The sequence below is a fragment of the Heterodontus francisci genome, chromosome 28 (genome assembly GCF_036365525.1).
Source record: "Heterodontus francisci isolate sHetFra1 chromosome 28, sHetFra1.hap1, whole genome shotgun sequence".
NCBI classification, from domain to species: domain Eukaryota; kingdom Metazoa; phylum Chordata; class Chondrichthyes; order Heterodontiformes; family Heterodontidae; genus Heterodontus; species Heterodontus francisci.
The window spans coordinates 17,751,396-17,823,484 of record NC_090398.1 but is presented as its reverse complement, the minus strand read 5'-3'; the positions used below and the strand labels follow the sequence as shown (position 1 = coordinate 17,823,484).

At 42.1% G+C, this 72,089-nt stretch overlaps 2 protein-coding genes across 2 annotated transcripts; both read left to right on the top strand.

Annotated features, from left to right (window-relative positions):
* The first annotated feature begins 24,299 nt into the window (after positions 1 to 24,299).
* On the top strand, positions 24,300 to 30,295 carry LOC137345295 (probable G-protein coupled receptor 139). The gene is made up of 2 exons (XM_068008779.1): positions 24,300 to 24,369; positions 29,391 to 30,295. Exons 1-2 carry the CDS (start codon positions 24,300 to 24,302, stop codon positions 30,293 to 30,295), a joined length of 975 nt encoding a protein of 324 aa, XP_067864880.1.
* A 17,929-nt stretch (positions 30,296 to 48,224) lies between these two features.
* Positions 48,225 to 50,809, top strand: LOC137345294 (probable G-protein coupled receptor 139). Its single transcript, XM_068008778.1, has 2 exons — positions 48,225 to 48,294; positions 49,905 to 50,809. The coding sequence occupies exons 1-2, from the start codon at positions 48,225 to 48,227 to the stop codon at positions 50,807 to 50,809; spliced, it is 975 nt and encodes a 324-aa protein (XP_067864879.1).
* The last annotated feature ends 21,280 nt before the right edge of the window (positions 50,810 to 72,089 follow it).

Sequence of the window (72,089 nt, the reverse complement as noted above, 5' to 3'; positions counted from 1 at the left end):
CTGTCTCTGTTGTCTCTTCTTTTCATCTTCATCCTGATGTTCTCCTGCTCCTTCTCCTCCTCCTGCTCCTGCTTCTGCGCCTGAACTGCTGTTCATATAGTACATGGTAAGGGCTGAGCCTCAGAATAGCGGACGTGTGTTGCGCACAAAAAGCCGTGCTGAACCCTTAAAATGGTCCTGCCGTGTAATGCAGGGCGCCTCCCGAGCACTCCAGACAACAAACGCGATGTTTCTGCACAGCAATGTTCTGCTGTACCACATTTGTTATGGCAATATGGCTTTCATGTATGCATGGTGCACACGTTTGCATAGGTTGTGCAGAAGATCCATGAGCCATGTTGTCAGCGGATAACCGTTGGCTTGCCGTGGAGGGACAAATGCAGCTAGCATGGCAAACTGCCATGGGGTGGAAGCAATATCACTGCTCCCAGAAAACCTGAATTGACATGCATGATTCTCTACCTATCTTCACATATCAGCTAGATGTTGTGGTAATGAAATCTATTTCAGCTGCAGCATATGGAAGAGTCGGCACGCAGAACCCTCAATGCAATTTTCACGCAGTCAATGGCACATTGGGGAGCCTGCAATCACAGGGAGGCCGCGTGCTCGAACTTCCTACTTCCCTCGGGCAATACATACTGAAATATTATTAGGTCTCTGTGAATAGAGTGGGCAATCAACTTCCTCGCGCTACAGAAGATGTGAAACTGTGAGATCTTGCAAATATCTCCAGTTGCAGATTGGAAGGAGCCATGTACATAAATGGTCATTCCCACTGTCACTTTCACATCCACTGTCAATACGCTGAATTTGCAGCTCTGGATGCAGCAGGTGGCAGCCTTCATTGAGGGTGGCCTTACCAAAACACAGACGTCACACACATTGTTCCTCAGAGAACTTAGGGTCGGAGAATTGCTCTCTGAACACCATGGTTATATGTGAATTCCTGCTGATATCCATCCTCTCCTTCCTCCTCCTCCCTATGCTTTCAATTTTCCCTGCTCTGAGTGGGCTCTGCATTTTCCAACGCATGCTTATTTTAAGCAGAATGGCTGAAAGTGCATCCATGTCTGGGATCAACTCTGTACAGAAGCATTGAAGTCATCAAAAGCTCTTTACCCACCTGTTGCACCTCTGCATTTCAGCTTTTGCAACTTGAGACAACTAGAGAAGACACCAAAAGCTTGGAGTCACAGAGCTTTACAGCACAAAAACAGGCTCTACGGCCCATCGTGTCTGTGCTGGCCATCAAGCACCTAACAATTCTCATCCCATTTTCCAGCACTTGGTGCGTAGACTTGCATGCTATGATTTTCAAGTGCTCCTCTAAATACTTCTTAAATGTTGTGAGGGTTCCTGCCTCTACCAGCTCTTCAGGCAGTGCATTCCAGATACCAACCACCCTCTGGGTGAAAATTTGTTCTTCAAATCCCCTCTAAACCTCCTGTACCTTACCTTGGTTATTGACCCCTCCTCTAAGGGAAAAAGATTTCTTCCTATCTAACCTATCAATGCCCGTTATAATTTTGTATACCTCACTCATATTTCCCCTCAGCCTTCTCTGCTCTAAGGAAAACAACCCTAGCCTATCCAGTCTCTCTTCATAGCTGAAATGCTCCAGCCCAGGTAACATCCTGGTGAATCTCCTCTGTACCCTCTCCAGTGCAATCACATCCTTCCTATAGTGTGGTGACCAGAACTGTACACAGTACTCCAGCTGTGGCCTTACTAATGTTTTATACAGCTCCATCATAACCTCCCTGCTCTTATATTCTATGCTTTGGCTAATAAAGGCAAATATCCCATATGCCTTCCCAACCACCTTATCTACCTGTGCTGCTGCCTTCAATGATCTATGGACAAGTACACCAAGGTCCCTCTGACCATCTGTACTTCCGAGGGTCCAACCATCCATTGTATATTCCCTTGTCTTGTTAGTCCTCCCAAAATCATCACCTTACACTTCTCAGGCTTAAATTCCATTTGCCACAGCTCCGCCCATCTTACCAGCCGATCTATATCGCCCTGTAATCTAAGGTTTTTCTCCTCACTATTTATGACACCACAAATTTTCGTGTCATCTGTGAACTTACTGATCATACCTCCTGTATTCAATTCTAAGTCATTGATACACCTACATTTTCCTTCGCCATAGTGAACACCAATGAAAAGTAATCATTTAAAACCTCACCTATGTCCTCTGGCTGCACACACAGATTGCCACTTTGGTCCCAAATGGGCCCGACTCTTTCCATGGTTATCCTCTTGTCCTGAATATACTTATAAAACGCGTTTGGATTTTTCTTTATCTTGCCCACCAGTGTTTTTTCATGTCCTCTATTCGCTCTCCTAATTAATTTTTCATGTACCCCCTACACTTTCTATACTCCTCTAGTGCCTCCACTGTATTCAGCACTCTGAATCTGCCACAAGCCTCCTTTTTTTACTGATCCAATCCACTATATCCCTTGACTTCTTGGTCCTACCCTTCACCTTAATGGGTACACGTTGGCTCTGAACTCACACTATTTCATCTTTGAATGACTCCCACTGATCTGATGTCGACTTTCCAACAAGCAGCTGCTCCCAGTCCACTTGTTCAGGTCCTGTTTTATCAAATTAAAATCGGCGTTCCCCCAATTCTGTACCTTTATTTCAGCCCATTTTTGTCCTTTTCCATAACTACCTTAAATCCTACAGCGTTACGGTCGCTATCGCCGAAATGTTCCCCCACGGACACTTCTACCACTTGTCCGGCTTCATTCCCTAGGATTAGGTTCAGTACCACCCCTTCTCTTGTCGGACTATCTACGTACTGGCTCAAAAAGCTCTCCTGTATACATTTTGAGAATTACGCCCCCTTTAAGCCTTTTACACTAAGACTTTTCCAGTTGATATTGGGGCAGTTGAAATCCACTAATATTATTGCCCTATTACTTTTACACGTCTCCGAGATTTGCCTAGATATCTGGTCCTCTATGTCTCCCTGACTCTTTGGATGCCTGTAGTACACTCCCAGCCAAGTGATTGCCCCCTTGTTGCTTTTAGGTTCTACCCATAAGGCTTCATTTGAGGACACTTCTAAGATATCATCCCTTCTTCCTGCAGTAATTGACTCCTTGATCAACAATGCAATGCCACCTTCTCTTTTACCCGCTCCCCTGTCATGCCTGAAGATTCTATACCCTGGAATATTGAACTGCCAGTCTTGGCCCTCCCTCAACCATGGCTCTGTGAGAGCAATATTATCAAAATACCATGTGCTAATAATGCCCCCAATTCATCTTTCTTACTCGTAAGACTCCTTGTATTAAAATAGATGCAATTCAGAATTGCATTTTTCACTTGTGCCTTAGCAGGTCTATATTTGCTCTGCCTTCCATATTGACTCAGTTTCTCTTCTATATTTGACTGTGCCTCACCCCCTACTGTAACTCCACTCTGTGTCCTATCCTACTATCAAATTAGTTTGACTCCCACCCCCCAACAGCATTAGCAAACCTCCCAGCAAGGATGTTGGTCCCATTCTAGTTCAGGTACAACCCGTCCACCTTGTACAGGTCCCATCTTTGCCAGAAACAGGCCCCGTGATCCAGGAAACTAAAGCCTTCCCTTCCTCACGAATTCCTCAGCCACGCATTCATCTGCTCTATCCTCCTATTCCTATACTCACTAGCACGTGGCACTGGGAGTAATCCAGAGATTAGAACCTTTGAGGTCCTGCTTTTTAATCTGCTACCTAGCTCCCTAAGTTCTTGTTGCACGACCTCATCCCACTTTCTATCTATGTCGTTGACACCAATGTGTACCATGACCTCTGACTGTTTACCCTCTACCTTCAGTATGTCCTGCAGCCGCTCCGAGACATCCTTGACCCAAGCACCAGGGAGGCAATCTACCATCCTGGAGTCTCGTTCACGGGCACAGAAACGCCTATCTGTTCCCCTTACAAGTAAATCCCCTATCAGTATGTATTTCCCACTCTTTTTCACCCCCTCGTGTGCTGGAGAGCCATCCAAGGTGCTACAAATCTTTTTTATTTTTTTTATTCATTCACGGGATGTGGGCGTCGCTGGCCAGGCCAGCATTTATTGCCCATCCCTAATTGCCCTTGAGAAGGTGGTGGTGAGCTGCCTTCTTGAACCGCTGCAGTCCATGTGGGGTAGGTACACCCACAGTGCTGTTAGGAAGGGAGTTCCAGGATTTTGACCCAGTGACAGTGAAGGAATGACGATATAGTTCCAAGTCAGGATGGTGTGTGACTTGGAGGGTGGTGTTCCCATGTATTTGCTACCCTTGTCCTTCTAGTTGGTAGAGGTCGCGGGTTTGGAAGGTGCTGTCTAAGGAGCCTTGGTGCATTGCTGCAGTGCATCTTGTAGATGGTACACACTGCTGCCACTGTGCGTCGGTGGTGGAGGGAGTGAATGTTTATAGATGGGGTGCCAATCAAGCGGGCTGCTTTGTCCTGGATGGTGTCGAGATTCTTGAGTGTTGTTGGAGCTGCACCCATCCAGGCAATTGGAGAGAATTCCATCACACTCCTGACTTATGCCTTGTAGATTGTGGACAGGCTTTGGGAGTCAGGAGGTGAGTTACTCACCTCAAAATTCCTAGCCTCTGACTGCTACTGCTTTCCCCTGGGAGACCATCCCCCAACAGTATCCAAAGCGGTATATCTGTTTGAGAGAGGGATGGCCACAGGGGACCCCTGCACTACCTGCTTGTGCGTACTACTCCCCTGGTGGTCAGCCATCCCTTTTCTGCCTCTGCAGCCATTACCTGCAGTGTGACCACCTCGCTCAACGTGCTATCCACGATGTCCTCAGCATCGCAGATGCTCCACAGTGACTCCATCCGCAGCTCCAGCCACGCAATGCGGTCAGCTAGTAGCTGCAGCTGGACACACTTCCTGTATGCATGGTCGCCTGGAAGTGTCCCTGATTTATTTCCCACATAGCGCAGGAGGAGCATGCCATGGGGATGAACTCTCCTGCCATGACATAGCCTTAGATTAAGCTCTTTCATTACTCCCTTTAATTCTGAGTGCTAATTACGATAAGGACCTTATTCTACTCCAAACACTACCTACTACAATCTAAATTCCCTACCTTTACCCTCCTTCGGCTATTGAAAGGAGTAAAAAAGGGTAGAAATACTCACCTGTTCCTACTTACCAATCAGCTGCCTCCCCTTGCACTGCGTCACCTTCTGAACTGCTACGTCAGTCCTGAAACTCTCTCGCTGTCCCTGTGAGAGTGTGAAAGCTGTTGGAACTCCCACTCGCCTGTCTCCTCGCATGTCCGCCTTGGTCTTGCCTGCTTGGAGAATCAAAATCACTCTCGCAGCCAGAGGCAAAGATGATCAGTCTGCAAGTATACCCCTGGTTGTGGATCGCTGCATACATACTAAGGCCCTTGCCAATATGGCATTTGATGCAACTCACCTCATATGCGTACATGCGTCGCGGTCACCATTTTAGACACCAAATGGCAGCCGTTGCACATAAACATTGGGCGCTACCTATCCTAAATTTGTAACAACTGTCCCTCTGTCTGTATCGCACACATACACGCTGTCTATGAGAAATTAGTCTTAGAGGATGGCGCCAAATGTGTGGTTTCGGATCGGCAGCACATTATATGAACTGCCTGATGCTTAATTGTATTGCAGTCAATCGGATCGAATATCCTGGCAATGTATCACTATAGAGTTATTTCAGAGAAATTGCCGACTCCACGAAGGGGGAGGTCGCTTCAAACGGAAAATGCTTGAAACTCTTTTTAGAACAGTGAAAATATACTATGTCATCCTCGCAATAATTGGTGTTCCTGGAGAGTGAGAACAATCATTGAAGATGGGTGAATCTGAGTGTGAGCTGCTCTCTGGTTTTGCACTGCGACTGGTGATGTCAAATCCTGATCTATTGGGCAGGCCCCCGATCACCTGTGGACTCCAAGTGTTAAATTACGAGAGTTTCCGCAAACAAGGAGGATTGTGTTCTGTGCGACTTTGAAAGTTAAGGCGTGATGTGATTGATGTTTGCAAAGTAATAAGCGGAATAGATAGGGTAGAACGAGAGAAACCATTTCCTCTGGATTAGGAATCTAGGACTCAGGCCGTAGTATATCCTACGCCAGCCTTTACATGAGGGAAATTAAGAAACATTTCCCAAACAGGAAGGGTAGTAATTTTGGCCTCTCTTCCAATAATGACAATCGAATCTATATCAATTGTGATTGATAGATTTTTATTAACCAAAGTTATGAAGGCTAATGGGGCAAAGACGAGTAGATGGAATTAGGTCACCGACTAGCCATGATCTCACTGAATGGCGGATCAGGTTCGGAGGAGTAAATGGTCTACTACTCCTGCTATGTTTCTAAGTTCCTATGCAATATCATTTCGTTATGTCAAAAGTCCTCAATTACCTCCAGGGATGTAATCCGTTTTGTTAACTAAATGTAAGCCTCTCCTGTAACTTACATGTTCGCTGTTTAATTAATTGCCTTCAATGGAATATAGTGTACATTTAATGAGACCTCTTTGCAGCCAACGCTCTGAGGGATGTTATTATTGGGATAACCTGTCACTGCAGAATTGTACTGCATGTGGGCCAGTGTTCAAAGTGGAGCGCTTGACCCCAGTGGCTTTGCATTACTGGGACAATCACTGCACAACTGTAATTAGTGTCATTCACTAACTGGAGTGGCACACTTGCAACCAGTACCATGTATTGCTGTCACTGTAGAATTGTCCTTCATGTATATCACTAACCGGGTTGAACAAATCAGTATTGCTTTGAAATCATAACTTTAGGCAACTGATCGCTGTATTTCGTGGAGCTGAATTCTTGTTTCCGAATGTAATCATGGAAAAGGGGAAGATATTTGCCGTTGTTCGATCTGTTGGACCAAATGCGTATAATGCAAAATGCACTTATATTGTTCTTTTTCCCATTGAACTACACCAGTACAAAAAGATGTTAACCATTTACTGCATGTTAAGCACAGAACAATACTGTTACCTTATTTAAATCCTTTCTATAATAACTTAGTCTAAGTATGGTTGTTGTGCACAATTTAGTGCATTGATTATGATGACTAATTCTGTTCCCTAACACGGTCCTGAGAATCTGTCGTCATGAGTGCAGATTTGTTTCATATAATATAATGTTATGAACGATGAATATTGGGCTGTTGAAACATCCATTGTTGTAACTGATTAAGGTTTGAAACACCGGCTCTTGCTTATGCTCAGCATCTTAATACATGCAGCAGGCACTGATCTCTACCCTTAGCAACAAAAGGTGTATAACTGTGAGGAGCCCAAATCAGTTCAAACTTTCTGCATAGTTGCAATCTTCCATTTTTGGTGTCATTGTCGTGAAATATTATACCTTCTCCAGTGCATTAAAAGTATTTTTGTAATATAGATACAAGGACTCTACTGACTACACTAAGTGCGATATAAATAAGGTTCTCTGCAGCTTTAAGATAACTACTTAGTTTATCAACAATATCAATCTTTAAATGAACCCGAGTTCTATGTTTGCATTTTCATGACCTAGTTAATCTTTGTTGCTACTGTAAATGATTTCTGAAACTGTAGCCCTGTATAATTACAACCTCTACCCCAATCAAATGTTAATTTCCCTTCAAATGAAAATGGAGAGTCTGACTATATGTATAAGTACACACAACTACTTGTTCATGGGATCAGTGCATTGCTCACAAGGCAAAGTTTGAGGGGATGAGTAGTTTGAAGTGCTGTTTTAGTTATTATATCAGTTTGTGGTGCTGTGATATTTTGAGATGCCGTATTAGATTGAGGGACCATGTTAGATGCAAATATATAGGTTTGAGGGGCTGTATTCGATCGGGATGCTGTATTAACTTAAGAGGTTGTATTAGTTTAGGTGCTGTGGTAGTTTTGCGTTGTTCAGTGAAGGGCTGCGCTGGTTTGAAATGTGTGCAGTAGTTTAAGATCCTGAAATAGTTCGATGTGCGAATTTAGATAGAGCTGCCCTATTGCTTAGAGTTGCAGTATGGGTTTGAGGTGCTTTATTTGTTTGAACAGCTGCTTCAGTACGTAATGGTGCCTACTTGCTCGATGGTGTATTAGTGTGAGGTGCTGCTTCACTTTGTGGTGCTGTAACAGTATGGCATACTGTATTTGTTAGAGAGGCTATATCAGTTTCAGGCGCTGCATTCGTTTGAGGTGCTGTATTATTCTGAGCGGTTTTATGAGTTTGAGGAACTTTTTTTCGTTTGAGTTGCTGCATTAACTTAAAGTGCTCCATTAGTTTGGGGCGTTGGGAAGGCTCTAAAGGTCTGCACCAGTTTAGGTTCTTTGTTAATTTGATTGACTGTACAAGCATGGTGGCTTTACTAGTTTGAGGGTCGGCGTTAGCTAAAGTAGTGTGAGGCCTATAAATGTTAGAGGGACATCATGTTTAACCAGTTTATTGGAGTTCTTTGAAGAAGTAACGTGCTGTGTATAAAAGGGACACCGGTGGATGTACATTCCTTAGATTTCCAGGAGGCATTTGGTAAGGTGCCACATCAAAGCTTATTGCGGAAGATAAAAGTTCTTGGTTTAGGAAGTACCATATTGACATGGATAGAAGATTGGCCAGCTAACATGAAACAGAGAGTAGGCATAACTGGGTCATTTTCTGCTTGGAAAGATGTAACAAGTGGCGTGGCGCAGGGACCAGTGCTGGGGCATCAACGTTTTACCATTTATATAAATAACCTGGATGAACGGACCGAAGGTAGGTTGTTAAATTTGATACTAATGCAGAGATAGGTAGGAAAGTAAGTTGTGCAGAGGAAATAAGGAGGCTACAAAGAGATATAGATAGGTTAAGTGAGTGGACAAAGATCTGACAAATGGAGTTTAATGTGGAAAAATATGAGATTGTCCATTTTAGCAGTAAGAATAAAACATGAAGTATATTATCTAAATGGTGAGAGATTACAGAGCGCTGAGATGGAGAAGAATCTGGGTGTCCTAGTACATGAATTGCAAAAGGGAAGTATGCAGGTTCAGCAAGAAATTATGAAAGCTAATAGAATCTTATTATTTAGGCCAAATCTGAATTACTGTATACAGTATTGTTCTCCCAATTTAAGGAAGGACATGCAATGGAAGCAGTTGTGAGAAAGTTTACTCGACTAATCCTGGAATGGGCGGGTTCCCTTATGAGGAAAGGTTAGAATCATACATTCGTACAGTAGAGAGGGTGGACATAAGCAAGTTCCAGGTCATTTATTTATAATACGAAAATTAATGGTTCCAGTACTGAGGCCTGTGGGACGCCCTGAAATTCTTCTCTCCAGTTAGCGACATATCACTTTACCTCCTATTACTTATTCAATTCCGTACCCAAGTTAACACCATCCCTTACATCCTGCTTGTTTCTATTTTGCAAACTGTTTCTTCTGTGGTACGTCATTACATGCCCCGTTGAATGTCCAATATGGGTATATTTGAGTAGTTAGACCTGAGTTTGACTTGACCCTTCTTGTTCTACTTTAACTGCAATAGGTAACAAGGTCAGAAAGCCATTTTAGATTGGATTAGATTAGATTAGAGATACAGCACTGAAACAGGCCCTTCGGCCCACCGAGTCTGTGCCGAACATCAACCACCCATTTATACTAATCCTACACTAATCCCATATTCCTACCAAACATCCCCACCTGTCCCTATATTTCCCTACCACCTACCTATACTAGTGACAATTTATAATGGCCAATTTACCTATCAACCTGCAAGTCTTTTTGGCTTGTGGGAGGAAATTTTCAAATTAACATGTGACTAAAGAAGCCAGTTTGTGCTTTGCATAAATTAATTTACGGCATTAAGCAGTAACAGGTAATAACACATGATTGTAAATTGACTGAAACTTGATTGAGTCATAGTAAATGAATTAATACTTAATAGGAAGAGTGAGTTGTCATTTTAAGTTCAGTTTACCTTCTGTAACGTTGTTCTAAGTTTTAAAATATAATTAAAGTTCAGTTAAGTCTGCTCGAACAACGAACCTTTCAGGGACCCATGATAAAGCCCATTGGATGGTACATGGTGGCCTTCGAGCGCCTGGCTTTAATGCCTCGGGAAGTCATTTAATATCACATTGAGACACATTATGAAACCAATCCATTGCATTCATGTCTGACATTCTGAGGCCAGGTAATCGTTAGGGCAAAATGGTCTTAACGATTTAAATTCACTTATCAACAGCTAGAGCAATTATTAACTTTATAAGACACTGATGCTGAGGTGGTGTGTTGGTCAGTAAAGGGTTAAATGCAGGAATGTTGTATGATTTCGTTGTGCAGAAACATTGAAGATCTTGAAGGCCAAACAAAGTTCTCTACCTGCCAGAAAGACAAAGTACCGCATGACTCTGTGACCAAGCTCGACCAGCAAGTGCATCTGCTAGAGTTCTCTAGTTACATTCCCAAATCTGCAGTGTGTAGGGATGGGGAGGTGGTGGTGGTGGCGTAGTGATAATGGCCATAAACTAACCACGTAAAAAGCAGACTCATGCTCGGGGGATTCCAGTTCGAATCTCACCACAGTGCGTGGTAAAAATTGAGTTTAATAAATCTGGAATGCTGGTCGGTAAATGGCCATAAAACCATTATTGACTGCTTTATAAATCACATCTGGTTCCCTTAAGTCCTTTAGAAAAGGAAAGCTGTCGTCCTTGTCTGGCCTACAAGTGACTCTAGACCGACAGAAATGTGGTTATCTCTGAACTGTGGCCTAACAAACCACTTAGTTCACGGGTAGTTAGGGATGGGTAGCAAATGCTATCCTTGTCATCAACGCCCATGCTCCACAAACTAATAATTAAAAACAAATGCTAAGCAACATTTTACTCTTAAATCACAGAAAACAAATATGGCACAGAGGAGGCTAGTCAGCCCATTGTGCCTGTGCTGGCTGCAAAAACTAACTGCCCAATCTAATCCCACCTTCCAGCAACTGGTCCGTAACCTTGCAGGTTGCAACACTTCAGGTGCAGGTTCAGGTACCTTTTAAATGAGTTGAGGGTTTCTGCCTCCACCACCGATCCACCATCCTCTGGGTGAATAACATTTTCCTCCTGTTAATAGACATAATCAACTTATTTTGTTGCCTTAATTTGTTAAGGCTTGCCTGATTGGTTTAGAGGTCTGCAATTGACGTACACCATGTATACACCATTTATTGAAATACCTTTATCAATCCTCGTGCTAATTAATTAAATAATACAATTGTGATATTCAGGCAGGATTTGTCGTTAACAGATCCGTGTTGGCTGTTCCTTATTAACGCATGATTCTAGAAATAACAATTTCAGTGTCCTTCCGAGCCACTCACACAGAGTGAAACTAACTGTGTGAATACTTGGCACGCTATTGGACACTGAGTTCTGTGTTAAACCCGATATCCTAACCATCACTGGCACCATCATTTTCCACCTCTGCAAAATTGCCACTTCTCTGCCACTGAAACCCTTCTGCATTCTTTGGCACTTCGAGTCTCTTTTGGTCCAATGATTTCCCATCCTTCAAGAATTCGCACTTTTTGAAATACAGAAATCAGCATCATGTTCTGAACGAAGTCCCATTCGCCCATTCATGACTTACACTGCTCCTTGCAGCACACATATTTAATTTGAACTACCAATTCTTATGAAATCACTTTATGGCCTTGCTGCATCCTATCACTGCAACATCCTTCAAGTCTTATGTTAACATGCGAGACACCCTTAAGTCCTCTGATTTTCTTTTGTTGATACAACTCTCTCCCGTTACATCAACAGTTGTGGAACCATTGCTGACATTGGCTCCAATGTGCCCTGAACCGATTCTGCATGTCCATCAGTCTCTGCTTTTTAAACATCTTCTCAAAAGTGAACTGTTAGGCCGGGCTTTGGTCATTCCCTGCTGATCTCTTCCCCCATGGATCTCATATCTTTCTATGCCAATTTATGGGAGTTCAAGGTGCTACATAAATGCACACTTTTGTTTGAATTTGCTATTCAATTTATTGTGTTGTATCGGCACACAAATCCACTGGACGTATTTTGTTTTTACTCAGGACCATGCACCTTTAATTTTCGAACAAACATACACAGATTATATAAAATGTAAATTATATATTTAGCTATTCGAGTGTTCAATTATGCTTCTATATTCTGATTCTGTGATACCGAGTTACTATTTTATGCTATGCAAAACCTTTAAATATGTTACGTTATTCGGTGAAGTTTTTTTGAAATAGAGTTTCCCACCCTGCAACAGATGGAACCAAGAAACATCCAGCCTCACGTACTCTGTCTAACATCTTTGCACCAGTCAGCAGCAAAGGGATCACGGAGAAACTGGACTATCAAAGGGTGCAAAGACTCAAGATGGGGCACAAGAACTGCTCTTCCTTCCCAGGAGGCGCTAGCCCAGAGACCGGAGCTCATGACGGCGTTTGAAGCAGTTCACTCCTTCTTCTTCCAGATTCCACGAGTTCCTTTCCAGCCGGGAGTTTGCAGTTTAAGCTGGTCAGTGGATTGTCTTCACAGGCCAGGTAAGTGTGAATGATGGTCTCCTTCCCTCAGACGGTGAATTGTTTCATTTCACACTGCTGTCTCCAAGTCGTTTGGAAGAGGATGATTGCTCCGTGGAGGCCACCATCCCGCACTAGGTAGTTGAGCGAGGGAGCTCTGCGATCCCAGGCATCCAAATGGCACAGCAACCTGTTCCCCTAAGACAAACCCGCCAGTCAATCCCTGGCCGGTTGCACGTCCATGCATTTGGGCGAACAGTGAAACACGCAGAACAAATATACACTGGCAAGCATTCAAACATTTTCGGCATACATGCAATGCCAAAATAATGAAATCAAAAATAAAGAAATATGCATAAATGTTTGCAGTAGACCTTAAAACTATCATTAGACATTTTCTCCCAGGCATTCCTCAGAGATGTCGCACCTACAACCATGGGTACCCACACCACTCATGTAGATTCACATTGCTCCATCCTCACACTAACTGTGAGCCCCGTTTTAAAAATAGTGTGATGGAACTTTAAACACAAGTGTCACATCATCTAGCTCTAGTGCAGATTCACACTGGGTCCTCCTCACGTTAAATGTGAACTCTGTTTTATAAATTGTGTGAGGATACTTTAAACACAATGGTTGTCACTACATCCAACTCCTCTGTGGGTTCACACTGCCTCTTCTTCGCAGTGCCAGTGTGCTATAAAATGTATTACTGAATTTTCAACACAACAAATGTCATTACATCCATCTTTGTGTAGATTCGCAATGCTACCTCTTCACCTTAGATGTCTTGGACGTTTTAGAAATATTGCGGGAGAATATTGAACACAGATTGTGTAATTGCATTTAGGTGCAGTGTAGATATGCACTGCCCCCTTCTCACATTGCCTGTGAGCTCCGTCTTATAAATAGTGTGTTGGGACATTTAAAGCCAGCATCTGTCTTTGCACCACAGCTCTACTTTTGATTCACACCGCCCCTCCTCACATTATGAGTGAGCCCTAATTTTAACAAATTGCGTGAGACAACGTTGATCCCAACATGCGTCTGTACATCCAGCTCCACTGCGGATACACACTACTCCCTCGTCAGGTTATGTATGAGCCTCAGTTTATAAATAGTATGAGAAAACTTTAAACACATCACCATCAGTGTGCATTCATGAGGAGTAGATGTCTGAATCCACATTGGAGTTGAATACAGTCGCACCTGTTGTGCCTAAACCTCCCTCACACTATGTATGAAAGAGAACTCACTGCAAGACTGAGGAAGGGTCAGTGACAATCTGCACTAGAGCTGGATGGAATAACACCAGTTGTGCTTAAAGTTTCTTCATATTATTAATTACACACGGACTCACTGTTCATGTGAGGAGGGGGAAGTGTGAACCTGCAATAGATCTAGATGCAGGGACATTTTGTCTTTAATGTTCTCTCGCACTGTTTATAATCTGGGCACACAGTTAATATAAGGACTAGGCAGTGTGATTCCACACAAGAGATGGATGTAATGGTAGCTGCTGTGTTTAATATGCCAAGCACTGTTTATAAACTGGAACTCAGAGTTAAAATGAACGTCCCTCTTTTACAGTAACTGTTTAAGTGAAACTCAATAAGTGACTCTAGATCCAGCTCCAGTGTGGATTCACATTTCCTCCTCTTCACATTAACTGTGAGTTTTAGTTTTATAAATAGTTTGAGGCAAATATTGACCCAACATTTGTCAGTATATACAGTTCCAATGCTGATTCACATTGGGCCCTATTTTGAACAACTGTGAGCCTTTGTTACTAACTAATGTGAAATAAATGTAAGCACAACAGGTGTCATTATGTTCACAGTGATCCGTCCTTACGTTAAATGTGCGGTGAAATTAATAAATGATATGAGGGAATATTTGTTATTACATCCGCCTCCATTTTATCCGTAATGTGAGCGAACTTTAAACATAACAGGTGTCAATACATACAGCTCCAATATGGATTTACACTGTGGTCTCCTCTACATTGTGGAGACCAAACGCAGACTGGGTGACCGCTTTGTGGAACACCTCCGCTCAGTCCGAAAGCTTGACCTCAAGCTATCGGTTTCTGGCCATTTCAACAGTGCCCCTGCTCTCACGCTCACATCTCAGTCCTGGGATTGCTGCAGTGTTCCAGTGAACATCAACTCAAGCTCGAGGAACAGCATCTTAGTTTAGTTTTAGTTTAGTGATACAGCACTGAAACAGGCCCTTCGGCCCACCGACTCTGTGCCGACCATCAACCACCCATTTATACTAATCCTGCACTAATCCCATATCCCTACCACATCCCCACCTATCCCTATATTTCCCCTACCACCTACCTATACTAGGGCAATTTATAATGGCCAATTAACCTATCAACCTGCAAGTCTTTGGCATGTGGGAGGAAACCGGAGCACCCGGAGGAAACCCACGCAGACACAGGGAGAACTTGCAAACTCCACACACGCAGTGGGGAAGCACAGTGGCGCAGTGGTTAGCACTGCAGCCTCACAGCTCCAGCTGATTAGGCACAGTAGCCTGCTGGACTGAACATTGAGTTCAATAATTTCAGTGCATGACGGGCCCCCAATTTTACTTTTATTTTTAGTTATTTTTTTCTTTTTTCTTTCATATATTTTTTTGTGTTTATTTCATTTTGTTTTATCTTAGCTGGTTCAGTTTTCCTACCCACTGTCCTTTTCATGTTGGTATTTGTGGCTGTTCAGCTTTCAGTCCGTTAACACCCTCTCTGTACTAATGCTTTGTCTTTCAACACACCATTAACATATTGTTTGTCTTTGCCTTCTGGTCGCCTATTCTCTGTGACCTTGTCCTATCTACACCTTCTCCTTTGTTATCTCATGCCCCAGCCCCACTTTACTTGCTTAAAACCTTTCACATTTCTAATATCTGCTAGTTCCAAAGAAGGGTCGCTGACCTGAAACGTGAACTCTGCTTCTCTCTCCTCAGATGATGCCAGACCTGCTGAGTATTTCCAGCATTTATTGTTTTTATTTCAGATTTCCAGCATCCAAGTATTTTGCTTTTATTTTGGATTCACACTGTTCCTTTTTCACTTTTACCTTGGGCCTTGTTCATATATATCATGAGAGAAACAAGTATCACTCCAGTAATCCAGTGGGGTTTTACACAGTCCCCCATCACATTAACTCTGCAGTTGTGATTATAATTAGTGTGAGGGAAATTTAAACTCAAGAGGTGACACGGTATCCAGCTCCAAAGTTTATCCATACAGGCCCCTCTTCACAGCTCCTTTGAACTTCATTTGTATAAATATTGTTACAGAAATTAAACACAACTGTTGTCGAGTCACATTACCCACTCTGCACATCACAGTTTTATAAATACTATAATGGGCCTTTAAACACAAAAATGTCATTTCACACAATACTAGTGTAGATTCACACGGCCACAAGGTATTATATGTAAGTCCCGTCTTATAAATAGTCAGAGCGAATTGCAAGCACAACAGATGTCATTATATGCCCTCCGAATGTAGATTCGCACTGCCCACTATCCGTATCAATTGTGAGCTCAGTTTTACAAAGAGTAAATATATTCAACACACCAGCCTTCATGACATTCGCTGAGGTAAAAACTCATATTACCCCTCGCCATTTAAACTCTGAGCTCCAGTTTATAAACAGTGCCAGGTACATTAAACACAACGGTTGCCACTACAACCATCTCCTCACATTAACTGTCTGTGCCAGATTATAAATATTGCGAGGGAACATTAAAGATATGTCTTACCATCTAGCTGTATTGTAGGTTCATACTTCCCCCTCTTCACATTAACTGTGAGTCCGAGTTTTATTAATAATATGAAGGAACCTTAACCACAACTGGTGTTATTCCATCAGGCACGAGTGGAGATTGTTACTGACCCTTTCTCACTCTTACTGTGAGCTCTAGTTCATATATAGTTTGAGCCAACTTTAAGAATAACGGTTGTCAAGGCATACAGACAAGTATAGATTCATACTGCATCAAATTTGATCACGTCTTATACACTGTGTGTGGTAATAGGAAACACAGCACAGCACCTCGCTATATAAGTAATGTGAGGTAAGAGTAAACACAACAGGTGTCAATCAGGCAGGCGGCAGAGTAGATTCAGACTGCACCCTCCTCACAATAATTGTGAGCCCCGTTTCATAAATATTTAAAGACGACAGCTGTCATTGTATACAGCTCTACTGTAGATTCACACTATCCCTTCTCACATTAAGAGTGAGCCCCAGTTTTATAAATGGTGTGAGGAAACATAATCACAACATATTTCTCTACATTAGCTCTCACGTAGATTGACACTACACCCCCTCACGTTATATGTGATTTCACTTTTATAAATATTGCGATGAAATATTAATCAGAAGTGTGTCTCTACAACCAGCTTCGGTGCGGATTTGCACTGCCCATCCTTACAGTGACTGTGAATCTCGTACATAAATAGTGTGAGGAAACATTAAAGACAACAGGATTCGCTACGGTCAGCTCTATTGTAGATTCATACTGCCCACTCCTCACAAAAACTGTTAATCCCACTTTTTAAATGGTGTCAGGTAAAATTAAACATTACAGGTGTCATTACATCCATCTATCATGTAAATTCATATTGCCTCTCTTCACACTGTGAATTCGAGCTTATAGTGTGATGGAACTTTAAACACAGCAGGTGATTCTACCTCCAGCTCCAGCGCAGATCATCAATTCTCCAAAAATAAAAGCAAAATACTGCGGATGCTGGAAATCTGAAATAAAAACAAGAAATGCTGGAACCATTCAGCAGGCCTGGCAGCATCTGTGGAAAGAGAAGCAGAGTTAACGTTTCGGGTCAGTGACCCTCCTTCGGAACTAGCAAATATTAGAAATGTGAAAGGTTATAAGCAAGTGAGCTCCATGACCTCTTGGTCAGCTATGTGGCCTTGTCCAATCTACTCCTTCTCCTTTGTTATCTCTTGCCCCACCCCCGGCTCACTTGCTTATAACCTTTGACATTTCTAATATTTACTAGTTCCGAAGAAGGGTCACTGACCCAAAACATTAACTCTGCTTCTCTTTCCACAGATGCTGCCAGACCTGCTGAGTGGTTCCAGCATTTCTTGTCATCAATTCCCCTTCCTCACCTTAACTCTGATCCTTAGTTTGATCAACAGTGTGGGGGAAATGTAACCACAATATATCTGTCCTGGGAGCGTTTGATGGCAAAGTATCGAGGCAGCGTTTCTCTGTTTAGAAATTGTATTGTGTCTGCACTGGGAGTGTTTTACCAGGAAAACGTAGACAGAGTTCTACTCTGTACCTAATCGGTGCTCTACCTGATCACGTTGGGCATGAGAGGAAGGTTTAACAGGAACGTTGTTCTTTATCTAATCTGTGCATCAACTGGCCTGGCAGAATCTAACTCATGCAGATAATGCCCTGGGAATTTTTGGTGCAGCTGCGCAATGGAAAATCTATCATTTATCTATCCTGGACGTATTCAATGGAAGATCGTTGTGGAAGCTTTAACTTGTATTCAATGTTGCCATTGCGATATCATCCAAAAACAACAGAGCTGGTTCTCCTGATTGGTTTATGGCGTCAACTCCAGCATATCACCACCCCTCTCGACATCCTGACATACCTTACAATGACTCCAAATTATCACATTCCTCTTTCTGACTTCCATTAATGGATGAGCAGAACTATCTTCCAACTAAATATTCGGAATAATAATGTCATTGTCTTTGTTACCCCCAAAAGTCTGTTCCTTAATCACCGACTGCATCCCTCCATCTGGCAACTGTTTGAGATTAAATCAGACTCTTCTCAACCTTGGTGTCATACTTAACCCCAATATGATCTTCTGACGACATATCCACTCGATCATAAGGACCATCCATTCCCACCTACACCACTACCTCAATTCCCTTGCTGTTTAAAGCATCATCTATGCCTTTGCTATCTCTAGATTTGACTATACTAACACACTCCTGTTTGACCTCCTACTCTGCACGCTCCATAAATTGAAGCCATCCAAAACTCTAATGCTTGCATTCTAATTCACACTAATTCCCATTCACCCACATAGTCACAGATTGATATTGGGTTCCGCTCAAGGAACGCCTTGGTTTTCAAATTATTATCCTGGCTTTCATATCACTGTATGGTCTTACACTCCCTCTCCTTATCTATGTAATGTTTTCCAGTCCAGTTATTTCAATGTGGCATTTGAAATTGCTCTGTCAAATATTAGGCCTGCGATTGCAAAGCCACCCTCTGTACATGTTAACTCTGGGTGCTTTATAACGCAGTACTGTACAAAAAGCAGGAAGACTGTTGGATCAAACACTACAGGGCAGGTATAGCATGGGTTAGAAAAGGAGCAAAATTCCAACCACATTGTCCTCTCAATACCCCCAGGGCATGTACAGCATGAGGCCTATACAGAGTAAAGTTCCCTTTACACCGCCCTATAAATATTCCCACAACAGGTGCAATGTGACTTAGACACAGAGTCAAGCTCCGTCTAATCTGTTCCATCAAATACCTGACTGATACGTATAGCACAGGTTGGATTCGGAGCAAGCCACCACCTCTACTGTCACATTAAACACTCCCAGGCAAGGCACAGCAAGAGTGAAATACAGATTAAAACTTCTTCTGAACTGCTGCATCATAAACTCCTGAGCAGAGGATAGATATAGCCAAAAGGTCCTTGGAAATTGTCCCTTCAAATATCCCAAGGAAAGCTGCAAGCTAAATCTAGCTCGACAATGTCCTAATCAAACACTCCACATAGTTAAAAGCACCGTTTGTGTTTAAAGTTCCCTCAAACTGTTGATATAACTGCTGTTATGCTCTGGTAAAGTGCAACCATTGAAACTACAAGAGGTCAACCTGAAGAGTTGCAAAAATGGACTTTTGAAAAAGTTGGCAGTGTGCTGCAATATGGCTGGCAAATTTCAAAAGACCTGGCCTTGTATATTCAAACCGTCTACTGTCTGGTAAGGACAGAAGAACACATTCCAAAACTAAGAGAAGTCAATTACACTCATCCTGAACACATGAAGAGTCTTTTTTGAATTGAATGTGTCCTTTGGAAACAAAGAAGAACTGAAGTAGCTACATCTTGGCCATCGTTGGTCACTATAGGGAGAAAGATATGTGTCTCCTGAACAGAAGCAAGATGTGAGAGACTTTTAGCTGCAAAGTTTGCTGTCTGTAGAAAGGGCGTGGGGGAGGGGGGGGGGGTGGTGCGGTGCGGTGGGGAGGGGGTGGTGGCGGGGGGAGACCAAGGAAACAAAAAAACAGAAACATCACCAAAATTTGCCCAGCTGAGAGCTGGGAGAAAATCCAACAAGCCATAAGGAAAGTACCCTGCTGTGCATTCTACATTTCAACTTGTGCAACAGAGAACTGGAAGTGACCCCTTGTCTTCAAACTGATCTTTCAATCACCAGAGAAATTTACAAACACAAGCCTGCAACTAAAGATAAACCGACCTCAGAGAAAATTCAACAGGTTTACCGTGAACCACGAAACATTACCTCACTTTAAATTACTTACCACTTTCCCTCTCAAACTTCTTATGTCATTGTGTGCCAGTGAATGCGTGACTGGGTGTGGTCGTAATAATTTCGGGATAAGGCTCATTGCTCAATGCATAATTAATCTTATGTTTTAAAACTACAAGAAAACCCATTGCTTTCTGTTCATTTAGCAAATTAAACACAAATGTGCGAAACCCTAATAACAAAACAATCACTGTAGAAATGCTGCAGTCAGGTGGGAGTTCAACAGTATGAACCACCCACATCCCTCACCATGTGGCCGTAACACTGGGCTCACAGTTTACGTCATCGGGTTGGGCAGTGTAAATGCGTACTTGTCTTGGATGTAATTATACATGTTATTTTTTCAGGGTATCACGTCATTTATAAAACAGCGCTCTCAATTAATGTGAGGACGGGATAATATAAATAACAGTTGGATGGGAAAACACCAGCTGCTCTGCCTAAAGTTGCAGAGTATTTCTTTTTATAAAAATGGGGCTCAGAGTTAACTTGAGGAGGAAAATGTGAATATAAACTAGAGCCTCGATAGCTATTTGTTTAACATTCCCTTAAACTGTTTGTGAACTGGAGCTGTCAATTAATGTAAGGAGGGGGCTGCATGAATCTGACGAGAGCTGGATTTATGAACACATGTTATGATATAAATATCCTCAGACTCTTCATAAAACGGGCTCTATATAAATGTGAGTGGTTTTCTGTCAGACTTGGGTTTGCACAGATGTTGCTGAGCTTCCTGTTATCTGTTATTTCAATTCTCCACCTTGCTCCAATTCTGACCGTTTTGTCCCTGGTCTGCTACAGTATTCAATGTAGCTGAAAGCAAGCTCGAGGAACAGCACTTCATTTTCTAACTGGACACTTTACAGCTTTCTGGGCTCAACACTGAGTTCAAAAAATTCACATCATAACTTCTGCCCCCATTTTGTTTCATGCTTTCTTTTTGCTGGTTCGTTTCTTTTTCATTTAAGTTCATTTTAATCACTTTACTTTGCATTTATAAGGCTGCTATCTTGCCATTCATCTAGACAAATATTTTCCTTTTTTCTTTCTACCATTACTATTCCATTTGGCTTTTGGCCATGAAACTATTTGTCATTTCATATTTCCTGCCCTCCATACCATTACAGATCTTCTCTTTTGTTCTTCTTTCCACGTCCCCCCTTTCACGTGCACAAGATCTATTAAACTTGCAGCTTTTCGCAGTTCTGATGAAAGGTCGCCGACATGAAAGGTTAACATTGTTTGCCTCTCCACAGATGCTCTCAGACCTGCTCAGCGTATCAGCATTTACTGTTTTTAGTACAGGTGTTAACCCTGCTCTATGATTCCTGTTGGTAACTTACTCTCACATTACTGATGTGGTGGCCTTACTGTAACATTACTGGTGGTTACCCTACTTTAACATTACCGATGATGACACTGTTCGAGCATTGCTAGTGCTGACCCTACTCTAATATAACTGATGGTCACATTACTAAAGAATTGATGTCAGCTGTGGGTCAGTTGGCTGTGGGTCAGTTGGTTGCACTGTTGCCTCTGAATCGTACACATCTGGTGTAGGCTGAGGGAGTGTTAAACTATTGGAGGTGCTGTATTTGCATCAGACCTTAAAGTCTTCTTGCTCGGGTGGATATGAAAGATCTCACAGCACTGCTTCGTAGAAAATCAGGGGAGCGATGTGATGGTGAAATTGCTCTCACATTGCTAGTGGTAACTTTACTCTGATGCTACTAGTTGTGACGCTGATCTAAGATTACCAATGGAGTTCGTAATCTTTGATTACTGCTGGTGACCTTGCTTCAGCGTGACTGATCGTAACCATACTCCAAAATTGCTGGTGCTGATCTTACTCTAATATCACTGGTGGGGGCCTAACTGTAACTGAATGAGTGTAACATAATCTAACATTACTGACAGTGAAATTAATCCAGCATTCGTGTTGGAAGCCTTACTCACATTACCGATGGTAACACTACTCTAACTATACTGGTGCAGGTGCAACTCTACCATTGATGTACCAAGGCTGCCCTTACAAAATTAATAGTGACCTTACTCTAACATGCAGTCGCTGACCCTACTGAGGGAAAACTGCTTCTATATTACTGGCGGACACCTTATTTTAAAAATGCTATTGGTGACCTTACTGGAACAATATTCATTATGATCTTGCTGTAACATTAGTGCTGGTGATAAACTGTAACATTACAGAGAGTGAAATGCCTGTAAAATTATTGATTATGAACAGAATTGAACAATGGTGCTGGAGCTATTAGCTTAATCGTAATGATGGTTTAGATACTGTGAGATTATTGATAATGACCTTACTCTAACATTAAAGCAGGTTCCCCCTCTAAAAAATTCCTGGTATTGTCGTGACTGAAACATTACTGGTGGCAAACTGTTACAATAATTCCTGGTGGAGATATTACACGAACAAAACTGCTGCTAACCCCACTGTAACATTAATGATTCTGTGCTCTAATTTTCTCTAAGATTCTCTAATTTTACTTCCATTGATTCAATTCTCACACGAATTCTGGAGTAACATTCATTAATAATGGCGATTTTACTCTATCAATACTGATGGTAAATGTTACAGGTATTAACCTTACTTTAACAGTATAGGAGGTGACCTTACTCCAACCGTTACTGAGGGTGACCTTACTCGAATAGTACTGAGGGTAAACTTAGTCCAGCACTCCGTCGGACATCTATTAACAATTCTGTTGCTGACATTACTCTAACATTACTGCTGTTTATCCTAAATCAACATTCCTGATGGGCAACTTATGATAACATTGATGTCAGTGATGTTACTCGAACAGTACTTTAATACTGTCTTTTATAGATTGGATTTGACTGCCTTTACCCAGTCTGGCCTATATGTGACGTTTGACCCACAACAATATGGTTAAATTTTAACTGCCCTCTGAAATTGCCCAGCAAATCCAGGACATCGAGGTATGAACAATAAATACTAGCCTTGCAAGGGATGCCCATAATCCCATAATTTTTTAATAGGTAGGTTAGATGGGCTGAAGGGAATTCTGTGGATAGTTGGGATATATGCACTGAAAAGAATAATGTGGATAGGTAGGCTTAACAGGCTAAACAGAACAACGTGGATAGATGGGCGGAGATATTGTGGATATGTGAGATAGGTAAACTGAACTGAACACTGTGCATACTTGAGCTAGATGGGATTAATGGAACATTCTAGTTAGATAGGGTGAGGAGAACATTGTTGATCGAGATGGACCAAATGTCCTGCCTCAAACCACAATGTTATTATGTCGCAACCAGCAATATATGAATCCTGCTAAATCTGTTCTGATCACAGATTACGGTCAAAACAGCTGTCTTTAACCTTTAATCTTGTCTTCCTAAGATTTTAATTCAGGGAAAAATAAAGCATCATGTTGAACAAGCAGGAGAAATCATTATCGTTGTCAAAACGAGGATTAAATTTATTTTAAACTTTTAAACAAGTACTCAGGATTTGTGCAATGATGACAAGGTTACAACTATTGCCCATCCCTCGTTGCCTTGAAAGTTGAGCTTCTTCTTGAACTGTGTAGTACTCGTGGTGACGGGGGTCCCTCAATGGTGCTAGAAATTGAGATCCAGGGATTTGACCAGTGGTAAATATGGAACAGCGATATATATCCATGTCAGTATGGTGGGTAACTCGAAGAGATATGCTCAAATTAATATGAAAAGCAAAGCCCCCACAGTTAAATGCTCACAAATCCAATTGCAGTGCACATGAATCTGAATCTGAGATATGTGAATTTCAGTAGGAAAAGATGCAGTGTATACATATTTAATAATGACTGTACCAACAGCTGCATTGTTACCAGCACAGGTTTATATATTTTTCTCTTCTGAATAAATTTTAAAACAGTATTACATTTATTTTTGTTGCAATAGTCCTTAACATAGATTCTATTGCATAATAACCTTTTAAATAAAAGAGGCTGCTTGGCTGCTTGCTCAAATTACTGTAACTAATATTGCTTATTATGCAACCAGGCTTAATGTCTCTCTAGCGGTTTCACATCACTATAAACGCTGGTTGCTTTGAACATAGTATGAAATCTGGTCAGTCAGAATCACTGAGTTCATACCAACGGACTTCCCTCACAGAAAATGGGATACCCGGTAATCTTTCAAATAGAACGCATTTACTACCCCTCTCTTGCAGTTATTGGCGTTGTTGGTAAGGATTTCGATCCAGTATTAATTGTGTAAACCAATGTTCACTGTTGCTGCTCTTGTGCTTTGCTTAACTGGAACAGACATTCCTTGCTCTGTGCATTACCACGTCATATGAACTGTGCTACTAGTTGAATCAATAGCATTTTTGCTGCAAGGTGATGAAGATGAAATTATTAAAATTCTGAAGAATCTTTATCTCCAATCAATTAATGTTTCTGGATTCTTTCTCTTCACTAAGTGCTTTGCATACCCACTTCCAGAGAAAATACTCGAATAAGATGATATATAGGCATTCATTAGTTTATGCAGCTTTATTTTTATATCATGGTAAGTGATTACCTGCTCAATATAGGGCAATACATTTTCCCGTTTCCGCTATAAACTAATATCTCTATTTCTTTTGATTGCTGTGAATTAATATTTCATTTGGATTCCGTGAAAGATGTGATCAAGTGGACTTTCTCTCATTTGTTGTCGCTTTAATGATTGTATTCTCAGAACACTAAATACCAAAATAGTAGAACATTATGTTTGTCATTCTACATTGCAACCCATAGTTATTTGAGTTCATTAATAACTTAGAGATGAGAGCCATTGATCAGTGCCTTCCAGATCTTCTGACATATATCACTGGATGTGTACTATTCTCTTCTATGAATAATTATACTTCCTGATTTCTGTCACCACAAATTGTGTAATTATAGAATGTGAGTGGTGGAAATTCGTCTCCAGCCATGGTTCGAAACTGACTCTATTGGATTTCACACTCATTGCATGCAGCGCTTGATATTCAGATCCTTTGCAATTAATTTAACTGAATATCGCGTATAATGGCAGCTAATTCGATACCACCCCATTTTTGCCATTGCCCAAAGTGAATTTTTAACCCTCAGCATAAAAATATATTTTTTTGTTTGAATAGAGATACGGCAATAACACGTTCAGTGAATAGACGCATAGAATTTGAAAATAGCACATTGGCTGTACAATCAGGAGAAACAAGAACACAATTCTTGGTACTTAGTACTCCTTGAAATTTTGCGCTTAACCACTGTGCCACTGTGCTTCCCTCTCTGCGTACCCTCTCTAAAAGTTACCTAATGCACACAGGTGAATTTAAGCTAATTCGTGGAGCAAATTATTTGTAGCCTAACTCTCAGCTTTGCAGCTATTGAGATAGCCTATTTCTGTGCTGTACACATCTCTCTCTTTTGCCTTTAATTACTCAATTACAAACCGCAGTTTGGTCTAGGAACTAAAACATCCTGAGGGAATTTTGCATCATTGACGTCTTATTTCCGCACCTAATCCATATTACCAAAGACTTGCACCCCACAACTTGCGTTTTGCTTTGGTTTAGCCCCAAAGTTGTTGCTTGACACTTAACAGCTGGATGCATGTTTCGATGCAATAAAACCAAATATTCATGAATAATTTTATAAAAAGTTTGTTTCTTATTCTTTTTGTGGACTTTTGTGTCGTTGGTTGTAACATCACATATTGCCCATTCTGAGATGTTCATTAGAAGTTGATGTTGGGACGTCCTCTGAACGTAGTAGCTGTCGTTCGTGATGTAAAGGTGCATTCTATTCTTAGAGACGACTGAATGGCTTTCTAGTTCATCTCAAAGTGTGGTTAAGAGTTGACCAGACTGGATAAGAATGTTAGGTTTCCTTCGCTAAAAGGTATTTGTGAATCAATTCGCCTATCACGACAGTCAAACGCCTTCATGACGACTTTTATTGCCAACAATACTTCTTTTCATTTAATTGGCTTAAACAACACGGAAAGAAGGCATCTATACCATCTTGCCAGCGCCTCTGACAGAGCTATTAAACTGTCTACTTCTCTTAGCCCTGCAATGTTTTCTCTTTTTTTCAGTAGAAATTTAAATCCCTTTTGTATCTTACAATTAAATATGTTTCTTCGGACCTTTCAGGCAATGCAATTCAAACCATCTTTCTGAGTAATAAGAAAAGTCCCCATATGCTCTCTTTTTGCCAATTACCTTAAAACTGCACCTTTCTGTTACTCTCACTCCTGCCAAGTGGTGTAATTTTTCTTTACCGACACTATCTACACGCCTTCATTGTTTTGAAATCTCACTTTAGCATTCCCTGCTCCAAGGCGAAAAATCTCAGCTTCTCTATCTCTTCACAGAATTGAATTCCTTCATTCCTGGTACTATTCTCAGAAATCTCATCTGCACCCTCTCTTTAAAAGTTTTAGATCTCTCCCATAGCATGGTGCCCAGAATTGAAGACAATGCATCAGCTCATGCCTAAGCTATGATTTATAAATATTTGTAATAACTTCCTTGCTTTGCGCTCCATGCTTCTATTTATAAAGCCAAAGTTCCTCCATGCTTGTATAACTGTACTCTCAAGTTTAGCTGCCAACATCATTTTACTTATATTCAGTAGTGGGATGTGGGCATCGCTGGCTATTCTTGCACTTGTTTTCCATCCTTAATTGCCTCTGACATAGTGTTGGTGATCTGGCTTGTTGAACTGTTGCAGTCCTTGTGATTTAGGTACACCAACACTAGGGAGTGCCATGATTTTAAACCAACAACAGTGAAGGAATGGCGATATAGTTCCAAGTCAGAATGGTGTGTGACTTGGAGGGGAACTTGCAGTTGATGTTGTTCCCCTCCATCTGCTGTCCGTGTCCATCTGAGTGATAGAAGTCGTGGTTTGGAATGTGTTATCGAAGCAGGCTTGGTGAGTTGCTGCAGTGTATTATCTAGATCGTGCACAATGCTGCCACTGTGCATCTGTGCCAGAGGAAGTGAATTTTGAAGGTGGTAAATGGGGCCCCAATCATGTGCGCTGCTCTGTCTTGGATGCTGTCGAGCTTCTTGAGTGTTGTTGGCGCTGCACCCATCCAGGCAAGTGGAGAGCGTTCAATTACACTCCTGATTTGTGCCTGATAGATGGTGGACGGCACTGGGGAGACAGGAGGAGAGTTACTCGCCTCAGAATTCCCAGCCTCTGACCTGCTTTTTCCACCATTGCATTAGCTGGCTGGTCCAGTTCTGTTTCTGGTAAATGGTGATCCCCAGGATGGTGATAGTGCGATATTCAGTGATCGTAATAAAATTGAATGTCAAGAGGAAATGGTTAGATTCTCTCCAGTTTGAAATGATCATTGTCTGGCATTTGTGTGGCTCGAATGTTATTTGCCATTTATCAGCCAAAGCCTGGATGTTGTCCAGGTCTTGTTGCATCTGGACACGGACTGCTTCATTATCTGAGGAGTGGCGAATGTTGCTGAACATTGTGCAATCGTCAGCAAACATCCCCACTTCTGACCTTATTATAGATGCAAGGTCATTGAGGAAGCGGTTGAAAATGTTTGGGCCTAGGACACTGCCATGAGGAAGGTCTGCAATGATTTCCTGGGACTGAAATGATTGACCTCCAACAAGCACAACAATGTCCCTTTGTGCTAGGTATGATTACAACCAGCTGATTCCCATTGACTCCAGTGTTGTATGTATTCCCTCAGCAGTCTCTGTTCCTGTACTCCATGTGCAATTGTAGCATTTAGTCTATCCTGCATCTCATAAGTTTTCCTTCCAAGATGAATCACTTGCCACATATCCGCATTAACCTGCATGTGTCTGCCGATTTCACTCGTTGGTATATGTCCTCCTTGACTGTCCTCTTCACTGTTTATTGCATTTCCAAACTTTGCACCATCTGCACTTTGAAATTATGGCCGAGATTTCCAAATTCGGGTTATTGTTATTTGTCCTAATACCGAGCTGTGGGTGACATTATTCGTAGGCTTCACGTCAGCCTGAAACAAAACTACTTTCTGTTTTCTTTATTTCTGCTTTCAGTCTGACAGCCAATTTCGTGTTCACACTACCATTGCCATTTTAATCCAATGTGTTTCAATATTTCAATTTTGCTAACATGAGTTATTTTTCAACGATATTTCTATTTCACAGCTGGCATTTTACTTCGGATTAGTCCAGTAATGTAATCGCTACAAAGCTGTAACTGTTGGAAACTATCAGCTAGTCCTATCTCTCTATTGCTGCTGCATTGGATCTAGCCTTCTGCTATCTCCTCTGTGATCCTACCTTCACAGTCTCCGGCAATTTGGAGCCCATGTTTCGATGTGACTAATATAAGTGAGACAGAATGGGAACCAGAGTCCACGGCCAATGATATAGCAGCCAAAACCCCACACTTAATCTTCCTCATCCGCCTTTACTCACCCTTCAAAAACACAAGCAGATGTCAAGTCTTATAATAAGATACCGATTTGGTCCATTGATTCATCCTCCTTCGTCTGTATTGCAAGTGTGTCCTTAAATTCTCCATTATAACTTCATTACACATTAAACAATACGCTTATCCTATTCAATGTAATACAATCTCATGATCCATTGTTGATTTGTTTCATTGATCATTATACTCTATGATTTTTACTGTAGTTTACTGTTTGCTGTGACTGCCGATTCTAGCCACCGTATTTCAGTCAAGGGAAAGAAGCACATAAAAGAAAAAGAAGCAAAGCAAATCCTGAGCTTCAGATATCTCAGATGTGGGGAGATATTGAAGTATCTGAGAGTGTTAACTTTGGACAAGGGTAGACAAGGGAAAGAGAATTCAATCATAAATGATCCCTAATAAAATAGAAAAAGATAGATGGATGCTCCTAGTTGCTGTCCATACATTAGCAGCTTTATTTAATTCACTTTAATTCAGTTTCACAACTTGCCCGGGTGAGACTAAAATCTTAAACTTGAGCTTATGAATCATTCCACGATGGCATCCTTCCACTAAAATATTCCAATTCATTTTGATCTCTATTGCTAATCTTGCTTCTTATTGTTTCATTATTTGCTTTCTGTCCAGTACTCCTTGAAATTTTGATACTGATCTAGGAACAGACAGAGAATTAGTTTCAATTGCTGCATTTCTAATTTTCTATATTCTATTAGGCTGATGCATTTTCGGTGACTTTGGCCACTAAAATGACCCTGTTTCATTATTTTTCTTACAGTTAACTTAGTGGCGATCGTGATCCTGAACAGAGGGAATTGTGGTCTATCAAAATGCATCACTCACTACCTGGTTGCAATGTCAGCAGCAGATCTACTGCTCGTTATTCTTAATGTCATACTGAATCGAATTAATAATATTTATTTCCCAGTTAGTTTCTTGTTCATCACTCCTGTGTGTTCAGTGCGAGTCGCCTTGCTTCTTGCAACTCTGGACTGTTCTGTCTGGTTCACAGTTGCTTTCACATTTGATCGGTTTGTAGCCATTTGTTGTCAGAAGCTAAAACCAAAATATTGCACAAAGAGAACTGCGGCTGTTGTTATTGTAAGTGTCAGTGTCGTTAGCTGTGTGAGGTCCATTCCCTGGTACTTTGTATTTGTTCCTTTAATTATTATTGACAATATACCTTGGTTTTGTATCCAAACGCCATACTATTATACCTCAATCTTTTGGTCAACGTATGAGTGGATTGACAGTATTATAACACCGTTGCTTCCATTTGTTTTCATTTTGGTATTCAATGCTCTGACAGTCAGGAACATCATAACAGCCAATCGACTCCGGAGAGGGCTCCGTGGACATGGTAAAGGACAGAATCATATTGATCCAGAAATGGAGAACCGAAGGAAATCCATTATTTTGCTTTTTGCATTGTCCGCAAATTTTATCCTGCTGTGGATTCCATATGTTGTACATTCTTTGAACTGGCAAGTTACAAACTTTAATTATGCAGACAAAAGTCTTAGCGATCCAATATATATTGCTCAGCAATTTGGATTTATGCTCCGTCTTCTGAATTCCTGCACCAACACCTGCATTTATGCACTAACTCAGTCGAAATTCAGGGAGGAGTTAAAAAATGGGTTGAAATATCCATTTTGTCTGATCGTTAAATTATTTAAGTAACAATACAAACTGACATGCAACAGGAGCTGCATTCCCAGTGCTGCAACTCAGTCTAATTTCAAGTTGCATCCCAAAATGTCACTGTACAGACACTGCAGGAGGGTGCATGTTATACTAAATTTGACTTACGATGGGCAAACAAATCTTCAAAGATTTGGGTCTAGACTTTTCAATCCCACCCTTTGCTTCACCAATTCTCGTCTGTTTTCAGACCCTCCTTAACAATCTAATGAGCCTTGCTTTGACTTAGAATACATTTTGTTGGATTATGCTTCTCCGAAATGCCATAAAATGTTTTTCATACGTTAAAACAACAAGCTGTTATTGTATTTTTAGATTTAATCCTATGTAATTACAATAAAGGAGGCTCCATTACACCTGTGCTGCTCCCTGAAACAATAATACACATAGCCCATTTCAGCGATTGCTTCCTTAAATGTTTCTTTATGTATTATGTCTGAACATCCATTTGCATTAAAACAATCTACTCATGCTTTTACTGATAATATTTCATTTAGGCCTTCAAGTATCTCACTCACCAACCAATGAAAATAGTTCCCTGGTTAACTTCATCAAAAACCTTCAGAATCATAAACATTTTGATCAAATCACCCCCTACACTTGTTATTTCTCATGAAAGGATTTGCAACAGAATTTTCACGGTCCTGGGGTGCAACGTGATCAGTCTGTTTACGCTTCCGTTTTCTCCTCAGGATGTGGAGGTTGCTTTGCGCCCATCTGAATTGACCAGCGAATGTGTTCGAGGGTCGTTGCAGTGTTTGTGATGAAGGTGCTCCCTCAGTGCTGTTAGGGGGCAATTCCAGGATATTGACCCAACGATAATGAAGGAATAGCCAATATATGCCCATGTCATGAGGAGAGGTACCTGGAGGTGGCATTGCGCTGATGTTATCTTTGTTCTTAACTCTGTTAATGATAGTGTCCAGAGGAGGAAGATGCTGTTGAAACCACCGATGTGAGCTCCTGCAATGCCTCAGATGATTTCTACGAATTCCTGTGGCACTGCACTGCGAAGTAGGAGGGATGTCTGTACAGCCTTATGAAAGTAGCTCCTCAGCACCACTCTGGTACACCCATCTCTGCCGGCTCCCACAACCACCAATCCCCACCCGATTCTTGGTTGCTTCTGTGGCTGAAACCCAGTACATTTGTTTGGACAATAGGCCGCTGCAGAAAGAACTGTTAGGAACCAGCTAAGATTGTACTTCTTTGGGCAGTCAATGGCATAAGCCATAGATTTACAAGTGGCAGGAAGACCCAGCCCTTCTTGTCCTTCACCTCCATACACTTACTACCTTCATTTTCCCTAATAGGCCCCACACCACCTCTTACATCCCACTTACAACTTGCCTGCCAGAACAAGATTCTTAGATTAGTTTTTTTTAATTTAGCTGCCATTCTGTTGTTGTATTTTCCCGTTGCCAGTCATAGTTTCCTGCTCATTTTGTTATGATTGAGGCAGGAAGAGTGCACTGTTTTTTCCAGCCCCACTTCTCCCCGCATGGATCGGTTGGAGCGGCAACTGGATGCACTTAGGAGCATGCAGGTGGCAGAAAGTGTCACAGACAGGAGTTTTAGAGAAGTGATTACACCCAAGGTGCAGGCAGATAGATTTGTGCCCGCTAGAAGGGGCAGGCAAGTCAGTGCAGGAATCCCCTGCGGCTATCCTCCTCTCTAACAAGTATACCGTGTTTGGATACTGTTAGGGGGGATGGCCTATCAGGGGAAAACAGCAGCAGCCAGAGCAGTGGCACCACGGCTGGCACTGTTGTTCAACACGGAGGGACAAAGCGCAGAAGAGCAATAGTTATTGGGGACTCTATAGTCAGGGGCACAGATAGGCGATTCTGTGGACGTGAAAGAGACTCCAGGATGGTATGTTGCCTCCCTGGTGCCAGGGTCAAAGATGTCTCTGAACGGACAGGGGGCATTCTGAAGGGAGAGGGTGAACAGCCAAAGGTTGTGGTACACATCGGTACCAACGACATAGGCAGGAATAGTGATGCGCTCCTGCAGGGGGAGTTTAGGGAGTTAGGTAGAAAGTTAAAAAACAGGATCTCTAGGGTTGTAATCTCGGGATTACTCCCTGTGCCACGTGCCAGTGAGGCTAGAAATAGGAAGATAGTGCAGCTAAACACTTGGATGAACAGCTGGTGTGGAAGGGAAGGTTTCTGATATCTGGACCATTGGGCTCTCTTCAGCGACAGATGGGACCTGTACAAGAAGGGTGGGTTGCAGCTAAACTGGAGGGGCACAAATATCCTGGCTGTGAGGTTTGCTAGCGTCACTCGGGAGGGTTTAAACTAGTGTGGCAGGGGGGTGGGAACCAGAGCAGTAGGACAGCAAGTGAAATAAATGAAGGGGAACTAGTAAATAAGGCCAGTAAGACAAAGTGGAAGAGCAGGCAGGGAGATGTTGCGGAGAACAGCGGGACTGGTGGTCTGAAGTGCATTTGTTTCAATGCAAGAAGTAGAACAGGTAAGGCAGATGAACTTAGAGCTTGGATTAGTACTTGGAACAATGATGTTGTTGGTATTACAGAGACTTGGTTGAGGGAAGGAAAGGATTTTTAGCTAAATGTTCCAGGATTTAGAAGCTTCAGGCGGGATAGAGGGGGATGTAAAAGGGGTGGGGGAGTTGCATTACTGGTTAAGGACAATATCACAGCTGTACTGCGGGAGGACACTTCGAAGGGTTCATGCAGCAAGTCAATATGGGTGGAGCTCAGGAATAGGAAGGGTGCAGTCACGATGTTGGGGGTTTACTACAGGCCTCCCAATAGCCAGTGGGAGGTAGAGGAGCAGATATGTAGACAGATTTTGGAAACATGTAAAGGGAACAGCGTTGTAGTGGTGGGTGATTTTAACTTCCGCTATATTGACTGGGACTCACTTAGTGCTCGGGGCTTGGATGGGGCAGAAATTGTAATGAGCATCTAGGAGGGTTTCTTGAAACAATACATAGATAGTCCAACTAGGGATGGGGCCGTACTGGACCTGGTCTTGGGGAATGAGCCCGGCCAGGTGGTCGAAGTTTCAGTAGGGGAGCATTTCGGGAACAGTGACCATAATTCCATAAGTTTTAAGATACTTGTGGATAAGGATAAGAGTAGTCCTCGGGTGAAGGTGCTAAATTGGGGGAAGGCTAATTATAACAATATTAGGCAGGAACTGAAGAATTTAGATTGGGGCAGCTGTTTGAGGGTAACTCAACAGCTGACATGTGGGAGTCTCTCAAACGTCAGTTGATTAGAATCCAGGACCAACATGTTCCTGTGAGGAAGAAGGATAAGTTTGATAAGTTTCGGGAAGCTTGGGTAACGCGGGATATTGTGAGCCTCGTCAAAAAGAAGTAGGAAGCATTCGTAAGGGCTGGAAGGCTGGGAACAGAAGAATCCCTTGAGGAATATAAAGACAGTAGGAAGGAACTTAAGCAAGGAGTCAGGAGGGCTAAAAGGGGTTATGAGAAGTTATTGGGAAACAGGATTAAGGAAACTCCCAAGGCTTTTTATACGTATATAAAGAGCAAGAGGGTAACCAGGGAAAGGGTTGGCCCACTCAAGGACAGAGAAGGGAATCTATGTGTGGAGCCAGAGGAAATGGGCGAGGTACTAAATGAGTACTTTGCATCAGTATTCACCAAGGAGAAGGACTTGGTGGATGATGAGCCTAGGGAAGGGAGTGTAGATAGTCTCTGTCATCTCATTCTCAAAAAGGAGGAGGTGTTGGGTGTCTTGCAAAGCATTAAGTGAGATAAGACCCCAGGGCCTGATAGGATCTACCCCAGAATACTGAGAGAGGCAAGGGAAGAAATTGCTGGGGCCTTGACAGAAATTTTTGCATCCTCATTGGCTACAGGTGAGGTCCCAGAGGACAGGAGAATAGCCAATGTTGTTCCTTTGTTTAAGAAGGGTAGCAAGGATAATCCAGGAAACTATAGGCCGGTGAGCCTTACATCAGTGGTAGGGAAATTATTAGAGAGGATTCTTCGGGACAGGATTTACTCCCATTTGTAAACAAATGGACTTATTAGCGAGAGGCAGCATGGTTTTGTGAAGGGGAGGTCGTGTCTCACTAATCTGATTGAGTCTTTTGAGGAAGTGACAAAGATGATTGATGAAGGAAGGGCAGTGGATGTTATCTACATGGACTTCAGTAAAGCCTTTGACAAGGTCCCTCATGGCAGACTGATACAAAAGGTGAAGTCACATGGGATCAGACGGCAGCTGGCAAGATGGATACAGAACTGGCTCGGTCATCGAAGACAGAGGGTAGCAGTGGAAGGGTGCTTTTCTGAATGGAGGGATGTGACTAGTTGTGTTCTGCAGTGATCAATGCTGGGCCCTTTGCTGTTTGTCGTATATATAAATGATTTGCAGGAAAATGTAGCTGGTCTGATTAGTAAGGTTGCGGATGACACAAAGGTTGGTGGAGTTGCGGATAATGATGAGGATTGTCAGAGGATACAGCTGGATATAGATCGGTTGGAGACTTGGGCGGAGAAATGGCAGATGGGGTTTAATCCGGATAAATGTGAGGTAATGCATTTTGGAAGGTCTAAGGCAGGTGGGAAGTATACCCTAAATGGCAGAACCCTTAGGAGTATTGACAGGCAGAGAGATCTGAGCGTACAGGTCCACAGGTCACTGAAAGTGGCAATGCAGGTGGATAAGGTAGTCAAGAAGGCATACAGCATGCTTGCCTTCATCGGTCGGGGCATAGAGTATTAAAATTGGCAAGTCATGCTGCAGCTGTACAGAACTTTAGTTAGGCCACACTTAGAATATTGCGTGCAATTCTGGTCGCCACACTACCAGAAGAACGTGGAGGCTTTGGAAAGGGTACAGAAGAAGTTTACCAGGATGTTGCCTAGTCTGGAGGGCATTAGCTCTGAGGAGAGGATGGATAAACTCGGATTGTTTTCACTGGAACGACGGAGGTGGAGGGGCGACATGATAGAGGTTTACAAAGTTATAAGCGGCATGGACAGAGTGGATAGTCAGAAGCTTTGTTCCAGGGTGGAAGAGTCAGTTACTAGGGGACATAGGTTTAAGGTGAGAGGGGCAATGTTCAGAGGGGATGTCTGGAACTTGTTGCCGGGTGAGGTGGTGGAAGCAGATACCATAGAGACATTTAAGAGGCATATTGACAAACACATAAATAGGATGGGAATGGAGGGAAGACGGACCCCGGAAGTGCAGAAGGTTTTAGGCATCAAGATCGGCGCAGGCCTGGAGGGCCGAATGTCCTGTTCCTGTGCTGTACTGTTCTTTTGTTCTTTGTTCTCCACAGAGCACAACATATATTTAAATTTTCCCAGTTACTTATACGATCAATCATATACTGTATTTTCCCCCAGAACAAAACATACTAGCTAGCTTTCTTTAATAAACAGCAAAATTAGTGGTTTATTATAAAACACTGGTCATGAAGTAAAGCATAAACACCGAGATTGATATGTTACAGTTCCATTTTTCCCTTAGCCCCTCACACTCACTCACACACACATGCACACACACACATACAGCTGCTAACCAGAGAAAAATAAAAGAGATTTTTCCTTGGATCTCTTTTCCAGATAAGAAAACACGTGGGCTCAATACTTGCTCATTATTGAAGATGCAGTAGATGAGATCTGGTGTGTTCTAAAACTGACATACAATCTGGCTTCCGAGTACACAGAGATGGGTCACTAGGATCATTTAGAACAGTTCTTTTCAAGCAGCATTGCTGATTAATTTAGCAGGTTTTTGTTCAAAAACAGGAGACGAGATGAATTAACACAACGGACTTCGCAGGGTCTTTAAAGCGGTCCTGGAAACCTGAGCTGTGTTGTGATATTCTCTCCTTCTTGGGAATTATATTTTCTCCTTGGAACTTCTCTCCCTTTCTATACAATTCAACCCCAACTCAAAACAAATCAAAAGCGAAACCGACAGCAATAGGTCAACCTTTTGACCTCCATCAGTCATGGCTTGTATTTCTTTGTAAACAATTTCCCCAGGTTTCCTAGGTTCTTGGCTGTTTTTTTTTAGCCAGTAGTCAGGTGGTTTCCGGGAAAGTCTTGTTGTTGTTGCTGGAAGTGTTTTCCCGGAACATCTGGTTTTTGAGTCATGGAGTCATGGAGCCGTACAGCATAGAAACAGGCCCTTCGGCCCACCACCTCCATGACGACCATAATGCCTATCTATACTAATCCCACCTGCCTATACTAATTCCATACCCCTCTATGCCTTGCTCATTCAAATACCTGTCCAGATGCCTGTTAACTGTTGCTACTGTTCCTGCCTCCACCACCTCCTCTGGCAGCTCATTCCAGATACCCACTAATTTTTGTGTGAAAAATTTACCCCTTTGATTCCCTTTAAACCTCCTTCCTCTCACCTTAAATCTATGCCCACTAGTTATAGTCACCCCTACCATGGGAGACAGACTCTGGCTATCTACCCTACCTATGCCTGTCATAATTTTATATACCTCTATCATGTCCCCTCTCAGCCTCCTTTGCTGCAGGGAAAACAGACCCAGCCTATCCAATCTCTCTTTACAACTCAAGCCCGCCAAACCAGGCAACATCCTTGTGAATTTTTTCTGCACCCCTCTCGAGCTTAATCACATTTTTCCTGTAGTGCGGCGACCAGAACTGCACACAGTACTCCAAATGCGGCCTAACCAACGTTATGTACAACTGTAACATGACGTCCCAACTCTTGTACTCAATGCCTCGGCTGATAAAGGCAAGCATGCCATACGCCTTCTTCACCACCCTGTCTATCTGTGTTGTCACTTTCAGGGAACTATGTAACTGGACCCCAAGGTCTCTCTGCTCAACAACAATCCCCAGGGTCCTGCCATTCACTGTATATGCCGTGCCCTGTTTTAACTTCCCAAAATGCATCACTTCGCACTTGTCTGCATTAATTTCCATTTGCCACTCCCTTGCCCACTTTCCCAGTTGATCTATATCCTGTTGTAACCTTAGATAACCTTCTTCACTGTCCACTACACCACCAATTTTGGTGTCATCTGCAAACTTACTAATCATGCCCCTTACATTCACATCCAAGTCATTAATATAGATGACAAACAACAGAGGGCCCAGCACCGATCCCTGCGGCACACCACTGGTCACCAGCATCCAATCTGAAAAACAACCATCCACTACCACACTCTGCTTCCTATCACCAAACTAATTTTGCATCCAATTTTCCAGCTCACACTGGATCCCATGTCCTCGAAATTCCAGACCAGCCTACCATGCGGGACCTTGTCAAAGGTCTTGCTAAAGTCCATGTAGACAACTTCCACCGCCCTGCCCTGGTCAATCCTCTTGCTCAACTGCCCTCGCCAATCCTCTTGGTCACCTCCTCAAAAAACTCAATCAAATTCGTGAGACATGATTTCCCACGCACAAAGCCATGCTGACTATCCCTAATCAGACCATGCCTTTCCAGATGCATATAAATCCTGTCTCTCAGAATCCCTTCCAATAACTTTCCCACCACTGATGTAAGGCTCACAGGCCTGTAGTTCCCTGGCTTATCCCTGCTGCCCTTCTTAAATAAGGGCACAACATTAGCTATCCTCCTGTCTTCCAGTACCTCACCCGTGGCAAACAATGATACAAGAATCTCTGCCTGGGTCCCAGCAATCTCCTCCCTTGTTTCCCATAGCATCCTAGGATACAACTGGTCCGGCCCTGGAGATTTATCCACCTTAATGCGCTTCAAAACCTCCAGCACCTCCTCCTTTGTAATATTGATATGCTTCAGGATATTGGTGTTCCCTCCCTTGAACTCACTAGCTTCTTTGACCTTCTCAGACGAGAAGCATTCATTTCAGACCTCGCCCATTTCCCATGGCTCCACACATAGATTAGCACACTAATCCTTAAGGGGACCTACTCTCTCCCTAGCTTCCCTTTTGCTCTCGCGGGCACAGGAACAGCGGGGGTGATTCCCCATCTCGTCGAAGTGTCAGAGGAGAGTGCAGTCAAGTCTGCAGAAATGCCTGCATATCGGAGTGTCCCAGAGAACAAAGGGGAGATTACCAAAGACTACTCCCCCACATTCAGAGGAAAAGGGAGCCAACCATCCCCTGAAGTAAAAAAGTATTTTCTTGACTCAGAGAATTCAGGATAGATGCACCCACTACTAACTCTCCAACAAAATGTGAAATTAAACCAGCCCTGTTCCCCAGAAAAGACAATTTGAGTAGGTTTTAAGATGGATGAATGAATGGAAATGAAAGAGAGAAATGCTTGGTTTTTCTTTCTGTATCTTATATTGCTCTCAAACCTTGTAATGAAATGTGCTTTTTTTTTACAAATCACATTTCATTCCCCTGGATGTGCATGCCTCATGTAGGGCCCCATCTGCCAAGACTGAGAAACACATTATTTCGTCACATGAACATTAAAACTTAAAATTGTGGTTGGGAAGAAAACAGGGCCGATCACAAGGAATTGCTCAGGTCCTGAATGGAAAGACAGTTGCAGAGTAACAAACAGTACTTGGAACGGACAAAGGGGCCATTCCATGCACCAATTTAATCCACAATGGACTTTTGATTACCAGACGTTGAAGTTGGAGAGTTCCAGGTGAATTTCTAAAATGGCTGAATATACAAACAGACATGGTCATATTAGTTTAGTCACATGACTAACTAAGGGATGGAGTTTTTTTTAATTTGAACTTGCCCCAGCAAATTGGAACGGAGAAAGCTCTTTGCTTTCGGACTGAGAACCCCTTTATGGCAGCACATTGGCGCAGTTGTCAGCACCGCAGCCCTCACAGCTCAAGCGACCCAGGTTCAGTTCTGTATACTGCCTGTGCGGAGTTTGCAAGTTCTGCCTGTGACTGCTTGGGTTTCCGCTGGGTGCTCCAGTCTCCCCCCACAGCCAAAGGCTTGCAGGCTGATAAGTAAATTGGCCACGGTAAATTTCCCCTAGTGTAGATAGGAGGGATGTGGTAGGAATATGGGATCAATTTAGGATTAGTATAAATGGTTGTTGTTGGTCGGCACAGATTCAGTGGGCCGAAGGGCCTGTTTCAGTACTGTATCTCTCTATAACCTCTCTCTCCTGTCTGCTGTCATCTCTTTCTCACGAACCTGAAGACACATGAGCCCCAAGCGAGAAAAGTATGTGACATTGAAAAAAATTTAAGTAGAATACAGGGCCCCAACGAAAAGCAAGACTACTTGCAAAAGGACTACAGTTAGATCGAAGCACAGTGAGCAAGAGGCTCTTCTGAAATTGCCTCAACCCTCTCTACTTTATTTTTCTTCTGCTCTTTTCTGTCCCTATTTGCATGTGTGTATCATGTGTGCATACTGGCGTGGGCATGTCATATATCCAAAGGCGTTAACCGTATTAGAGTTTAAGTTTAAGTTTTAATAAGTTTCTCCTTTCTTATTTAAACTAAGAAGGCCTGTTTGAGCCCATTTCTTTGCCTTATATTTGGAAAGCTGTGAACAAGCATTCACCAAGTGGGAGCTCAAGACACAGTACGTTGAAAAATTAAACCGTGTTACAATAAGCCCAGGTGAAGGCTGAAAAGACTCCGAGACACCTTTCACACCTGGTCATAACAGGTTTTAAAATAGAGTTCCAGGAAATTGACCAGTGATGATCAAGGAACAGCGATCAGTGTCTCTGTCAGGATGATGGTTAACTCGAAAGAAAATGTTCAAACTAATTTGCTGAGCAAAGCCCCCATAGTTAAATGTTCACACATCTGCGTCCATTGCACATGAATCTGAGTTGGAAAAGGTGGTGTCTGCTCATTTAATAATATTACAGTAACAACAGCTGCATTGCTACCATCAAAGGTCATTTTTTTCTTTTGAACAATATTATGGTTGTTTGTTTTACAACAGTCTTTAAAATTGATTATACTTCATAATACTCTTTGGAATAAAAGTGGTGCTTGGCTGCTTGTTCAAATTATTGTAATTAATGTTGCTTGTTATCCAAGCAGTGTAATTGTCTCACTGGAGATTTCCCTTCAATAAAAATACTGTTTGCATTGAACATATTATGGAATCCGGTCAGTCAGAATCACTGAGCTTACACCAACAGTCTGTTCTCACAGAAAATGGGGTACCCGGTAATCTTTCAGATCGAACGCATTTACTACCCTGCTCTGGCATCTATTGGCGTTATTGGTAAGACTTTAGATACAGTATTAATCGTGTAAGCAAATGTTTCACTGTTATTGTTCTTGCCCTTTGCTGAACTGTAACATATTTGCCTTGCTCTGTGCATTACAAATTCATATGAACAGGGCTACTAGTTGTCCCAATAGCATTTTTGCTGTTTGCTGAAGGAGGTATAATATATCTTTTTTCTCCAATACAGGAATGTTTCTGAGTTCTTTCTCTTTATTCAATGCTTTGCATTCGCACTTGCAGAGAAAATACTCGAATCAGATGATATATAGGCGTTAATTGCTTTTGTAGCTTTATTTTTATATTATTACAAGCGGATCACATGATCAATATCGGACAATACAAGTTTCTTTTTCTACTATAGACTCATATCTTTATTTCTAGTGATTGCTATGAATTATTATTTCAATTGGGTTCATTGAAAGATGAGATCAGGTGGATTTTCCCTCATTTGTTGTCGTTTTCAGTGATTGTATTTTGAGAACACTCAAAATGAAAAAGGTCAATATTATTTTGTCTCATCCTACATTGTAACCCGTAGATATTTAAGTTGAATATTAACTTGGTGAAGTGTAGACAAGGCAAAGAAGATTCAAACAATCATGACCTTAAGTAAACAGATAAGGATCGATGGTTGCTTCCAGTTTCTGTCCACACAGTATTAACTTTGTTGAATTCAGTTTCACAACTTGCCCGGGTGAAATTCAAATCTCAAACTTGAGCGTGTGAATATTTTGACGATTACATCCTTTCATTAACCAAATTTCAATTCGTTTTAGTTTTTTTGGTGAATATTTTAATCACTTTGCTCTAATTTTTGATTCACTCTTGATCTTTATTGCGAATCTTGTTTTTTATTGCTTCATTAATTGCATGTCATCTTTGTATTGCTTGAAATATTAAAATGTTATGATACAGTATACTGATCTACGAAAAGACATTAATTAGTTTCGATTGCTGCCTTTGTATCTTTGTAAATCATATTAAGCTGACGCCTTTGCTCTGACTTCGGCCATTAAAAAGACCCTGTTTTATTATTTTTCTTACAGTTAACTTAGTGGCGATTGTGATCCTGAACTGCGGGAATTGTTTTTGGGATCCTTAATGGGGAGGGGGAGCAGCCCCAAGTCGTGGTCCACATAGGCACCAACGACATAGGTAGGAAGAGAGATGGGGATTTAAGGCAGAAATTCAGGGAGCTAGGGTGGAAGCTTAGAGCGAGAACAAACAGAGTTGTTATCTCTGGGTTGTTGCCCGTGCCACGTGATAGCGAAGCGAGGAATAGGGAGAGAGAGGAGTTGAACACGTGGCTGCAGGGATGGTGCAGGAGGGAGGGTTTTGGTTTCCTGGATAATTGGGGCTCTTTCTGGGGTAGGTGGGACCTCGACAAACAGGATGGTCTTCACCTGAACCAGAGGGGTACCAATATCCTGGGGGGGAGGTTTGCTAGTGCTCTTCGGGGGGGTTTAAACTAATTCAGCAGGGGAATGGGAACCTAAATTGTAGTGCCAGTGTACAGGATGTTGAGAGTAGTGAGGTCAGGGATATGGTTACAAGGACGCAAGAGGGCACTGGCAAGCAAGAACCTGGTTTAAAGTGTGTCTATTTCAACGCCAGGAGCATCCGGAATAAGGTGGGTGAGCTTGCAGCATGGGTTGGAACCTGGGATCTCGATGTAGTGGCCATTTCGGAGACATGGGTAGAGCAGGGGCAGGAATGGATGTTGCAGATTCCGGGATTTAGATGTTTCAGTAAGAACAGAGAAGATGGTAAAAGAGGGGGGGGGGTGTGGCATTGTTAATCAAGGAGAGTATTACAGCGACAGAAAGGACGTTTGAGGACTCGGCTACTGAGGTAGTATGGGCTGAGGTTAGAAACAGGAGAGGTGAGGTTACCCTGTTGGGAGTCTTTTATAGACCTCCGAATAGTTCCAGAGATGTAGAGGAAAGGATAGCGAAGATGATTCTCGACAGGGGTGAGAGTAACAGGGTAGTTGTTATGGGGGACTTTAACTTTCCAAATATCGACTGGAAATACTATAGTTCGAGTACTTTAGATGGGTCAGTTTTTGTCCAGTGTGTGCAGGAGGGTTTTCTGACACAGTATGTAGACAGGCCAACCAGGGGCGATGCCACATTGGATTTGGTACTGGGAAATGAACCCGGCCAGGTGTTAGATTTAGATGTAGGTGAGCACTTTGGTGATAGTGATCACAATTCGGTTAGGTTTACCTTAGCGATGGGCAGGGACAGGTATATACCACAGGGCAAGAATTATAACTGGGGGAAAGGAAATTATGATGCGATTAGGCAAGATTTAGGATGCGTAGGATGGGGAAGGAAACTGCAGGGGATGGGAACAATCGAAATGTGGAGCTTATTCAAGGAGCAGCTACTTGATAAGTATGTACCTGTGAGGCAGGGAGGAAGTTATCTTGCGAGGGAGCCGTGGTTTACTAAAGAAGTTGAAGCGCTTGTCAAGAGGAAGAAGAAGGCTTATGTTAGGATGAGACGTGAAGGCTCAGTTAGGGCGCTTGAGTGCTACAAGCTAGCCAGGAAGGATCTAAAGGGAGAGCGAAGAAGAGCAAGGAGAGGACACGAGAAGTCATTGGTGGATCGGATCAGGGAAAACCCTAAGGCTTTCTAAAGGTATATCAGGAATAAAGAGATGACTAGAGTTAGATTAGGGCCAATCAAGGATAGTAGTGGGAAGTTGTGTGTGGAATCAGAGGAGATAGGGGAAGTGTTAAATGAATATTTTGCGTCAGTATTTACAGTAGAGAAAGAAAATGTTGTTGCGAATACTGAGATTCAGGCTACGAGGCTAGATGGGATTGAGGTTCACAAGGAGGAGGTGTTAGCAATTTTGGAAAGTGTGAAAATAGATAAGTCCCCTGGGCCAGATGGGATTTATCCTAGGATTCTCTGGGAAGCTAGGGAGGAGATTGCAGAGCCTTTGTCCTTGATCTTTATGTCGTCATTGTCGACAGGAATAGTGCCGGAAGACTGGAGGATTGCAAATGTTGTCCCCTTGTTCAAGAAGGGGAGTAGAGACAGCCCTGGTAATTATAGACCTGTGAGCCTTACTTCGGTTGTGGGTAAAATGTTGGAAAAGGTTATAAGAGACAGGATTTATAATCATCTTGAAAAGAATAAGTACATTAGAGATAGTCAGCACGGTTTTGTGACGGGTAGGTCGTGCCTCACAAACCTTATTGAGTTTTTCGAGAAGGTGACCAAACAGGTGGATGAGGGTAAAGCAGTGGATGTGGTGTATATGGATTTCAGTAAGGCGTTTGATAAGGTTCCCCACGGTAGGCTATTGCAGAAAATACGCAAGTATGGGGTTGAAGGTGATTTAGAGCTTTGGATCAGAAATTGGCTAGCTGAAAGAAGACAGAGAGTGGTGGTTGATGGCAAATGTTCATCCTGGAGTTTAGTTACTAGTGGTGTACCGCAAGGATCTGTTTTGGGGCCACTGCTGTTTGTCATTTTTATAAATGACCTGGAAGAGGGTGTAGAAGGGTGGGTTAGTAAATTTGCAGATGACACTAAGGTCGGTGGAGTTGTGGATAGTGCCGAAGGATGCTGTTGGGTACAGAGAGACATAGATAGGCTGCAGAACTGGGCTGAGAGATGGCAAATGGAGTTTAATGTGGAAAAGTGTAAGGTGATTCACTTTGGAAGGAGTAACAGGAATGCAGAGTACTGGGCTAATGGGAGGATTCTTGGTACTGTAGATGAACAGAGAGATCTTGGTGTCCAGGTGCATAAATCCCTGAAGGTTGCTAACCAGGTTAATAGGGCTGTTAAGAAGGCATATGGTGTGTTAGCTTTTATTAGTAGGGGGGTCGAGTTTCGGAGCCATGAGGTCATGCTGCAGCTGTACAAAACTCTGGTGAGACCGCACCTGGAGTATTGCGTGCAGTTCTGGTCACCGCATTATAGGAAGGATGTGGAAGCTATGGAAAGGGTGCAGAGGAGATTTACTAGGATGTTGCCTGGTATGGAGGGAAGGTCTTACGAGGAAAGGCTGAGGGACTTGAGGTTGTTTTCGTTGGAGAGAAGGAGGAGGAGAGGTGACTTAATAGAGACATATAAGATAATCAGAGGGTTAGATAGGGTGGATAGTGAGCGTCTTTTTCCTCGGATGGTGATGGCAAACACGAGGGGACATAGCTTCAAGTTGAGGGGTGATAGATATCGGACAGATGTGAGAGGTAGTTTCTTTACTCAGAGAGTAGTAAGGGCGTGGAACGCCCTGCCTATAGCAGTAGTAGATTCGCCAACTTTAAGGGCATTTAAGTGGACATTGGATAGACACATGGATGAAAATGGAATAGTGTAGGTCAGATGGTTTCACAGGGCGGCGCAACATCGAGGGCCGAAGGGCCTGTACTGCGCTGTAATGTTCTAAAAAAAAAGAATTGTGGCCTGTCAAAATTCATCCCTCGTTACCTGGTTGTAATGTCTGCAGTAGATCTACTGCACGTTGTTATTAATATCGTACTGAATCGAATTAACAATATTATTTCCCAGTTAATTTCTTGTTCATTACTCCTGTGTGTGTGGTGATTGTTTTGTCTGGTTCACAGTTACTTTCGCATTTGATCGGTCTGTAGTCATTTGTTGTCAGAAGCTAAGAGCAAAATATTGCACTGACAGAACTGCGGCTGTTATTATAGTAACCGTCAGTGTCATCAGATGTCTGAAGTCCAATCCATGCTACTTCATACGTGTTCCTTTAATTTCAATTGATGACTGTCCACCTGCCAAAAATGCAACATATTAATTTCGCCACATGGGCATTAAATTTCAAATTGTTGCTGGAAAGAAGAGAAGGCCTGTTCCAAGGACTGCCAGACATTGGCTGGAAAAAAATGTTTGCATATTAACAGACAGTGCTTGGAAAGGACAAAGGACCATTCCCAGACATACAAGACACAGAGCCAAAACATGGTCAAGCCAGCTAGTCACATGACTAACTTGCTTGACAACCTAGGGTTTTCTGAATTGTACAGTTTGAACTGAGAGCCTGCAAAAAGCTGCTTGCTCCTGAATTTAAAAAACCTCTCCTGGTTGGCTTGCCGCAGTCTCTCCTGTCTGCTCCCATCTCTTCCTCGTGGAACTCCAAAACCCACTGAAGACACCAGAACCCCATGAGAGAAAAGGCTCCTCCAATGAACAAAGTTTAAGAAGAATACTGGACCCCAACGAAAAGCAAGATCTACCTCCAATCAAGGACTCTATAGTGAGCTTGAAGAACTGTAACAACAACTCTTCAGATATTGCCTCAAACCTTTCCACTTTATTTTTCTTCTGCCCTTTTCAGTCTCTATTTGCAAGTGTGTATCAAGTATGCATGCTAAAGTGAGCGCGTCGTGTATCCATAGGTGTCAACCGAATTAGAGTTGAAGTTTAATAACATTTCAACTTTCTTCTTTAAAACTAAGGAAGCCTGTTTATGTTGGTTTCCTTGCGTTATAATTGGAAAGTGGTGAACAAAGATTCACCAAGGGGGAGCTAAAAACACAATGTTTAAAAGTAAAACCCTGTCACAGTAAGACCAGGTGAAGGCGGAAAGAGAACCCCTAAACCTCTTTCTCACCTGGTCGTAACAGAAATTTGGGTGCTAGGGTCCAGAACTGACACACAGACAAACGAGAGAAATTGGAAGTGGGAAGCCAAATTGTTCCCAATCAAAAAAAAGAGCAAGATTAATATAAGTTTTTCTTATGGTTGTGTGTGATTGAATAACAACATGTCTGCAACTGAAGCTAATAGCTCTCCAAGCCAGGGTGAAGTAACTTGGGATAGGTTGAAAGCACTGTCTATGTAGGAGCTGAGAAAAAAGGGCTGAGCAGTGTTCGGTCACTGTACATGGCAAGGCTAGGAAGTCTGAACTGCCAAGATTAGTGGCAAACCATTTTTTCCTTGAATCTGAAGAAGCAGAAACAGCGTTAGAAGGAGACATAGACAAGGCATGGCTAGAAAAGATACAATTGGAACAAAGAAAACTTTAAGTAGAAGACAGGGGAATGGAAAGAGAAAGAGAGAGGCAGGAGAGAGAGGAAGAGAGAGCCTTCCATAAGGAACGTGAAGAGAAAGAAAGAGAGGAGAGAAAGAGAGAAAGACAGGAGAAGTAACGAGAGAGAGAGAGAGAGAGAGCGAGAGAGAGAGAGAATGAATATTCCAGAAAGAACGAGAAGAAAGAGAGCTGAAGCGGCTTGAGTTAACTAGGGGTGACAGAGTGAAACCCGAGAGAAAGAATGGCCAATATGGAGGAGCATAATTCAGGGCTGGGTACAAATTGTTAAAACTAGCTCAACTAATCCCAAAATTCAATGAGGAAGATATGGAAGCTTTTTTTTTGGCCTTTTTAGAAACTGGCAAGGCATCTAAAATGGCCAACTGAGATCCAGTCTCTTTTACTACAAAGCAAGCTAACTGGAAAAGCCCATGAGGTTTATTCCCTGTTGCCAGATGAGAGTTCATCAAATTATGACCTGACCAAAAATGCTATCCTCGGGGCATGTGCCTACCACCAAAAGTTTAGAACCCTCAAAAAGCAAACTGATCAAACTTATCTGGAGTTCGAAAGAAGTGAACAGCTGGTTTTCGATCAGTGGCTGTGAGCTCTTTAAGCACAGCTCAGCTATGAGAATTTCAGAGAAGTAGTTCTGTTCGAGGAATTTAAAAACTCACTCCCGCTCTCCATAAAGACCCAGCAGAGGAGCAGCGGGTTCAGAGAGCCCGGTAAGAGGCCGTTGCTGCTGATGAGCTTGCTGTAATTTATAAATCGGTTTCCCAGGGGAGAACCTTTCCTCATCACCCCCACAAATCCGGAAACGACAAAGGGTAGGAAGGTGACAGCAGCCAAGCAGTCCTGGGAGAGAAAGGAAAGCAATATATGAATCCTGCTAATTTTGTTCTTATTACGGTTTCAGGCCACAACAGCTGTCTTTAACCTTTAATCTGGTCTTCCTAAGATTTTAATTCAGGAGAATAAAGCATCATGTTGAACAAGCAAGAGCAATCACTATCGTTATCAAAGCGAGGATTGAATTTATTTTAAACTTTTAACTGGGATCCAGGATTTGAGCAATGATGACAAGGCTACAATTATTGTCCATCCCTTGTTACCTTGAAAGTTGAGCTTCCTCTTGAACTGTGTAGTACTTGTGGTGACGGGACTCCCTTAATGGTGCTAGAAATTGAGATTCAGGGGTTTGACCAGTGATGAATAAGGAACAGCGATATATTTCTGTTTCAGTATGGTGGGTAACTCAAAGAGATATGCTCAAATTAATTTGAAAAGCAGAGCCCCCACAGTTAAATGTTCACAAGTCCAAGTGCAGTGCACATGAATCTGGATCTGAGGTACATGAATCTCAGGAGGAAAAGATGGAGTGTCTGCACATTTAATAATCAATGTAACAACAGCTGCATTGCTACCAGCACATGTTTATTTACTTTTTCTCTTCTGAATAAATTTTAAAACAATATTGCATTTATTTTTGTTGCAATAGTCCTTAACATATATTCTATTGTATAATAATCTTTGGAATAAAGCTGGCTGTTTGTTCAAATTACTGTAATTAATATTGTTCATTGTGCAACCGGGCTTAATGTCTCTCTGGAGGTTTCACATCACTATAAATGCTGGTTACTTTGAACATAGTATGAAATCTGGTCATTCAGAATCACTGAGTTCATACCAACGGACTTCTCTCACAGAAAATGGGATACCCGGTAATCTTTCAGATAGAACGCATTTACTACCCTTCTCTTGCAGTTATTGGCGTTATTGGTAAGGCTTTAGATCCAGTATTAATTGCGTAAACCAATGTTCACGGTTGCTGCTCCTGTGCTTTGCTTAACTGAAACAGACTTTCCTTGCTCTGTGCATTACCACGTCATATGAAACGTGCTAGTAGTTGAATCAATAGCATTTTTGCTGGTGGGTGATGAAAATAAAATTATTAAAATTCTGAAAAATCTTTATCTCCAATAAAGTAATGTTTCTGGATTATTTTTCTTTAATAAATGCTTTGCATTCTCACCTCCATAGAAAATACTCGAATAATATGATATGTAGGCATTAATTGGTTTATGCAGCTTTATTTCTATATTATGGTAAGTGGATTACATGATCAATATAGGACAATAAATGTTACCATTTCCGCTATAAACTAATATCTTTATTTCTTTTGATTGCAATGAATTAGTATTTCATTTGGATTCCTTTAAAGATGCAATCAAGTGGACTTTCTCTCATTTGTTGTCGCTTTAATGAATGTATTCTGAGAACACTAAATACTAAAATCGTACAGTATTATTTTGTGTCATTCTACATTGCAAGCCATAGATATTTGAGTTCATTGATAACTTAAAGATGAGAGCCACCTGATTAGTGCCAACCAAATTTGCTAACATATATCACTGGATGTGTTATTATCTTCTATGAATAATTATACTTCCTGATTTCTGTCACCAAAAATTGTGTAATTATAGAATGTGAGTGGCAGAAATTCGTCTCCAGCCATGGTGCAAAACTGACTCTATTGGATTTCACACTCGTTGTTTGTAGCACTTGATATTCAGATCCTTTGCAATCAATTTCATTAAATATCAGGCGCTGCGTATAATGGCAGCTAATTTGATACCACCCCATTTTTGCCATTGACCAAAATGAATTTTCACCCCTCAGCATAAAAATAAATCTTTTTTTTGTGAGAATAGAGATACGGCAATAACACGTTCAGTGAATAGACAAATAGAATTTGGAAATAGCACATTGGCTGTAAAATCAAAAGAAACAAGAACAAAATTCAGATCAGGGAACAGTACAGTGCATGTACCCTCTCTAAATATTAACTAATGCACACACGTCAACTTAAGCTAAGTCCTGGAGTAAATTATTTGTGGCCTAACCCTTCAGCTTTGCAGCTATTGAGATGGCATATTTCTGTGCTGTGCACTTCTCTCTCTTTTGCCTTTAATGACTCAATTACAAATCCGCAGTTTGATCCAGGAAGTAAAACATCCTGAGGCAATTGTGCAGCATTGACGTCTTATTTCTGCACCTATTCCATATTACCGAACACTTGCACCCCGCAACCTGCTTTCCACTTTGGTTTAGCCCCAAAGTTGTTGTTGCACTTAACATCTGGATGCATGTTTCGATTAAATAAAACCTTATATTCATGAATAACTTTATAAAAAGTTTGTTTCTTATTCTTTCTGTGGACTTTTGTGTCACTGGTTGTAACATCACATATTGCACATTATACTGATCGAGGAACAGACATAGAATTAGTTTCAATTGCTGCATTTCTAACCTTATAAACGCTACTAAGCTGATGCATTTTCGGTGACTTCGGCCATTAAAATGACCCTATTTCATTATTTCTGTTACAGCTAATTTAGTGGCGATCGTGATCCTGAACAGAGGGAATTGTGGTCTATCAACATGCATCACTCGCTACCTGGTTGCAATGACAGCAGCAGATCTACTGCTCGTTATTCTTAATGTCATACTAAATCGAATTAATAATATTTATTTCCCAGTTAGTTTCTTGTTCATCACTCCTGTGTGTGCAGTGAGAGTCGCCTTGCTTCTTGCAAATCTGGACTGTTCTGTCTGGTTCACAGTCGCTTTCACATGTGATCGGTTTGTAGCCATTTGTTGTCAGAAGCTAAAAACAAAATATTGCACCAAGAGAACTGTGGGTTTCGTTATCGTAACTGTCAGCGTCGTCAGCTGTGTGAGGTCCATTCCCTGGTACTTTGTATTTGTTCCTTTAATTATTATTGACGATGTACCATGGTTTTGTATCCTAACACCATACTATTATACCTCAACCTTTTGGTCAGCGTATGAGTGGATTCATAGTATTATAACACCGTTGCTTCCATTTGTTTTCATTTTGGTATTCAATGCTCTGACAGTCAGGAACATCATAACAGCCAATCGACTCCGGAAAGGGCTCCATGGACATGGTAAAGGACAGAATCATATTGATCCGGAAATGGAGAACCGAAGGAAATCCATTATTTTGCTTTTTGCATTGTCCGCAAATTTTATCCTGCTGTGGATTCCATATGTGGTACATTCTTTGAACTGGCAAGTTAAAAACTATAATTATGCAGACAAAAATCTTAGCGATCCAATATATATCGCTCAGCAATTTGGATTTATGCTCCGGCTTCTGAATTCTTGCACCAACACCTGCATTTATGCACTAACTCAGTCGAAATTCAGGGAGGAGTTAAAAAATGGGCTGAAATATCCATTTTCTCTAATCGTTAAATTATTTAAGTAACAATACAAACTGACATGTAACAGGATATGCATTTCCAGTGCTGCAACTCAGTCTAATTTCAAGTTGCATCCCAAAATGTCACTGTACAGACACTGCAAGTGGGTATTTTTTTTGTTGCAAATTTGACTTACGATGGGCAAACCGGTCTTCAAATATGTGGGTCCAGACTCTGGAGTCCCACCCCTAGCCCGTTTGCTTCTCCAGCTCTCTCCTCTTTTCAGACCCTCCTTAACACTCACCTTTTCACCCAGCTTTTTTCAAACCTGCTCGTGAGTCTTGCATTGACATAGAATACATTTTGTTAGATTATGCCATAGAATGTTTTTCATACGTTAAAATAACAAGCTGTTATTGGATTTTTCGATTTAATCCTTTGCAATTACAACACAGAAGGAGTTCCCATTACACCTGTGCTGCTCTCTGAAACAATAATACACATTTCTGCGATTGCTTCCTTCAATGTTTCTTTATGTATTATGTCTGAACATCCATTTGCATTAAAAAAATCTTCTTTCATGCTTTGACTGATAATATTTCATTTATGCCTTCAAGTATCTCACTCACCAACCATCGAAAATAGTTCCCTGGTTATGTTCATCAAAAAACTTCAGTCGTAAACATTTTGATCAAATCACCTCCTCCACTTGTTATTAATCATGAAATGATTTGCAACAAACTTTTCACCGTCCTGGGGTGCAACGTGATCAGTCTGGTAACATTTTTCTTTTGTTCTCGGGATTTGAAGGTTGTTTTGCACCCTTAGAATTGACCGTGTTCGATGGTCGCTGCAGTGTTTGTGATGAAGGTGCTCCCTCAGTGCGGATAGGGAGGGAATTCCAAGATATTGACCCAACGATAATGAAGGAATGGCCGATATATGCCCAAATCATCAGGAGAGGAACATGGAGGTGGCATTACACTGATGTTACTGATGGTCCTATCCTTGTTAATCATAGTGAGGAAGATGCTGTTGAAGTCACCTATGCGAGCTCCTGCATTGCCTCATGTGATTTGTACAAACTATTGCCACACTGTACTGCGAAGTAGGAGGGATATCTGTACAGCCTTATGAAAGTAGCTCCTCAGCAACACTCTGGTACATCCATCTCTGACGACTCTCTCCGCCACCACCAGCAACCCCCACCCAACTCTTGGCTGCTTCTCAGGCTGAAACCCAGTACCTTTGTTTGGACAATGGGCCGCTGCAGAACGAACTGTTCAGAAGAGAGTGCGATTGTACTTAGTTGGGCAAACAATGGCATAAGCCACAGATTTTCTTTTGGCAGGAAAATCCAGACCTTTACATGTTCTTGCCCTTCACCTCCATACAGTTATTACCATTCTAATAGGCCCCACACCACTTCTTCCATCCTACTTACAATTTGCATGCCGGAACAAGAGTCTTAGGTCATAGAGTCACAGAGCACGGAAACAGAGTCTGTGCCGGCCATCAAGCGCCTAATTATTCTAATCCCATTTTCCAGCACTTGACCCATAGCCTTGTATGCTATGGCGTTTCAAGTGTTCATCTAAACACTTCTCAATTGCTGTGAGGCTCCCTGCCTCTACTACCTCTTCAGGCAGTGCGTTTCAGGTTCCAACCACCCACAGGGCGATTTTTTTCCTCAAATCCCCTCTAAACCTCCTGCCCCTTAGCTTCAATCTATGCCCCCTGGTTATTGACAACTTTGCTAAGGGAAAATATTTCTTCCTATCTAATCTATCAATGCTGCTCATAATTTTGTTTTCCTCAATCTTTTTTTTTTACTTATTCTGTTGCCGTATTTTTTCTTTGCCAGTCATAGTTTCCTGTTCACTTTGTTCCAACTAAAGCAGGAAAAGTGCGCTATTTCTTCCAGCCCCACTTCTCCACAGGATACAATATATATTTCAATTTTATCAATTACCGATACAGTCAATCATATGGAGTATTTTCCCGCAGATTTATACACACGAGCTAGCTTTCTTTAATAAGCAGAAAAATTATTGGTTTATTATAAAACAAGTCTTAACCAGTAATGAAGTGGGACATAAACACCACATTGATATATTACAGTTCCCTTCTTCCCTTACCCCTGCACACTCACTCACACACAATTACACACATACACTTGTTAACCGGAAAAATAAAAGGGATTTTTTGTTTGGAGCTCTTTACCAGACAAGAAAACATGTGGGCTCAATACTTGCTCATTCTTGAAGAAACAGGCATACAATCTGGCCTCTGAGTACAAGTAGATGGGTCACTTGGATCTTTTAGAACAATTCCTTTCAAACAACATTGATAATTAATTTAGCAGGCTTTTGTTCAAAGACGGAAGACGAGATGAGTTAACACAAAGGACTTCTCCGGGTCTTTTAAGCGGTGTTGGAAAACTGAGCTGTGTTGTAGTCTTCTCTCATTTTTGTGAATTCTCTTTTCTCCTTGAAAGCTCTATCCCTTTTTATACAGTTCAACCCCAACTCAAAACATTTCAAGAGAGAAACTGACAGCAAGAGGTCAGCCTTTTGACCTCCATCAATCCTGACCTGTACCTCTTTGTGATCATTTTTTCCTGGTGTCCTGGGTTCTTTGTTGCTTTTTTGAGCTGTAAGTCAAGTGTTTTCCCGGAAAGGCTTGTTTTCCTCACAAGACCTCTCAATGCCGCTTTCAAAAACATTTCCAGGGACAGTTTTGCAAAGTTAAGTGGTCTTTCCATGACCCCGCCCCCTTTTAAAATCCCATAGTTTAATATATCTTCAACCGTTCAAGAATTAATCCTCAAAAAATATGTTTAACGAAGAACAGAGGCACTTTCGTAACAACTTCACCTCTCAACTTATTGTATTTGGTCTAGTACTCGCGTGAAGAGTTGACCTGACAAGCATCAGCGACCCTCATTTTTATTTCATTATATTCTCGAACTCCTTAATTATTCAAGGAGCCCTGGCTTTGTTTCCTTTAAATTTTACCCTTGTTGGATAGTACTGATATGACATCAGTTGGGACCGTTAACTTCAAAACAAGAGATGGAAACTCCCCAGACAAATTAATGGGTTACATGATAAGACTTCCACCTTTTTAAGACGTTTACTGTAACAACGAAACTAAAACTCGACAGGGTGTTTAATAGGTGGAAAATCACATTAAATTACAACAAAGTTATTTTCCTCTAACTTAGTAAAAGACTTGAAAACCGCACATAACGTTTATGCGTTGCAGAGTGTTCATAGAAAATTAGGCATCCTGCCAGATAAAAGTCCAAAACTCCGCCCAGTTGCAGTGGATCAGATGCCCCACTGTCCTGACCAAAGTCTATGGCCTATTCACTCACTTCTTCTAAGCACACTCCGCCGGTCTTTTGTTGATAAAACAATCTCTGGTGACGCCGTTTGCCTTCTCTGCTCCACAAATCTTTAAACCGGGTCCAAATATTAACAGCCTTTTTCTGTGTCACAGTTCCTAGAGCCGTTCATCTCTCTCTCTTGTTCGCTCTTTCCATCTCTTCTGAGGCTGCCACTGCTGGTCATCATGTCTTTCCTTCTTCCTTGCAGCATATCAGGCAGACGAAAGTTTATAGAATGTAACCAGAAAAAATGTGAATAGCAGTTTGCTTGTTGTTATCTTCAGAGTACATTAGCTTTCCAAACAAAACCACGTGGCCTTTCTTGATTCAAGATGCACTGCAGCAACGCACCAAGGCCCCTGAGACAGCACCTTCCAAATCCGCGATCTTTGCTAACTAGAAGGAAAAGGGGAAGCAGATGCATGGGAATAACACCACCTGCAAGTTTCCCTCCAAGTCACACACCATCCTGACCTGGAACTATATCACTACTTCTTCACTGTCACTGGGTCCAAATCCTGGAACTCCCTTGCTATCAGCACCGTGGGTATACCTATCTCACATGGACTGCAGCCGTTCAAGAAGACAGCTCACCACCTCCTTCTCAAGGGCAATTAGGGATGGGTAATAAATGCTGGCCTACCAAGCGACACCCACTACTCATGAATGAATAAAGAAACTGTGGAATCTCCGATAACAACTGCATTGCTGCGCTTCACTGCTCCCTGCTGTGCATCCGCTTGCCCGTTGGTGCCATGATCTGCACTGCAGTCCTTCAAGGTGCCGTCACTCTCAGCAGTCTTCAAAGTGGAGCTCCGTTTGAGAATGGCACACCCCACGAAGCTGCCTGAACCTCCTTCCTCTTTTTACTCTTTGTGATGGACTAAACTGAAGATTCACTGCCTATCGGGCGATGACATCCTGGAATGTACAATCCAGGAGATTTTTGTGCTCCCTGATATTCTTCAGTGACTGCAGCTGCCCATCAAACTAGGATATCCTGACCTCGAGCTTAATTAGCTGGTGGGCAAGATAAAGTAAAATGCTAAATATATAAGTATATTAAGGGCAAGAAGGTAACCAAGGAAAGAGTCGGGTCTATTAGGGACCAAAGTGGCAATCTGTGTGTGGAGCTGGAGGACATAGGTGAGGTTTTAAATAATTACTTTAAATGATTACTGCATTCACTATGGAGAAGTATGATGTAGGTGTAGAGATCAGGGAGGGGGATTGTGATATACTTGAACATATTAGCATTGAAAGGGAGGATGTATTAGCTGTTTTAGCGGGCTTATAAGTGGATAAACCCACTGGCACAGATGAGATGTAGCCCAGGCTGTTATGTGAGGCAAGGGAGGGGATAGCACGGGTTCTGGCACAAATTTTCAAATCCTCTCTGGCCATAGGAGAGGTACCAGAGCACTGGAGGACAGCGAATGTGGTACCATTATTCAAGAAGCATAACAGGGATGAACCAGGTAATTAAAGGCCGGTGAGTCTAACATCAGTGGTTGGGAAAATATTGGGAAAAAATCTGAGGGACAGGATTAATCTCCACTTGGAGAGGCAAGGATTAATTAGTCAGCATGGATTTGTCAGGGAGAGATTGTGTCTAACTAACTTGATTGAATTTTCCGAGGCAGTGAGTAGATGTGTAGATGAGGGTAAAGTAGTTGATATAGTCGACATGGACTCCAGTAAGGCTTTTGATAAGGTCCCACATGGGAGATTGGTTAAGAAGGTAAGAGCCCATGGGATGCATGGCAGTTTGGCAAATTCAATCCAAAATTGGCTTAGTGGCAGGTGACAGAGGGTTATGTTTGAGGGCCGTTTTTGCAAGTGGAGGTTTGTGACCAGTGGTGCACCACAGGGATCGGTGCTGGGACACTTGTTGTTTGTAGTTCTGTGCCATTCTGGGCCATTCTGGACCTGCTATTGGGGAATGAGCCCAGCCAGGTGGTCGAAGTTTCAGTGGGAGAGCATTTCGGGAACAGTGACCATTACTCCATAAGTTTTAAGGCACTTGTGGATAAGGATAAGAGTAGTCCTCGGGTGAAGGTGCTAAATTGGGGGAAGGCTAATTATAGCAATATTAGGCAGGAACTGAAGAATTTAGATTGGGGGCGGCTGTTTGAAGGTCAATCAACATCTGACATGTGGGAGTCTTTCAAACGTCAGCTGATTAGAATCCAGGACTAGCATGTTCCTGTGAGGAAGAAAGACAAGTTTGGCAAGTTTCGGGAAGCTTGGATAATGCGGGATATTGTGAGCCTCGTCAAAAAGATATAGGAAGCATTTTTTAAGGGCTGGAAGGCTAGGAACAGATGAAGCACTTGAGGAAAATAAAGACAGTAGGAAGGAACTTACGCAAGGAGTTACGAGGGCTAAAAGGGGTCATGAAAAGTCATTGGCAAACAGGATTAAGGAAAATTCCAAGGCTTCTTATACGTATATATAGAGTAAGAGGGTAACCAGGGAAGGGTTGGCCCACTCAAGGACAGAGACGGTAATCTATGTGTGGAGCCAGAGGAAATGGGCGTGGTGCTAAATGAATACTTTGCATCAGTATTCACCAAAGAGAAGGACTTGGTGGATGATGAGCCTAGGGAAGGGAGTGCAGACAGTCTCAGTCATCTCATTATCAAAAATGAGGAGGTGTTGCATGTCATGCAAAGCATTAAGGTAGATAAGTCCCCAGGGCCTGATGGGATCTACCCCAAATTGTTGGGGCCTTGACAGAAATCTTTGCATCCTCATTGGCTACAGGTGAGGTCCCAGAGGACTGGAGAATAGCCAATGTTGTGCCTTTGTTTAAGAAGGGTGGCAAGGATAATCCAGGAAATTATAGGCCGGTGAGCCTTACGTCAGTGGTAGGGAAACTATTAGAGAGGATTATTCGGGACAGGATTTACTCCCATTTGGAAACAAATGAACTTATTAGCGAGAGGCGGCATGGCTTTGTGAAGGGGAGGTCGTGTATTACTAATTTGATTGAACTTTTTGAGGAAGTCAAGAAGATGAATGATGAAGGAAGGGCAGTGGATGTTATCAAAATGGACTTTAGTAAAGCCTTTGACAAGTTCCCGCATGGCAGACTGGTACAAAAGGTGAAGTCACACGGGATCAGAGGTGAGCTGGCAAGATGGATACAGAACTGGCTCGGTCATAGAAGACAGAGGGTATCAGTGGATGGGTGTTTTTCTGAATGGAGGGATCAGTGCTGGGACCTTTGCTGTTTGTAGTATATATAAATGATTTGGAGGAAAATACAGCTGGTCTGATTAGTAAGTTTGCGAACGACACAAAGGTTGGTGGAGTTGCGGATAATGATGAGGATTGTCAGAGGATACAGCAGGATATAGATCGGTTGGAGACTTGGGCAGAGAAATGGCAGATGGAGCTTAATCCGGACAAATGTAAGGTAATGCATTTTGGAAGGTCTAATGTAGGTGGGTGGTATAAAGTAAAGGGCAGAACCCTGAGGAGTATTGACAGGCAGAGAGAACTGGGCGTACAGGTCCACAGGTCACTGAAAGTGGCAACGCAGGTGGATAAGGTAGTCAAGAAGGCATACAGCATGCTTGCCTTCATCGGTCGGGGCATCGAGTATAAAAATTGGCAAGTCATGCTGCAGCTGTACAGAACTTTAGTTCGGCCACACTTAGAATATTGCGTGTAATTCTGGTCGCCACACTACCAGAAGGACGTGGAGGCTTTGGAGAGGGTACAGAGGATGTTTACTGGTCTGGAGGGCATTAGCTATGAGGAGAGTTTGGAAAAGCTCGGATTGTTTTCAATGGAACGACGGAGGTGGAGGGGCGACATGATAGAGGTTTACAAAGTTATGAGTGGCATGGACAGAGTGGATAGTCAGAAGTTTTTTTCCAGGGTGGAAGAGTCAGTTACTATGGGACATAGGTTTAAGGTGCGAGGGGCAAAGTTTAGAGGGGATGTGCAAGGCAAGTTCTTTACACAGAGGGTGGTGAGTGCCTGGAACTTGCTGCCACGGGAGGTGGTGGAAGCAGATACGATAGCGACGTTTAAGAGACATCTTGAGAAATATACGTATATTCGGCCCCGGAAGTGCAGAAGGTGTTAGTTTAGGCAGACATCAAGATCGGCGCAGGCTTGGAGGGCCGAATGGCCTGTTTTAGTTTTTTTTTAGAGATACAGCACTGAAACAGGCCCTTCGGCCCACCGAGACTGTGCCGACCATCAACCACCCATTTATACTAATCCTACACTAATTCCATATTCCTACCACATCCCCACCTGTCCCTATATTTCCCTACCACCTACCTATACTAGGCCAATTTACCTATCAACCTGCAAGTCTTTGGCATGTGGGAGGAAACCCACGCAGACACAGGGAGAACTTGCAAACTCCACACAGGCAGTACCCAGAATTGAACCCGGGTCGCTGGAGCTGTGAGGCTGCGGTGCTAACCACTGCGCTACTGTGCTGCCCTGTTCTTGTGCTGTACGGTTCTTTGTTCTTTGTTCTAGTGTACATTAATGATTCAGATGTGAATTTAGCAGGTATGATAAGTATGTTCGCAATGAGACGAAAATTGGTGGGGTTGTAAATAGTGAGCAGGACATCCTTACACTACAGGGAGATATAGATGGGCTGGTGAATTGGCTGGAGCAGTGACAAATGGAATTTAATCCTGAGAAGTGTGAGTTGATACATTTTGGGAGGACTTACAAGGATAGTGAACACACAATGGATGACTGGACTAGGGTCGTTTTCCTTAGAGCAGAGAGGACTGACGGGGACCTGCTTGAGGTATATAAATTTATGATGGGAAGAATCTTTTGTCCCTTAGCAGAGGGGTCAAATAACAGGGGGCACAGATTTAAAGAGGTTTAGAGTGGATATGAGGGAACTTTTTTTTTCACTCAGAGGGTGGTTTGAATCTGGGACGCACTATCTGAAGAGGTGGCCGAGGCAGGAACCCTGACAACATTTAAGAATTATTTAGATGAGCACTTGAAACGCCATAGCATACAAGGCTCCAAGCCAAGTGCTGGAAAATGGGATTAGAATAGTTTGGTGCTTGATGGCCGGCACAGACACGATCGGCCGAAGGGCCTGTTTCTGTGCTGTATAACTCTATGACTCTTTGACTCTATGAGAATCTTCCTACGTATGTAGTTCCCCAAAACATATGAAGTGTCCTGAGGTTCCCTATCGCTTCAACGTCCTTCAAGTAAATGTTAGCATCTGCGACAGCCTTACGTCCTCTGATTTTACTTTTGCTGATACAGCTCCCTCCTGTAACCTCAACTGTTGTAAAGGCTCCACTGTGGCCCTAACCAACTCTGCATGTGTATTAGGCTCTGCGTTTTTAACAACCTCTCAAAAACAAACTGTTTGCTCAGGCTTTGGCCATTCCCTGCCAATCTCTTCCCGCATGGTTCTCATACCTTTCCCTGCCAACTTCCAGTTTTGAAGTCTATTGAGATGTTTTGCCTTGAGTTCAAGGCGCTAGCTAAAGGCAAGATTTTGCTTGAATTTGCTGTACAGGTCATGGTAAAAAACGCAGGACAATATATCTTAAAATGTTCAAACAATCATACGCAGATTTATAATAATGATAATTATATATTTAGGTATTGTTGAGTTAAATGATGCGTCTATTTTCTGATTCTGTGATATGGTGATCGTATTTTATATTATAGAAAACCTTTACGTATATTACCAATATCAGGGAAGTTTTTTTTGAAGTAGAGTCTCCCACCCTGTAACATATGGTACCAAGAACTATCCAACCTTACCGGCTCTGTCTAAAACCTTTGCACTAGTTAGCAGCAGCGGGATTGCAGAGCAAACGGGCTGGTCAGGGAGTGAAAAGACTCAATGCTGGGGGCAGATGACCTGCTTCTCCTTCCCTAGAGGAGTTTTACGAGAGACACGGGAGTCTCCTGGAGCTCATAGATGGCATTTAAGATCAGTAGTCTGAAGCCGTTCAGCCCTTCTTCCTCCAGACCCCTAAACTTTAGTTCCAGCTGGGAGTCCGCATTTTCAGGAAACCCGTGCTGGTCGGTGGATTATCTTCATAGGCGAAAGAACAGTTCAGTGTGAATGAACGTCTCCTCCTCTCGGAAGATGAATTGCTTCAGGTAACCTGCTGTCTGCAAGTAGTTTGGAAGAGGACGACTGTTCCATGGAGGCCACCAGACCAAACGACGAAGCTCAACAAGGGAGCTGAGCGGTCACATGCATCCAAATGGCACAGCAACCTGTTGCCCTAAGACAAACCCGCCAGCCCGTCACTGGGCAGCTCACAAGTCCATGCATTTGGGCGAAAATTAGAACATGCAGCGCAAATATAAACTGGAAATCATTCAAACATTTTTGAAACATAAATGCAATGCCAAAATAAATTTGAAAATGAGGAAATATGTATAAATGTTTGTGGTAGACCTTAAATCCATCATTAGACATTATTAATGCTGACTTTATACTAACTTTATTGGTGGTGACCTTACACTGACATAACTAGTGGCAACGTACTCTACCATTACTGTGTCTGAACTTATTCTGACATTACTGAGGGTGAACGTACCAAGCACTGCAGTGGCAGACTTTACTCAAACAACCCTGTTGGTGCCCCGACTCGAACATTACTGATGTTGACGCTAGCCGAACATTGCTAGGTGCAGCCTTACTCTATCATAACTGATGGTGACGGTACTGTAGCATTACTAGTGCTGAACTTACTCTAAAATAATTGGTTGCGACCTCCTTCTCCAAGTGGTGTCACCTGTGGATCAGTTGGTTGCACTGTTGTCTCTGGATCATAAGTTGCTGTGTTTAAGTCCCACTCCATGTGTTGAGCACAAAAATCAAAGCTGACTTTCCAGTCTAATACTAAGGGAGTGTCGCACTGTCGGAAATGTCGTCTTCTGGATCAAATATTAAAGTGGCAGCAATGCGCGAATAGGAAAACCACCAGTAATGTTAGAGTAGGGCCGCCAACAATAACGATAGAGTAAGGCCACAATCAGTAATCTTAGAGTAGCGTTAACCATCATCACGCTGAAGTTAGTCAGTCACGCCATCTTCTTGATTGGGTGGATGTAAAAGATCCCATAGCATTATTGTGTAGGAAAGCATGGGAGCTATCCGATGGTGAATCTGTTCTAATATTACTTGTGGTACATTTACTGTAACGTTGCTAGTTGTGACACAACTGTAACCTAACTGATGATGTCCATAATCTATGATTACTACTGGTGGCCTTCCTTCAGCGTGACTGATGGTGAAGGCTACTCCTGCATTATTGGTGCTGACTTTATACGAACATTACTGGTGGTGGCCTTGCACTGACGTTACTAATGGTAACTTACTCTGACATTAAAGTTGCTGACCCTACTTTGATGGCAGCCATGGTGATGGTACTCTAATATTGCTGGTGCTGACCCTACCATAAAATAATTGATGCTGACCCTACTGTAAAATTGCTGAGCTAACCTTACTCTTACATTACTGAGGTTAAACCCACTCTGGCATGACTTGTGGAGACCCTACTCGAACAATATTTTGGGTGACTGTACTCTGACTTTATTTGTTGTTACCTTCCTCTGACATTAGTGATAGAAACCTTGCTCTAATCGTACTGAGGGGGAACTCACTATAGCATTAGTGAGGGGGAAACTACTGCAACAATTATGTCAGAGTCTTTATTCTAACATTAATGATGGCTGCATTACTGGTGGTGTCCTTACACTCAATTACAGATGATGAGAACACTCTAACATGAGTAGTGCTGATGCAAATCTAACATTACTGGTGGCGACCTTACTCTAACGAAACGTATAGTCATCCTACACTAACGTGACTGATGGTGACTCTACTCTGTCATTGCTGGTGCTGACCTCACAGTAACATTACTAGTGGTGACCTTACTCTAACATTATTGAGAGTGAACTCAGTACAGCACTACTGTTGGAGACCTTACACTAATAATCTTGCTGGTGACCCTATTTTGACATTACTGATGATGACGCTACTTTTCCCTTATTGCTGGAACCTTACTCGAGCATGACTGATGTTGGCCTACCTCAGGCATTACTGGTGGTGTCCTTACTCTTCCATTCATGATGGTGTCTTTACTCTAACGTTATTGGGTGAATATATTCTCACATTATTGACGGTGAACCTATTCTAATATTAATAGTGGTGACTTCACACTAACCCTAATAGTGGTGGCCTACTCTAACATTACTGATGGTTTCACTACTCAAGGATTACAGCTGGTGACCTTACTCGAGCATAACCGATGGTGCCCCTACTCTAATATCATTGATTATGACCTTTCTCTAACATTAATGGTGTTGACAACACTACAGCATTATTGGGAGTGACCTTACTCTCACATAACAGCTGGTGACAATTCTGCAACATTACTGCTGGTGACCCTACTCTAATATTACGGGCGTTGACGCTACGCTAACATTGCAAGTAATAACATTAATGAGCGTGTCCGCATTCTAACGTTACTGTGGTGATCATACTCTAACATTACTGAAGGTAAACTTGCCCTAATATTAGTATTGGTGACTTTACTCTAAGCTTCCTAGATGTGACGCTAATGTAACATTACTGATGGAATCCGTACTCCAGGATTACTTCTGGTGACAGTACCCTAGCATGACTCAAAGGTTCCTCCATTCTAAGATTGCTGATGGTGACCCTAATCTAACATTGTTGAAGGTCACATTACATTACTCTATCAGGTGGCGACCCGGCTCTCAAATTAATGATGATATCCGTGCTTAAACATAACTATTGGTGATCGTACTCTAATAATACTGCAGGTGACCTTACTTTAACATTATTGATGGTGAACTCACTTTTGCACTAATATTGCTGACTCTACTATAACAGTATTGGTTGTGACGGTGCCCCAACATTACTTATGGTGATCTTACTCTAAGATTTTTCAGGTTGTGCTTAATCTATCACTATTGTTGGAGAACGTATTCTAACATAATGATGGTGATGCTTCTCTAAGATTATTGTTAAAGATACGATTCTAATATTTCAGATGGCAACCCTACTCTACCTTCATTAATTTTGATGCAACTCTAATATTACTGGTGGTGAGCTTACTGCAGCACAACTAATAGTGACCTTAATTTAACATGACAGATTCTGAGGCTACTCGAACATCACTGATGGTGACAATACACTCCCATTTCTCCTGGTGACCCGACTCCTCATAATTAATGTGAGCTTGCTCTAGTATTACTCATGGCCACAGGATGCTAACAATACAGAGATGGTATTTCTCTAGAATTGCCGATGGAAGACTGCTTCTAAATTACTGGTGGAAACTTGCTCTAAAAATATTCGTGGTGACCTCACTCTAACAATATTTTCTGTGATCTTGCTCTCATGTTAGCGGTGCTGGTATTACTCTAGCTTTACAGAGGGTGAAATTTCTATAAAACTACTGATGATGAACTTACTTGAACACTAATTAGGTTGGAGACCTAACCATAACAGTAATGATGGTGACCCGGCCCTGAAATTATTGGTGATGACTCTGCTCTAACATTAAAGATGGCTTCCCCACTGAAATTTTGCTGGTGTTGTCACAACTCAAACATTACTGGTGGTTATCTTATTCTAACATAATGTATAGTAACCCTACTCTAACATTACAGAGTGTAAACTGAACATATCCTTAGAGGTAGAGAGCTTATTTTGACGTTACTGACTCAGACGCTACTCTAAGATTACTGCTGGTCACTTTACTCTAACACTACTGATGGTGACCTAACTCTAACATTAGAGGATAAGTTTACTCTAAAATTACTGGTTGAAATGTTGCACTAAGATACCTTTTGGTAACACTACACTAACATAAATGTTGCTGACGCTGCAGTGACATTACTGCTGGTTACCATACTGTGACATCAGGGTCTTTATCAATAGTTGTAAACTTAGACCACCGCAAAAAGAAAACAGTTACATGTCATTCACCAAAGTGTAATTTTTTAAAGGCTACTTGCAGTGAGACTACTGCTACAAAACTGGACTTTTCCATCAATTCACTCGTCGATTAGTGATTGTAATCTGGCGAGGATGTGAATATCTCACACTCTGGAGGAAAGTAGAATCACCGACATTTTTTTCCGTTTTCCTGTGCAAGTGGAGACTCCCGACGTTTCAGAGGGGTAACCAAAGTTTCAGAGGAGTAATGATGGTGAATGAACAGTTCCATCACATTACCACCTTAAAATCCATGCCAATCCATCAAATAGTTCCTCTGTTAAGATTTTGGTTCAGGTTTCTGAAGTTGCTAAATGTGGTATCTGTGTGGGAGTGAGACAGCTGTGACCTGACATATTCTATCTTTTTCTATCTAAAGCAGCACCCTGCTCCACTTAATTGTTAATGAGATGCTAGTACTATAATATAATGAAAGCAGCTGAAAACGTTCTGCATTGGCCTAAAATCAACAGTTTTTTCTTTCTTTTACCTCGTTCACACGTTTATTTTCCTGTATTTGTACTTTGCACATCAGTCCCCTGTCTCAGCCTACAGAATTAAAATATGGCAGGAGTCATTTGATCAGAGGTAGATCCTTTGTTAGTTTTTTTAAGGGGACAATAAACCGCACATCACATCTGCTCTGTTCCAACATTATTATTATGGCGGAAAAATATTCTCAACCTTGCATTTACAGGCAGTGATCGTCATATTAAAATATGCTTAGGATAAGATTCCTTCACTGTAAACATGGGGTGAACAAGTCTCCATGTTCAGACTGAGCAGAAATTTCCTATAATTATTTTTGATCCCCACTCCTAACTCTCTTCACTAGATTATGGATTCCACCCTCTCGCTGGCAACTGTCCAAATATAAACCCTAATGTTCGAAGCCTTGGTGTCATATTTGTCCCTGAGGTGGGTTTCCAAACGGATATTCAGGCCATCAGTAAGATCTCCTGTTTCCTCAACTGCTGCTGAAACCCTCATCCTGCTTTTCTTACCTCTAGACTTGACTGTTCCAACGCAGTCCAGGCTGGTCTCCTACATTGTACCTTCTGTAAACCTGAGATCATCTAAAAATCTTCTGCCCATGTCTCAACTCGCACCAACCCAATGTATCTATTATGCTTGTTCTTGCTGACTTTCATTAGCTCCCTGCCAGGCAAGGACTTCAGTATAAAATGTTCATCTCTGTTTTCAGATCCCTCAATGCCTCGCCCCTCTATATCTCTGTAATCCTCTCCAACTACACAAGCCTCTGCACAAATCTCATTCTGGATTCCTGAGCATCCTTGGTTTTAAGCTCTCCCCTATTGGTGGCCATGCCTTCAGGTACCTGGGCCTTAAGTTCTGCAGTTCCTTCCCTGCACCAGTCCAGCAATCTAACTCGCTATTCTCTTTGAAGACACCTTTTAAAACCTGCATCTTTCACCAAGAATTTGTTCCTCTGAGCTAATATCTCCTTGTGTGGTTCAGGGCTACATTGTGTTTCATAATGTTCCTGTGACGGTCGTTCAGCGGTTTGATTAAATTGAAGGGTTTATATACATTTAAGTTGTGGTAGGTGTTGTTGAGGTTAGTTGTCATTTTACTCCCGTTAGTCTGAAGGACATTGGGTCAGTTGCAAAAATCTTCATTCAGATGCTCATCCATTATTGTTATGGCAAATTTTGGACACATTGAGCCCGTAATAGATCGGTTTGGAGAGCGTGAGACTGAAGAAGAAAAGGTGCCATCAATCCTTAAAATTGTGTTACACTAACTGTCCAAATGCTCATATATTCCCATATTGAAATGGTTCATTTCTTTTTATCTTTCTCTCTTTCTTTCGCACTTTCCAATACCTCTTCTTTCTATTCATCTCTGTTCTGCCATTTTTTTTTGTTCCTTATTTATTTCTCTTTTCAGGCTTTTTTTTTTTGAAGAATGTATTTACTGAATGATTGAGGTTTTTTTGTTGCTCAGTACGCAACAATGCGAAGAAATGGTTTTAATTTCTGGCATGTTATCCAGTGTGCTAACAAAGATTTACTTTGCGGACTGTTTCTCCATAAAGCTCGCAAGCAGTGACAGCCATATAGAGATGCAATTTTTAAACGATCTTTAAAAAATAAAAATCCAATTTTACAGGTAAAACCGGTCACAAAATGCCTGACTGTCCAAGTCACATAAAGCACATTGGTTGGGAACAAATGGTGTTCTCAAAGGTTTTCTTCTGTCCTTCGAGCCTGTTACACACATTTCTTACATAATTGCTGGTCTGTATCTCAACTCCATCTTCTGGTCTTGGTGTCTGAGTGTATCTCAACTCCATCTTCCGGTCTTGGTGTCTGAGTGTATCTCAACTCCATCTTCCGGTCTTGGTGTCTGAGTGTATCTCAACTCCATCTTCCGGTCTTGGTGTCTGAGTGTATCTCAACTCCATCTTCTGGTCTTGGTGTCTGAGTGTATCTCAACTCCATCTTCCGGTCTTGGTGTCTGAGCTATTAATACCCTTATTGTATTTTTTAAAACCATTTAAAATTATTTACACAAACATATAATTTAATTCCATGAATAACTGTTCTTCTCACTGCAACTTTCTGTTAAAAACTGGAGAATTAAAACTCGCAGTGACAAGAATATATGTCTTTTTACAGAAATTATGGGAAGAAACCAGAAGATTTCGAAGGTGAAAATGCTCACCTGGGGGAAGAACTAATTTCGGTGATTTCATAAGGGTCCAAGCGAAGGTAAAAGGAAAACATCGATTGCATTGTAAAGCAGTAAGGGAGCAATGTAAAGCACACAGTGAAGCGATAATTCAATCGCAAACTAGGTATATTCCATTGAATGAAAAAGATAGAGCATTCCCAGTTAATGAGCCATGCGTGACAAAGGAAATGAAAGATAAAATGAACCATAAAAAGAGGCGTATTTTGGTTGGCTTAAATGGGAACCTGAAGCATTTTTTAAACATATAAGTGTAAGACGTTAGCTGGGCAGAACTTTTACCGATTAAGGACCCAAAGGGAAATCTGCATTAGAAGCAGAAGACATGACTGAAGTATTAAATGTGTTTATTTTTTTCTTTTTATCTATCTGCATGAAGGAAGCGGATGATATGATGGTTACATTGAAAGGAAGAGAGAGAGGGCAATTATGGACAGGAGAGCAATAGAGAGAGAACGTTTTCGAAAAGAAAAATAAGCCATTGCTTAAAGAAAGTCAGAAAGCTGGTACTGACGGGATGAATCCTAGGTTGCCAATGTAACTAAAGTTAGAAATAACAGAGGAATTAAGAACACTCATTCAATTATCATTGCATGCAGGAGTAGTGTTGGGGGACTAGGGAGTTGCTGCTGTTATGCCACTAGTCAAGGAAATGGAGCGGTATATGTTAGTAAACCATAGGAACAGCGGTCCAACATTGCTGGCAGCAACGTTATTGCAAACTATTATCAAAAACAAAATACATCCATTTGGGAAGCCATGGGTTTATTAAGGAGAGACAACGTGGATTTTCACTAAGCCAATCGTGTATGACTAACCTGATTGTATTATTTAAGGCGGCAGCAGAGAAGGTTGATCAAGACAGTGCAATAGAAGTTTTATCTCTGCATTTCGGGATGTATTCTACAATATGTATACAGGAGGTGCAGTAAGAAAGTGGAAGTCCATAAAAAAAGGAAAAGTGGCAACACAGATGCAACATTGGTGCAGTGAGAGGAATGTTACAGTTACAGAGATACAGCACTGAAACAGGCCCTTCGGCCCACCGAGTCTGTGCCGACCAACCACCACCCATTGATACTAATCCTACACTAATTCCATATTCTTACCACATCCCCACCTGTCCCTATATTTCCCTACCACCTACCTATACTAGGGGCAATTTATATTGACCAATTAACCTATCAACCAGCAAGTATTTGGCTTGTGGGAGGAAACCGGAGCACCCGGAGGAAACCCACGCAGACAAAGGGAGAACTTGCAAACTCCACACAGGCAGTACCCAAAATTGAACCCGGGTCGCTGGAGCTGTGAGGCTGCGGTGCTAACCACTATGCCACTGTGCCGAAGTAGACTCTGCATACCTCCAGCACATGCTCAGAGCGTCCACAAGACAGACTGACCCAAGATAGTGTCCAGTGTGTCCCACAGCCCAAGTAGTGCACTCGGCACAGAAGCCATTATGGGCCTGAAATGGCATCCAAAGCGCTGAAAGTACAGACATAAAGGAGCCGCAATTGTCAGACAAACATTCTGTTCGCCCTTTTGATTTCTGCGTTGTAGTGCACATGTCCCCTTTGTGGCATTTGCACAGTAATAAACAGGCCACAAATGTACAAGCAATGAATGGAAGTGTGCATAAGTTGTTTCAGGGATATATATGACGAATGGTTACTAAAAACCTTCCAAAATCAAGAGATAAGGCAGCAACTCAAGCCACAAATTGTCACAACATTTTGAAATACATTCAATGTTACAATACAACTGATGAAAGCCAACAACAGTCGTCAGCAATTTGATCCAACATGTTGAGCATCTACCAGTGTGTAACTAATCTTGGTTCAGTTAACGATACTTCACAGATTCTCTTATAAGTGGTGCAGAATGGCTAAATTGGGCCACTCACAATAATCATCCTAAAATATATTTTTTGTGTCTGTAACAAGGATGTGAAAGCTTCACATCATTTATTCAGAACGGTATGGCATAAATTAATTCCCAAAATTAGAAAATAACTGAACTCATAAAGCGTTCTTCATGACCTCAGGATCCCAAAGCAGTTCCCAGCAACAACGACCGCAAGAAACTGAATTTACAACCAGCTTGTAACGTTATAAAATGTCGCAAGATGCTTCGCTGGAGAGTCATCCAACAGAATTAAACACCAGAGCACAGTCGACGCTATTATAGCAGTTGGCCAACATTTCTTTAAACAAGGAGGGTTTAAGGAATGTTTGAAGAAGAAAAGAGAGGTATAGAGTGGGAGAGGTTCAGGGAGCGAATTCCAGAGCTTGGGGCTCAGGAAGATGAGGACCCGTCCTCCCATTGTGGAGCAAATAAATTGGGGGTGCTAAAAAGGCGACAATTAGAGCAGTACAACCTCCTCAGAGGGTAGTGCAGTTGGAAATATTGAAGACATAGTAAGTGATGAGGCCAAGGAGGGATTTGAGGAAAAGAATATATTTTAATAAGCTTGGTGTCGTTTACATCCTAGCCACTGTATGTCAGCGAGCCCAGATTGATGGTTCAATGTGATTTAGTGTGTGCAAAGACACAGGCAGCAACGTTTGCAATGATGTCCATATTATGCAGGGAGGAAGGTGGGAGACCAGCCAGCCACACGTTGGAATAGTCAAATGTAAGAATAAAGAAAAGGTATGGAAAAGTGTTTCAGCAGCAGATGAGCTGAGGCAGAGGGCGAGTCAAGTAATCTTACCAAGGTGGAAATAGGTTAAGTTGATGATTCCACAGATATGTGGTATGAAGTTTTGCTGGACAAGCACGCTGATAATTCAACGGCAGGGGAGAAGTCGAGAGAGGCGTTGGTGTGGCCCAGCTGAGTGTCGTCAACGCAGATGTGAAATCTGACGCTCTCAGTTTTCAGAAGATGTCGCCAAAGAGCAACATATAGATGAGAAATAGGAGGGGAAAAGGATAAATCAATTGGGAACGCCAACAGCCATGATGCAAGAACAGAAAGTGAAGATATTGCAGGGGATACGCTGGCTCAGATAGTTAGATAAGAGTGAAGCAAGGCAAGCATAGTCCTAACTAGCTGGACGTCGCTGGATGGGCGTTAGAAGCTCATGGTGCGGTCAACTGTGTGAAAGGCTGCAAACAGTTCGAGAAGGACAAAATGTAAAAGTTTACCTTTGTCACAGTAACATGGAATGTCATTTGTGACTTCGCTAAGAGCCGCTTCAGTGCTATGGCAGTCGTGGATCCCAAATAGGGCGATTCAAATGTGTAAAGATTGCCAGGGAATTTAGCGGCAGCAACAGGTTCAAGGGCTTAAGAAAGGAAAGGGAGGCTGAAGACGGGGTGTTAGTTTGCAAGGACGAACTATCAAGTTTTGTTTTGTTGTGGAGATGTGTGATGATGGTAGATTTGAAGAAGAGAGTGACAACATATGAATGAGGGAATATTTACGATATCAGCCGACATGTGGGTGAGAGGGAAATTGTGCGATCAACAATTTAGAGGGAATATGTTCAAAAAGAGAATAGGGTAGGCATTATAGTCAAGATAATGTCTGAGTGACATGAGGGACGTTAATACAGAAACTAGAGAACGATGTCAGTTCATGGTTCAGGCAGAAGAATGCTTTACAGGGAGTTTGAGCCCATTGGCTAGGGGAAGGGAGGGAAGTGGCAGAAGTACCTAATTGGATGATCTTAAATTTAGTGGCAAATAATTCCATGAGCTTCTCGCACATGTTTTCACTCATGCAGGTGGAGGAAACACGGGAGAGGGGTAAGAAGCCATTTTGCATAGAAAAGAAGCCAGAGCTATCCTTGCATTCCAGGATGATAGTGGAATAATGATTCATTTTAGCAAACACTTTAGATAGTGTTTTATCTAATCCAACCAGAGCTGATGGTGAATAATTAAATCAGTTGTCCATGATATCCTTTCACGTCTGCATCCCATGGAAATAATGATGAAGTGGTGTGTAGTACCATAACAGGAATAACGGGTAGGGTGAGAGAGCAATGGCTTTTGTGTGGGCTGTGCTAACAAACGTAGGGAGGAGGGTGCGGTTGATTGAACTACAGAAACATTGTGTTGAAAAAAGGGGCAAAGTCTAAACAGATGAGTTTTGGAAAGTGCAGTTGCAACTGAATCGGGGAGTTTTTTTTTTACCAGACACAGACACAGCATGAAGTTGGGAGTTGTGTGTGCAGAGTTTACAAGGATTAGATCAGAGATTGCCTTATCTATGCTTAGTATAATGGGGGTATTGAGGCCATGTGAGTTGACAAGGTGAAGGATGATCATGAATATAAATTGGGCAGCTTATGTGGAGGAGATTGAGGACTGAAAAAAGACAGTGAGTTCGAAATGAACGTGCGAGACAACGTGGTCATTTGAAAACTGAGGTAGGAATTGCCAAGCATGAGAAGTCACAGAGTGTAGTGTCATATCAAGACTGAGGCACACATTATTTTGCCAGATGAACATTAAAATTTCAAATTGTAAGCATTCACTGGAAGGGATTTTCAGGGTACGAGCAGTGTTGGAACAGTGAGGACCCAGTCGTTACTTGCCCAATACACAGAAGAAGTGGTCAGAGCAGTTTTATTTACATGACTGCCTGGCTGTTGCAGAGAATTCGAACTTCCAACAAAGGATTTGAACTCAGATAATGTCATATGATAATGGAGTAAAAATCTCTCCTGGAACTGAAGCAAGAATTACCGCCTCTCGTGCCTGCCTGTTCCATCCCCATCCCAGGGAACTGAATCTTGTGAAAACACATGAACTGCAAAGAGAGAGAAAAGTCTCCTACATGAAGAAGGTTTAAGAAGAACATTGAGCCCCGACGAAATAAAGACTACTTAAAAAAGACTAATCCGTGAGCTAGAAGCACAGTTACAAGATATTGTCTGAAACTGCTCCACCTCGTCTTTTCTTCTCTTTTCTGTCCCTTTTTGCATGTGTGTGTCGTGTCAGAATGCCAGCCTGGGCACGTTGTATATACGTAGGCATGAACCATATTAGAGATTAAGTTAAGGCTTAATAAAATGTCACCTTTCTTCTTTAAACCTGAGAAAGCCTATGTGAATTGGTTTCTTTGTCTTATAACTGGAAAACTGTGAACAAGGATTCACCAAAAGGGGAGCTCAAAACACAATGTGTTTAAAATTAAATTCTGTTACACGTGGAGACTGCAAAAGACCTCTAGACAATTTTCTCACCTGGTCTTAATAGTAGAAACAGAGGGAGGAAAGCA

What these genes read in the sequence shown, in the direction of transcription:
- LOC137345295 (XM_068008779.1), top strand. Translation starts at nt 24,300, where the DNA reads ATGGGATACCCGGTAATCTTTCAAATAGAACGCATTTACTACCCCTCT. An exon ending in TGCAGTTATTGGCGTTGTTG is followed by an intron (nt 24,370 to 29,390) that starts GTAAGGATTTCG and finishes TTTTTCTTACAG; the next exon opens with TTAACTTAGTGGCGATCGTG.
- LOC137345294 (XM_068008778.1), top strand. Translation starts at nt 48,225, where the DNA reads ATGGGATACCCGGTAATCTTTCAGATAGAACGCATTTACTACCCTTCT. An exon ending in TGCAGTTATTGGCGTTATTG is followed by an intron (nt 48,295 to 49,904) that starts GTAAGGCTTTAG and finishes TTTCTGTTACAG; the next exon opens with CTAATTTAGTGGCGATCGTG.